General features: G+C 46.7%; 2 protein-coding genes and 1 pseudogene across 2 annotated transcripts; 1 reads left to right on the forward strand and 2 right to left on the reverse strand.

Moving 5' to 3' along the window:
- Positions 1–6,708: 6,708 nt before the first annotated feature.
- LOC134201762 (craniofacial development protein 2-like) lies at positions 6,709–7,389 on the reverse strand. Its single transcript, XM_062677013.1, has one exon. It carries the CDS (start codon positions 7,387–7,389, stop codon positions 6,709–6,711), a length of 681 nt encoding a protein of 226 aa, XP_062532997.1.
- Positions 7,390–17,652: 10,263 nt separating this feature from the next.
- LOC134201763 (uncharacterized) lies at positions 17,653–35,877 on the forward strand (annotated as a pseudogene).
- Positions 35,878–54,088: 18,211 nt separating this feature from the next.
- Positions 54,089–59,301, reverse strand: LOC119631227 (uncharacterized). Its single transcript, XM_038021822.2, has 2 exons — positions 58,850–59,301; positions 54,089–54,382 (listed from the first exon to the last, which is right to left on the reverse strand). The coding sequence occupies exons 1-2, from the start codon at positions 59,171–59,173 to the stop codon at positions 54,089–54,091; spliced, it is 618 nt and encodes a 205-aa protein (XP_037877750.2). The 5' UTR covers positions 59,174–59,301.
- Positions 59,302–72,089: the final 12,788 nt, after the last annotated feature.

The raw sequence follows: 72,089 nt of genomic DNA on the forward strand, positions 1-72,089 counted from the left end.
GTGCAATTGAAGCGGTATCCATGATATGAGATGATAAAGCTCCCCTGTCAGCATCAACATCACCTGTCTCATTAACTGGCAACAGCTTCTTAGACAAAACTTCAGCATAGTTCTTCCTCACCTCAGGATCTCTTAGCTTGTCTATGTCCAAAGACGCAAGCTTTTTCATAGGAGATCTACACGGGCGGCGGAGGCGGAGTCGTAGCTTAGTGACAATAAGTCGGTGGTCAGACCAGCAGTGTGCACCACGCATAACACGGGTGATCTGCACTTGGCTGAAATCTCTTTGCCTTACGATAGCATAGAGAGAGAGAGAGAGAGAGAATACACTTTATTGCACACCAACACAATTTACATTAAAAAAAAAAAAAAAAAACAGTCAAAAAGCACATATGTACAATAGGCGGTCTTATCGCTAAAAGCGATCTCTTCCAGACAACCGTTTAATTTACAGAAATTCTGTAAAATATAAAAAATATAGCAGGTATGTTGCGGTGTACCATATACAATACATTATTATAGAAAATATATACATATAATAAACAGATATATACCGTTTACATAATATAATATATACCAATATACATACTTACATACAATACATACTAATATACTTACACACACATAATAAATCAACAGTATGGAAATTATAAATGATAATGATGCAACAAACAGCACTAAGCAGATAAGTAGTGTTCCTTCACCATTCTTTTAAAACAGTTTAAAGTTGGAGCACTTCTCACTGCATCCGGCAGAGCATTCCACAATCGAACCGCCTGGACGGTGAATGAATTGTCAAAGAATGATGATGAATGCACCGGCATTTTCAGTCTCAGGTTATCTGATGATCTCAGAGAAAAATTATGCGTATCACCTAGGAACTCGAAACGTTCTTTGAGATATGTAGGGGTATGGGGGTTAAAGAGAGTACAGTATAGTAATGAAAGGACATGAGTATTGCGGCGAAGGCGAATTGGTAACCACTTGAGCTTAGTGCGAAATTCAGATATATGATCATATTTCCGTAACCCAAATATGAATCTTATGCAGAAAATTTGTAGCCGCTCAAGTTTATCAAGTTGTGTTTCGTTTAGATCCGGATAGCTGGAATCAGCGTAGTCAAGTATTGGAAGAAGTAAAGACTGTGCAAGCGCAGTTTTAGTGGCAGTTGGAAGAAAATTTCGTAACCGTCTCAACGATCCAGCTGATGCAAACATCTTCCGGCTAACTTCTTTTATTTGTGCGTTCCATGAAAGGTTTTTATCAATTAAGATACCCAAATTTTTCACAGTATCACTGATAGGAATTTGTGCGCCGTCAAATAAAATAGCCGGAAGCTGCGACCATGTAACTTTCGAACACATTCTTGAACTACCGACAACAATGACCTGTGTCTTTGACGGGTTCACCCTCAAACCATGAGACTTGCTCCAACGGGACAATATCGATAAGTCATTGTTCAGGATCTTTATCGCGTTGGTCAGCTCTGGTAAAGAAGTTTGCGTATATATCTGTAGATCATCTGCGTACAGGTGGTAGGAAGAAGTAAGTTGTATAGAAATAGAATTTATAAAAATTGAAAAGAGTAAAGGAGATAAAACGCCACCCTGCGGTACACCTACGTGCGTTTCACACCATGAAGAATAAGCATTCTCACAGTGAATACGCTGTCGGCGACCAGACAGGTAACTGCGAAACCAATCAACCACGGTTGGAGATATGTTAATGGAGCTAAGGATGGCTAGAAGTATGTCGAAATCGACGGTGCCAAAAGCATTACTGAAATCCAGCAATGCCAACACCGTCAGTTTCCCACTCTCCATGCCAAATCTGATGGCATCCGTAATATGCACCAGGGCTGTGACCGTGCTATGGCCAGGACGAAAGCCGGACTGATAAGGGTTTAAAAGCTCGTTTCTCGTAAGAAACTCACTGAGCTGGTTGTGAATCAGGCGTTCTAAAACCTTTGAAAGAAACGGTAGAGTGGAAATTGGACGGTATTCTGAAAAGGATGTAGGATTCGGCTATTTTGGCAGTGGTGTAATCTGTGCTTCTTTCCAAGCCTTTGGAAAGATGCCGCTAGATAATGATTCATTCAGGATATGACAAATAATGGGAAGGATTTGGTCTAGGATAGGAAGGATCATATTACGGGCCACACAGTCACTTCCAACAGCATTGGAAGTTATGGATAATATGCTCCGCTTAACATCACAAGCCGTTAGGTGATTAAAAACAAATGGAGAACAATTTGGGATCGGAAGAGATAAAATGTGATTTAATGTATTAGATTTAATTGTCCCGTCATAAAGGGATGACGCACAGAAATGCTGATTTAATAAATCAATACTCGAATGTGATAGATGAGAGTCATGTTGTAATTTTCCAATCCCCAGTGATTTAAGAAATTTCCAGACTAGCTGGATCACCATTTTCGATAGCACTATGGATATGCTGGCGTTGTGCATCCCTACACACTCTGTTGCAGTGATTGCGGATTCGGTGATAATTTGTACTATTGTCAGGGGTTGGTTTTTTTTTATATTTTAATTTAGCAGCTGCCTTCCTGGTCAATAGACTTTTAATTTCATCAGTAAGCCACGGCGCTGGCATATGTTTAATTCTAACTGGTCGGAAGGGTGCGTACTTGTCATATAGATCAGTTAGCTTGGCATTGAACTGATCAACTTTCTCATTGATTGAGGTAGAGCACGTCAAAGCAGTCCAGTCAATGCTGCCAGCATCTTCTCGAAGACTTTCAAGATCCATACCGTTAAAACTGCGCAGCAGAAGAGTTTTTAATTTTGCTTTGGGAGGTCGTACTTTATATGAAACGAAGATAAGATCATGGTATGAGAAAGCGTCAGCTGAACACTGTCCATGGTCAGCCACGTGGTCACGAGAAGAAACGAAAATAAGATCAAGAAGTGAAGGAGCACAGTTTGGAAAATGATGAGTCGAGTTCAACGGTAGAACAGTTCAGTTTACTGATTCGATCATCGAGCGAAATAAAGTGGTTCGAGAATTGTTTTTAAGTAGGCATGTGTTAAAGTCACCCATGATAACGGTATGAGTATATGACGGCATTGTATTTTCTAGCAGAGTTTCAAAAGAAGTAAAGAAATCTATACTTGACGAAGGACAATAATAAACACCAAGTAACATCTTCGTGTGTTGAAGTTCTATTTCAAGAAATAAGTGCTCGCCCGCATATGGCGGCGTAGGCTGTGCCGATACATTAACAACTGCACAATTAAAATACGAACGGATATAAATGGCAACGCCACCACCACCGCCATTACTACGATCGTTCCTAAAAAGTTGAAAACCAGGAATGGTATAAGATGTAGAAGGAAGACATGGCTTAAGCCAAGACTCTGAAACAAGTATAGCATGGATATTCTTAGAATCAAAACTTGCAAGCATGTCAGGGAAATGAGCCGCAATACTCTGGGCATTGATATGAACGACATTAAATTTCCTAGGGACACCAGAGAACCGCGAAGACAATGTTTCTGCTAAAGAAGGCACACTAATATCGCTATCATCGCTGTTAAGCTGAATAAAAAGTTTCAGATTCACTTGTATCTGTTGAATTGAACATATAAGCAAATATATATATATATATACAATTAAAAAAGAAAAGAAAAAAATATATGTATAAATATGATTATAAATAAATACACTACTTAATAATACTAATAACTCCCACCAACTGGGAAAGTGTCTATGAAATATTAATTTAAATAAAACAGACAAAACAAGCCAAAAGATAAAAAAATACGTGAAAATTGAAATACAAAACAGAATATTTAAATCAAACGTAATAATTAATGCAATCAATTGATAAAAATATATCAGGTAAAAACGAAGATAAAAAAAAAAAAAAAAATTAAATAAAAAAAATTGAAATAAAAAAAAAAACATTAAAAAGTATATACTAAAGAAAAAAAAAAAGAAGACAGTATTAAGAAAGAAATGAAACATTAAAAATAAAGAAATACAAACCAAAAGCATGGGTAACAGTGAAAAGATAATATTATAATGAAATTCCTCAGATAATTCTTTTGTTCAGTAAGTGTGACTTTAGAATTTTATTACGTGAATCTATTCTGTATGGGTGATGATCCTTTTGCCTTTTTACAGTTGACAGTTAGTAAAGCAACGACACTGAAGTAGGAAACCTATGGAAATGAAACGTCAACAAAAAATTCGTGCCACTGTGACGTCATCTGGCCACAAAACATGGCGGCTTTAGTGCTGCCCAGAAGATTTTAATGTTAGTAGGTTTTATCGATAAACGTTCTTGGCTTATTTTATTTTAAATATTGTTGAGTATTAATGTATTTGTAGAATTTATAGTTTAACAGGAAGTAAGTATATTGTTATGTGCAAAGATGATGTGATTTAGATATTATGTGAAATCTAAGACGAGTTCGTGCTTCAAATTTTCCAAGTAAACGATATGACTATTTTTTAAATTTGCTACACTGATTTTATAAAGTTGTCGTTTGCCGCAAAACATAAAAATATGGCATAGTACAGTGCCATCAGCCCATTTCTAGCATGCTGAATGTTATCGTATTTTGAGTACGTGTTTTTCTTAGACTATTACAATCTATTTTAATTGTTTTGCTGACTCTAAAGTCCGTAACACACTACCGCAGCGCACCTCAAGGAAGGTGCACCGCACTACCGCACCGCACGCAAATTTTAAACTTATCAAGAGACCGCCTGATAAAAAAAAACACCTACAGAACATTTATTCGTTAATGAAATTACAAACGTCATTCCTTGTGACTTCCTCTCTAAAATCACTTAATTAATAAATATTTAACGAATTTACAATAGTGTTTTACTCACTGCGGAATAAAACTATTTTATTTATATAGTTCCGAAGAGATTTTGTCGGTAGCCTTTTTCCCGAAATATCTAAACAGAATGTCTAAATATGTTTTGATGACATATTTTAAAGAGGTATTTATGATTAGTGTCATGATGAATAGATTCCGACCGAAAAATGGTGTCCGATATTTCGGATTCAAATATATCCAGTGTATAATTTATGTTTCGGATGAGGGCTCCATAATGAATTTAAATATATATAGATAATAGTTTTGGGGCATCGACTTTCTTGAGATCCTATAAAATATGTTTTAATTATTATTTTTGTATGTTTTAAGCATGATAAAATTAGAAATTTTATATAAGCAATCATATTAAATCGATATCAAAGTCAATAAATAATGTACAACCCAAAACAGACGGCCGAACTGACGTGACAATGACATTTGGCGCGCTAAGCATGGCGGATTTTCGGCCTCATTAGACGGAGACTGAGACATTTACGTATATTCATGTTTCATTTTATGTACGCACTGAAATACTGTTATATTGTTTTCCTGCGAGTTAAAGTGCTGAGTAAGAACGAGATAGATATATGTTTATGTGTGTGCCTTCAAAATGGGTGCTATTTATATAAGCAATTGTACGTATAGAACAATATGTCGTGTCCCTACTATATAGGTCTATGAGCAACGATCAATAATTCAATATCGTTCACTGTCACTCAGCCAAATTTAAAATTAAAATTATTTAAAATTAATGTACCGACAAATATTTAAACTATTTGTAAGATAGAAAACAGGTAGTTTTCAGATTAATACTACGACAATTAAAACCTAAAACAAAATAAATGAGAGAAATAAGGAGAACTAATTTCGTTTTGTCCCATGTTTTGCACACGAATGAAGAGTACAGGAAACAAAATTATCACTGCTACTTTCTAGCAGCAGCGCGTTTAACCTTTACTACAGCCGGCTTTGTAACAGCGCGCTTAGGAGCAGCATCAACCTCTGGGATTGCTTCCGAAGTGTTCTTTTGCAGACGATCAAGATCTCGCTGCGTGAAGACTCGATGTTTGATGCCATCCTCTCCCAAAATGTAGACGCAGCCATCCTTGGTCCAGACCTTCTTCATGCCGAATCTACTCCGTGCAGCCATGAAAATGCTGCGGCGCGCCTTCGTCAGAAACTCCGAAACAGTAAAGCCGGTGCCCTTCAGTTTTGTTTTAGAAAACCAAACCTGACTGCGCATTTCATATGTTTGGAATTTTACTAGGATGGGCCGAGGGCCATCAGATGCTGACAATCGTTTCATACGGTGACATCGTTTAATATCAGTTGGGGAAAACTCAGCTACAGCAAGACGACTGCTTATGAAATCAGATAGTGCCTGTTCAATTTGCTCACCCTTAGTCTCAGTGACTCCATGAATAATCAGCATTTTTCTACGGCTGCGAGTCTCTGTATTGTCCTGCATACGAGCAAGCGTCTCCACTTGCTGTTGCAAGTTATTGAGTGCCTCAGTAATAAATGTCCGAAATGATGAAAATTCCGTTGCCAAGCTTGATGATGTGATTGAGGGTTCTGAAGACTTGTTGAGCTGAGCTTCAAACTTCGCCATACGTGCATTAAACAAATCTGACATCTCAGTCAGTGAAGATTCAAGTGGATTCATAGTAACAGTTTAGTGAAGTGTGCAGAAGTGATTGATTGTAAAGATAACACTTTTCCAGCTGGTAGGTGCAGTTACTTGATAGAATAAATCATATAAGTAATTATATTGTAATTTTCCTTTATTTTACACTATTTCCACAAAAAACACAGTATTTCCGTTTCAACACACAACTACCCACCTCATAGTCGATCAAATAGCATAGTCGATCAAATGCCAGTGCTTGGATCTTGGGTGCATCCATGTTGTCTTGTACTTAGCGGCAAGTCTAAACATAGTGTTCGTAATTGCTAGACCGTATTGAGCACAAAGACTGAGCAGCAACTGACCATTGCTGTTAATGTTGCCGACTCCGTGTCTACCCAGAACTCCAGGCCAAGCCTCATAGTCCCGACCGACCCTGGCATTGAAGTCGCCCAGCAATAGTACCTGCTCTCTGGCGTTTATGCTGTCAAGGCAAAGAGACACTTCCCCATAGAATTTGTCCTTAATGTCATCAGACTTGTCAAGCGTTGGAGCATATACACTGATGACATTAAGGTAATTGTCTTTATCCAGGTGAACTCGCAGTGTGGTAACGCGGTCCGAGATATGAACAGGGTACTCCTCTAATCGCTTTACTAAGTGATTCTTGATGGCAAATCCTACACCTGAATGTCGCGTTTCAGAGGCAGCGGTACCTTTCCAGAAGAAAATATAACCAGCACCTACTTCCACCAGCTCTCCTTCATCGGCAAGATGTGTTTCGCTGAGAGCAGCCACATCTACGTTGTAGCGATGAAGTTCCCGAGCTACTATGGCGGTCTTGCGTTCAGGGCAAGCGTTGCCATCTCGATCAAGAAGCGTTCTCACGTTCCACGCCCCAAATGTCATGATAGATGTTTTTATAATATTTCTTTTGCAACGTCGACCACGATTTGACTGATGCAGTGGCAGCCGCGGTTACTACCACTTATCAAATGGGACGAGCAATTTTTAGGGCACCTTTTCTAGCCCCCTCCCCGGCTGAGCGGGGAAAGCAGTGCCTCCCTAAACAGGGCTGCTTTGTCATCTCGGGTGCTGCCGAACCCACGCTGTCGCCCCAAACTCGCAGCGCAAGAACGACCACGGTGTGTACTCACACCCCCGAGACCGCCTGTGTGCAGGTATCGGACAAAGCCTAGCTTACATCAGGCTAGACCTCTCTACTGCTACCCCCCCCCCCCCTTAAGGGTTATAAAATTAATGGAGGGTAATTACAAGTTCTGCGATGAAACAATATATTACAAATTTATACGTCACTTTTTGTGTAGAATACGGTGATTCGGAAGATAGGATCCTGGATTGATGTTATACCAGTTCCCTCGCGTCAGTCAGTATAGTACTCAGATCTTGAGACAATTCCGGGACGTTACGTACCACGGAGCGTATTCCAACATATAAAGTCACGAATTACGGGACTATTGGAACCCTATAAAGCATGAATTATACAAAAGAAGTTCATGACACATTACAGAACAAACATATTATGTATAATCAAACATTTACCGATAAATTACATCGGGCACAATTTAAAGACTTGAATGTGAAACATTCTTATACAGATCAATAAATACCTAGTCAGGTCATAAATTCTGTCACATGTTTAATGTAAAATAATTGAAACAAGTTTATTCATTATGTAACCATTCATATACCAAAATGAACTTAACAAAACATAGATTCTTATGACACTAAAGTTTATTCAAAATGACCTCCGTGATTTTGAATACAGGCCTTCAATCTGCGCGGCCAGTCGTCTATCGCAGCACGAACGAGGTCCATGTCAATATCGGCGGCTGCCTTAATCAAGGATGTCTTGAGTGACTCCAAATTGGGATGAGGCTTTGAGCACGCCTTTTCCTCCAAGTGTTGCCATACCTTATAATCTAACGGATTCAAATCTGGACTGGAGGAGGGCCAGTCTTCGTGCCGGATGAAGTAGATTTCACGCGCCGCCAGCCAGTCTTGTGTGCTCTTCGCTCTATGAGCTGGCGCCGAATCTTGTTGGAATACCCAGTGCCTGTTATTGAACATGGTATGAGAAACAGGTTCCACAAGGTTCGTCAGGACTGTATTTTGATACACAACTGCATTCGTTTTTACACCTTTCTCACAAAAATGTACCTATGTTAAGCCCCAATAAGAAACTCTCAACCATACCATGAGCGAGGATGGAAAATGACCTCGTTGGACACGCGGAATACGGTTGCTCGCTTCTTCACTACTGTGTGCGTACACCTTATCATTTTGTTTGTTGTAGCTCTCTTCTACGGTAAAAAAATTTTCATCCGAAAAAAGAATTTCCCGATATTTTTTTCCCGCGTACCGCTTCAACAAAGCGCGGCATCTCTTCAGTCTCAGGTCCATTAGACGAGCATTCAAACGATGTCCTGTTTTTCTTCGATATGCCCGAAGCCCTAAGTCTTCATTTAACACCCTTTTCACCGTGGTTCTGCTTAGCCCCATCTGAAGGGCCAACAGTTTCTGCTTACGTTTGGGATTTCTTTGAATTCGCGCCTTCACAGCTTTTATCACTGCTGGAACCCTAACAGACCGAGGGCGACCACTTCTTGACCTGTCATCTACACTAGAGTCTTCATTGTATCGTTTGATGGTACGATAAACGAATCTTTTGGTTATATTCAAATTTTTCAGTATGTTCAAAATTTGAATTGGCGCGTAACCGCAACGATGCAACGCAATAACTGCAACACGGTCTTCTTTAAGCGTCCACTCCATATTTAAAAATGAGTAAAATTCTAAAAGTATACATTTTTATTTTCATGAACAATTTGAAATTCGAATTCAATAAACTTTTTTGTGGCCAGCATTCTAAAAGAAAAGTTTTTACTGTGTGACAATACTTATGACCTGGCTAGGTATGTACCCTCTTGACTTTTCCTTTGACTGTTTGGCGCGGCTTCGGAATGAGTCGTCCCTAGCGCATACATGCCCTTTTGAGTGAACTCGGAACAAAGGATGAACCGATGGAGGGAGCATTTGCCAGATTGACTTACTACGAATATGCTAATTAGCAATACGGTGTTACATGCATATCATTGGGTAGAGGCGTCTTAGTATGAAGGCGGCACGGTCGCGGACCGTCTTTATGTGAGGGCGGAATGTCATCCCCCTGTCGAGAGTGACGCCTAAGTATTTGACCTTCGGGGCCCACGGTATGGGTTGGTCGTACATGATGATTGGGCGAATGGCGGAGGCGGAGATATTAACGTGCCTAGTCGGGAGTGGGATGCTCAAATTGGTATTCGGAGGGCGACCCCTTTTCGTTCGTCGTAGCAGCATTTAAGATGGTGGCCAACATTGTTATTAGTTGAGCTGGTAACGTTTTTAGCGCGCGATTGCGGATGCCGTCGGAGCCGGGAGCTTTCTGCGGTTGCAGGTTATCGATCGCCTCCTTAACCTCGGAAGTAGTAATGGGGGGTAACGCGTCCGAGGGCGGCAAGGAAGCTCTGCGCTCGACCTCCGTGTCGATTAACTCGGTGTGTTCGGGGTCCGCGTATTGAGTGCTGCTGGTGCACTGCTTTTGCAGTGCATCGGCCAGCAGCTCTGCCTTGTCATCGTCATTGTAAGCCAACCAGGCCAACCACCGGGCCTGAGGGGAATACTGTGTGTCATGCAGTACGCGTAATATAGTACGACCGCGTCCTGTAGCAGTACCTATTACCCGGCAATATTTAGCATGTCACATAACACTAAACATGACGTTCATATCCACAGAACATGTTATTTAGAGGTCGGTTCATATCTAGAGGTCCGTTGTCCGTTGCGTTCTGTTCTAAGTGCTGTGCTATTGTATATGTTCGGGTGTCAAAAAAAATGTCGCAATTATGTATGACGGAAAAGACACTGGCGGAACGTTTTTAAAAAGTGTGACGTCAGCAGCGCTGATGTCACGGTTATTAATTTCTCGACGAATGACTCATGTTTGGGCTTCCAAAACAAAACTTCACGAGAACTTGGTGAGCTGCGTATATTTCACGAGAAGCATAACAACGTTCCAGAGAGATCCGTACTGTACTACGGCTCGGACACGAATGACTAATCGTCAGCAGAGCGGCCAGTATTTATAGTGATTTTTGCAAATCAACACGTGTATGAGTTTTTAGGTTAAGTATTGAAATAACACGTGGTGATTATAAATCACGTGTTGTTTTACATTACAATTGATTCTAAACAGTTAAAAGATGTTTTCTTGGTTGATTATCTGACTTATGTAACATTCTTTTAAATGCGTGAATCATCCATCGCGCCGATATATACTATTTATAAGTTGTAACTAAAAATGTAAATATTAATTAATTTTATTTATATATTTAATTGGCCGCGTGGTGTCGGCCTCGAAAAAGAATAACACCTCCCCTTCTCCTCCCGTGGGTGTCGTAAGAGGCGACTAAGGGATTATCCAGAGAATGGGCAGCAGCGTTCTCCGAGTATCATAACAGCACACTGCGATCGCCAACCCGCATGCCAAGCGTGGCGATTATGGCAACCCTTTTTTTTTTTTTTTTTTTTTCGGGGGGAAATCCTCATGGACTACCTCCGCCTGGGGAAAAGCGAAGGGGCGTGCCGGACTCCTACCGGCTAAAACCACCCCGGTGTCCACCCACACGTGCGCGCAGGGCCGCGGGAATCCAAATTCTTCCGCAGCCCCACACCAGTGCTGGCCCGGTCTATCCAGGCCTCGTCTCCTGCACGGAGTAGTGAGGCGTTCAGCTACTCCGTGCATCGCCTCAGAGGCACGCGCCGACACCCGCATGCGCCTCCGTCTCAGGTCCATCGAATAGGGGGCGAGGGCTTTCCCAAGTCCCTCGCCCCTGGACCCATTCATGGGGGGCGGAAAAGGGCGTTGTCCGCCCTTGTCCTGCGCCCGGTGCGCCTTCTGCGGCCGGGAAAGGGAGTCGAGATCTCCCTCTCCCGTTCTGCAGTTTCCTTCTGCGACATCAGGTCCTCGCAGAAGGACACCACCGCGTTCCACGACTCTGCGCTGCCGACCATCCTCCGCACTACGGCCGGCAGCGACAGATCGCTTCCTACTTCATTTGTGAGGACACGGCGCTGCTCCTCCCAAGCTACACACTCGGCGAGCGTGTGTTGCGCCGTGTCCTCCCCGCAGTGGACGCAGTGGTGGCACCGAGCGTCTGGCTCCCTGTCTATGCGGCACAGGTACTTGCCGAAGCAACCGTGCCCCGACAGCACCTGTGTCACCCTAAACGACAGGGATCCGTGCCTTCTCCCGAGCCAGTCGTCGAGTACTGGCCGGATCGCCTCGACGGTTGCGAGGCCGGCGGTAGGGCGCAGAAGCCTTTGCCGCCATTCCGCCACCAAGGCCAGACGGAGCTCCTCTCGGCGCAGCGCGATCTGCCGCTGCACCAGCCTCGAGCCCCGTGCCCGCTCTTCCTCGCGCCATCGATATAATGACGCGAGTACTTTCGCCTCTAGGTCCCATGGCGGGGATCCGGCCAGGACGCAAGCCGCCTCGTAGGAAATCGTGCGGTACCCGCGGATGACTCTGACGGCCATCACCCTCTGCGGCTTACGCAGAATGGCGAGTGTGCTGGCCGTCATGTCCATCGCCCACACAGGGGCCCCATACAGGGCCATGGACCGCACGATTCCCACGTACAACCGCCTACAGGCGGCGCTCGGGCCCCCCAAATTGGGAAGCAACGTTGAAAGCGCGCCCGCTGCACCCATCAGCTTGGGCACCAGCCGCCGGAAGTGGGGCCCGAATTCCCATCGACTGTCGAGCACCAATCCCAGATACTTCATGGTGGACTCGACAGCTATCCGGGTCCCACTTACCACGATGTGTGATCCTGGCGCCGGCGCACGTCGGGGGCCATGAAACACCATAGCCTCCGACTTGTTTAGGGCCACCTCCAGGCCCAGGCGCCGGATGCGGTTCACCACCAGTGACACCGCAGCCGCGGCTATCAACGTCGCTTCCCTGTGCGAGCTCCCCCGGGCAGTGACAAACGTGTCGTCCGCATAACACGTCAAGTTGGCGCCCGACGGGAGCTCGCCTCTCAGCACCCAGTCGTAGCCGATGTTCCACAGGAGCGGTCCCAAGACCGATCCCTGTGGAACACCGCACGACATGAGGTGCCGGCACCGTCACGTCCCCGATAAGTGACGCATCTACCCTCCAGATAAGCCCCTACCGTGCGGCGGAGGTAGGGAGGCACGCGATGGTATTTCAGAGCCTCCCGAATACAACTCCAGGGTAGGGTGTTGAAAGCGTTGGAGATGTCTAAAGACACCGCCAGTACCACCCCACCCCGGGACACCGTCTCCTCCGCCAGGGCCCTCACGCGCATGATGGCGTCTATGGTGGAGCGCCCCCGACGAAAACCAAATTGGTTGTCATCCAGGTCCGGCCCCTCCCTGCACAAGTGGCTGACGAGGCGATCTGCGATAATGCGCTCAAAAAGTTTGCCCGCCTCATCGAGCAGCACTATGGGCCGATACGCGGACGGCGAGTCCGCGGGGCGCCCCTCCTTCCTGAGCAGGACCAGCTTCCCCTCCTTCCATACACTAGGAAACTGACCCTGCTCGAGACATGCCGTGAAGAGCCCCCTCAGCTGGGGCTCTAGCTCCTTCAGAGCCAGGACGAGTGCTCGACCAGGAACTCCGTCGGGTCCCGGGGCCGTGTTCTTAGCCGGAGTCGCGACACGGCCGCTCTCATTTCTGCTTGCGTCACCTCGGGGACATCGGTGCTTTCCTCTTCTCGAGAGTCTGTGGCTGAGGGTGAAGCCATCGCCGGGGAAACGTATTCCGCTCGCTCAGGGAAGAGGGCCGATACAACCGCTTCTAGCAACTGGGGTTGCATGCTTTGCGCCAGTGGAGGCGCCCAGGCACGCAACTTGCCCCGTACCCAACGGTAGGGGCGCCCCCACGGATCCCGATCTAGGGACCCCAGCAGCTCCTCCCTGGCACGCGACTTAGAGTCGCCGATGGCCAGCCACAGAGTCTCCTTAGACGCGCGGTACGCCTCATACAGCGCGTCTTCCTCGACGGAATCCCGTCGACGTCGTCTCCGGTATCGCGTGTACCGGCGGCGAGCCGCGACGCACTCAACGCGCAGCCGCGCGATCTCGTCGGTCCACCAGTACACCTGGCGCCTTGCGGACTGTTGGTGGACACGGGGCATGGACGCGTCGCAGATCTGCGTCATCGCCCCTCGAAACCACAGCGCCACCGCTTCGACGTCGACGGGACCGTTCATTGTCGACTCCCAAATCCAGGACTGGACTAAGGCAGCTTCCTCGAGTAGCTCCTCGTCGATGCGCTTAAGTGCCCAGCGTGGGCCGTCGTTAATCGGGGCTGTTGGCTGGCGGCCGCTCGCGGTCTGGGCAGAGACGTCGAACCGGATATACCGATGGTCCGACAGCGTCTCCACCTCCACGGCGACACGCCAGTCGCGGACTCGGCTGGCGACAGAGGGGCTAGCAAACGAGACGTCCACTATCGAGCCGCCCCGCTGCCGCACGCACGTGTATTCCGAACCCCGATTCAGGACGACCAGACCAGTTGTCACCGCCCACTCTTCTAGCACCTCGCCCCGATGGTCAGTGACCGGAGATCCCCACGCCGATGACTTGGCGTTGAGATCCCCGAGCACCAGAACGGGACGAGGGTGATAGCGGCCTACGACGGCGCCCAACTCGACGAGGAACCCCTCAAAGTCGGCGAGACTCTTGTTGGGAGAAAAATACGCCCCTACAATGCCGATACCGTCCGAGACCGCAGCAACCCAGCCGCGGCCCCGAGACGGGTTGATCAGAGTCTGGCCGATAATGGCCACCAAGCCGTCAATGCTCCCCAGCCAGTTGTCACGGGCGGGGACAAAGTACGGTTCGGCGACCACAGCCACGTGGATCGACCACTCTGCCATGCTCTGGAGTAAAATATCCTGAGCTCTGGCACAGTGATTGATATTGCCCTGGAGGAAATGGAATTGTGCCATTATTGACATTCCATTCCCTCGGCAACGGTCCTGGGCCGGGAGTCGGCTACGGAGCTACTAGCCTGCGGGGGTGGCGAGGTTTCCCCGGCAGGTTTTGAGTTCCTCTTCTTCTTCTTGGCCTTGCTGGTTGGTGCGCCACAGGCTCCTCCACCCAGCCTGTGTCCCGCTGGCTTCCCTGCAGCTGAACACAAGCTGCAGTTGAGCGCCGCGGAACACTGAGCCGCCTTGTGGCCGGGCTGACCGCAGCGATAACAAAGGACACTGCGGTCAACTTCAGCGGTGCACTTTGCCCGGACGTGCCCCTTATCCAGGCACCGGAAACACCGCAAAGCCCGAGGCTGCAGAAGTTTCACCCTCGCTGCAACCCAGCCAACCAGCAATCTGCCGCTTAAGGCGATCTTTTTCGCCGACGCTACAGGGCACCGAACCCAGACCACGCCGAGTCCGGTGGCGTCGGTGCGTATATCGCCGGCCCGCACCTTGTCCGATGGACACTCTCCACTTCGGGCAACGGCCGCTACCACCTCCTCAGAGGTCACGGAGTCATCCAGGCCAGCAATCCGCACCTCTGCGGTTTTCATTGGCCTGGAGACCCGGACGTCCTCGGGGCTGAGGACCTCCCTCATCTTGGCGGCCAGAGCGTCCGCCTTTTCGGCACTGCCACTCGTAGTACCAGCCACCTCGAACAACCGTGCACCCGTGGCAGCCTGCCTGTGGGTGACGGCCTGAAGACCAAGATCTGATAATTTGATCTTGGCCTTTGCTTCGGCGATGACCGACTGGTACGTTACGCCGCGCTCCGCAGCTCCGGGCTGTAGCGTGAGCGTCACAGCTTCGGAACGCGGAGCACGTATCTCCGGTCCTTTGCGACCGCCTTTGGCAGCCCGCCGCGCAGGCTGCGCAACCGCCTTTGCGGTTTGGCCGGGGGCATGCGTTGCTGCTGAGGCCGCCTTGGCGACCCTGCGTGCCTTCTTGCGGCCCACGACTGTAACCCAGGTCTCACTCTTAGACCCAGCAGTCGTGGGCTGATCGCTCGATGGGGCTCCCTCGACGGGCTTTTTAACACCCTCCGCGGGCTTCCCCTCCCTAGGCTTAGGTCTCGGCGGCTCCTCAGCCCTCCGCCGTGTATCGGCCGCTAGTGGCGGACGGAGGATTTCCGCAGGGAGGCGCCGAGAAATTGCCTCCATACGAGCATTGACCATGCTCCCGCACTGGAGCATTCAGAGCCGGACAATGCGCTCGACCTCGTCGTCGGTATGAGTGCTTGTCGGTCTCGGTGCGGGAGCCGGAGCCACTACCGATGCGGCATCAGTGGACGTACGCCGCTGCTGCTGCTCGCTCAACGCAGTGACTCGTCGCCGGAGGTCCTCCATATCATTTCGGAGACGGCTGTTTTCCTCCTGCAACTTCGCAACCTCGTCAGAGGCCGTCCTGTTGAGGAGGATGCCAATCGCCTCCTTAATGTCCGCGGCAGCTTCTTTCAGACCGCGGGTAAACGTGCCCTTCAGGCTGCCGGATTTGGTGGCAACCTTCAGGACTAAGTCCACCCCGTCCAAGGCAAGCTGACTTAGGGCCACCGCAGATGGTTCCCCCCCTTCCGCCGCTAGAGTAGCGCGTCGCTCGCGTGCGCGTCGGGCCATTTCCGACACTTCGTCGGCAGCGACAGCTTTGCGCTGCTCTCTTCGGGCGGCGTTGATCTCCGCCTTTGAGCTCCCTAGCGAGGCACAGCTCTCGCCACCAGGGTCCTCGGTAGTGACCCCCATGTCACTATCTGCTTTGCTGGCAGCCGAAGTATTGGAGCACACGAACCTACCCTGTGCGTTCCTCCGCGGCCGTGAAGCACTCACTCCTCTCGAAGCCTGCCGACCTCTCCTCGTGGTCGGTAATTTCTTGGGGGGCAGCAAGCCTTCCTCATCTGAGGACAGATCCACCGACCCATCTCCCACTGGAGCATTGTCGCGTGAGCGTTTTCTAACGGAAGACGACCCACGCGGTCCTCCGTCAATATTTTCAAAATAACTGCTTCCAGTAATATTATCAGCAACAGGGGCCTGGTCGCCTACTCCTGCGCGTCCATCGGTAACCAATTTATCACTCGCAGGCCCGGGTACCTGCGAGCGCCGGGCGTCAGCCGGGTCGCATGACAAATCTCTCTCATAGTTAGCCATTTTCATATTAAAGAAGTGGGTGGTACGCACATAACTTCCCCAAGGCGATGTGGCCGCTCTTTTTGGGAGGGTGTTTGATCCTCCCGAGGCCCGCAGATGCCTCCGGTGCAGGATATACCGCCCGCTGGTCGGTATCTACAAGCAATTTTTTTTTTTATTTTTTTTAAACGAAACTAAACTAACTTAAACTAGCCACCACCCGGCACCGTGGTTTAATCACCTCGCCACGGATGCCCCTAGGCCGCAGGTTGAGGAGCAACCCACGGTCTTCTCCACCTCGATCACCGCGACGTACACGTAGCGGAGACCCCTAGGCCACGAACTGTAAAACAGCCCGTGGTCTACCCCTCCTTGCTCCCTAGTCGTGTACTCTGCAGCTGCAGAGCGCAGATAGAGAGCCCTCGGGAGCGACTCCTCCGCCCCGGCAGAAATTCGCCGTGGGCAACAATCTCCTCTTTCTCACCCCTCACGAGGAGACTGTTGCCCACGCCCAGGGTGCACCGGCCCAGCGCCTGCTCGTCCTCTCAAGAAAACAAAAGGACCAGCAGCCACTGAACACTCGGGGAGGTTTTCTGCCAGGCACCCCGATTATGGCAACCCCCCATGGCTGACACAAATAAAAACTGCCCCCCAGTCTCCGGCAGCTCCGCTATTCCTGGCTACGGTAGCGGTCAAGGCAACGGCGGGGCAGGGGGTGCTAAGAATCTCCGGCAGAGATCCGAATACCATAAAAAACGACGACTGGAGCTGGCAACATATAACGTGCGAACACTGCGGACCGATGAGAAGATTGTGGAACTCTAGGAAGAATTGAGCAGGTTACGGTGGGACATTGTGGGCTTACCTGAAGTCCGAAGAGAGGGAGAGGACACGATAACTCTGAGGTCCGGTAACTTGCTCTATTTTCGGGAAGGTGATCATCTGTCTCAAGGCGGTGTCGGATTTATCGTCCACAAGTCCCTTGTGAATAATGTGTTCAAAATCGAGAGTGTGTCGACCAGGGTGGCGTACCTTGTACTCAGAATCACCAAAAAGTATTCGTTGAAGATCATACAGGTTTACGCTCCGACCTCGGCACACTCCGACGATGAGGTAGAGACTATGTATGAGGACATTTCCAGAGCCAGGCATAGCTTTACAACTCACTTCACCATTGTCATGAGGGATTTCAACGCCAGACTGGGTAAACGGTGCGAGGGGGAGCTGCGAGTGGGACCATTTGGATTTGGGAATCGAAATCACCGGGGAAACTTACTTGCCGGTTTCATGGAGAAAGAAAAATTATTTATGATGAACTCTTTCTTCCAAAAACGGAATCACAGGAAGTGGACCTGGATGAGCCCCAATGGTGCCATCAAAAATGAGATAGATTTCGTTATGTCGACAAAAAGGCAAATATTCAATGATGTCTCTGTGATCAATACAGTTAAAACAGGAAGTGATCATCGGATGGTAAGAGGCACATTGAACCTCAATATTAAGCTTGAGAGATTCCGACTGATAAGGTCTACGCTCCGTCCAGCACCAGCTCAGATCCAAAGTTCTGGGCACTTTCAGCTTGAACTTCAAAACCGCTTCGATTGCCTAGGAGGCTCCGTGGACGATTACAATGACGGGTTTGTGAATGCTGTCCATACGATTAGTTCCAAGTTTTTTGGAGCCCGTCGTACAAACAGAACCAAAAAACTCTCAGACTCTACTCTCAAACTCAAGGAAGAACGTCGCGGAATGATTTTGCAGTCTTCAGAAGATTCGTTTAAATATCGGCATCTCAACAGACAGATCTCAAAGTCACTTAAATTTGATCTACGCCGTTTTAATACTGAGCGTATTAAAGAGGCTATAGAACGAAACAAAGGCTCCAAAGTGTTCGCGAGAGATTTGTCTCTTGGGAAAGTCAGTTGACAAGACTGAAGACCGATGATGGCAGGATCATTTCGTCCAAGCCTGAGCTTTTGAGAGAGGTCGAGAAGTTCTATGGACAGCTATACACATCTACTCGACAACCCGTGGAATATCTAGCAAAGGATCCAAGAGCTAGATTAGTCCGACACTATACCGAAGATATCCCCGACGTCAGCCTGTGCGAGATTAGAATGGCTCTCAAACAACTTAAGGACAACAAGGCACCGGGCGAGGATGAAATTACTGTCGAACTTCTGAAGGCGGGTGGAAAACCAGTCCTTCGGGCCCTTCAAAATTTATTTAATTCCGTCATTCTCGATGAGAATGTGCCCCTGACATGGACCGGAAGTGTGTGGTGTGTGGTTCTTCAAAAAGGGTGACAATACTCGTTTGAAGAATTATAGACCCATCTCACTTCTGAGTCATGTCTATAAGTTGTTCTCGAGAGTTATTACGAACCGTCTCGCGCGCAGGTTTAATGACTTCCAGCCACCCGAACAATCCGGTTTCCGAAAAGGCTATAGTACCGTAGACCACATTCATACGTTGCGGCAGATTGTACAAAAGACCGAGGAATATAACCTGCCGCTTTGCTTTAGCATTTGTGGACTACGAGAAAGCCTTTGATTCGATTGAAACCTGGGCCGTGTTACAGTCTCTCCAACGGTGCCAAATTGATTATCGGTATATCGAAGTGTTGAGGTGTTTGTATGAAAACGCTAATATTATGTCAGTCCGAGTACAGGACCGGGCTTCGGAACCTATCCTTCTGATGTTTTCAAAGTTCTGGACTGGAAAGGACTAGGCATCAACATCAACGGCGAGCACATAACTCACCTTCGGTTCGCCGATGATATTGTGATTATGGCCGAGACCACGGAGGACCTCAGTACAATGCTCAAAGACCTCGGTAAGGCTTCTATCCGAGTGGGTCTAAATATGAACAAGGAAAAAACAAAAATTATGTTGAATGCTCATGTAGCGCCCACTCCAGTAAAGATCGGAGGCTCTACGCTCGAAGTTGTTGACGAGTATATTTACCTGGGACACACTGTCCAGCTAGGTAAGTCCAACTTCGAAAAAGAGGTCAACCGTCGAATCCAGCTCGGATGGGCAGTGTTCGGAAACTACGTAAAATCTTCTCATCACAAATACCACAGTGTCTCAAGCCGAAAGTCTTTGACCAGTGTGTGTTGCCAGTGATGACATATGGCACTGAGACGTGGTCGCTCACAATGGGCCTTATGAGAAGGCTCAAGGTCACCCAAAGAGCAATGGAGAGGACTATGCTCGGAGTTTCCCTGCGAGATCAAATCAGAAATGAGGATATTCGCAGGAAAACCATGGTAACCGACATAGCCCAAAGAATTGCGACACTGAAGTGGCAGTGAGCAGGACACATTGCTCGCGAAACAGATGGCTGTTGGGGCCAGAAGGTTCTTGAGTGGCGATCGCGTACTGGGAGACGTAGCGTGGGTAGGCCTCCCACAAGGTGGGCGGACGACCTATTGAGGTTCGCGGGGATCCGTTGGATGCAGGCAGCGCAGGACCGGTCTTTGTGGCGAGACTTGGGGGAGGCCTATGTCCAGCAGTGGACGTCCATGGGCTGATAGAATGGAATAGAATTGAATAGAAATATATTTAATAAAATCTTAAGTAAACTTGTATAGGGTTTACTTGGTAATAATAAAAGGTCTATAATTTATTAGCTTTTTTCTGCGGCTTCGTCGGCGTGAATAGTTCACAATTACTGCTTTATTTTAGAACAAATTTGGTTAGCATAAAAAATGTTATAGTGAGTCAACTTTAACATACAGACATATGCTGTTCCGAACTTTTTTTAGGATTTTTAAAGGGGAACAATTCTGTCATACATTATTTTAGCGAAACTTTAACTGTTTCTGCAGCGCACGCAGCGGAAGCTCTCAAAAGGGAAAAAAAAAAAATCCGATTTTTAAACATTCTTTATTGTTGCTCTGCTTGCATTGGTCTTACCGTGATGTTATTTAGCCTATAGCCTTCCTCCATAAATGGGCTATCTCACACTGAAAGAATTTTTCAAATCGGACCAGTAGTTCCTGAGATTAGCGCGTTCAAACAAACAAACTCTTTAGCTTTATAATATTAGTATAGATTGCACCCGAACATTCAGTACAATAAGACATCACAGTCCGTCAGAAGCACCCGCTGCCTGCGGACGTGCTCATCGACCACTCAATCGCCCGGCCATTGTTCGCCTGGTTTTATTGTTAGTCCGGCCTTTGTTCACCCGGCTTTTGTTCGTGGCACATCTGCCGACAAAGTGTGCTCCTGGAAGTGTTTGTTTTGTTTTGGTTTATTTTTGTTGTTTCCTTTTTTTTTGTTGTTCTTTCTTTTTCCTGCAGTAATTGTGCCGCATCGCCACCTGTGTTCAATCGAACCGCTAAGTACCGAGAAGTTGGGGCCTCGCCGCAAGGCGAGTGTGTTTAAGACCCGGGACAGCCCCACCTGGGTCAGACATCATGGAAGCTTTATTTACAGAATTCCTCCGACTTCGCCACCCAAAGCTCACTTCTGAGTTTCTGGCTTTCAAGGCCGATCACGCCGTGAGCCCTCTCGCGAATTCCGCCATGCTCGTCGCTCCCGCGTCGTACACCGCAGCGTCCGCCATGCCTGCCGCTCCCGCGTCGCCTATACTAGTGGGTAAAACTGCTGCGTCGTCCGCCGTGGCCGCCGCTCCTCTGGCGCGATCATCCGCGGGTTCCGTAGGGTCCGACGGACGTCCTGCATCTGCCCGTAGGTCGCCTGCTCCCGAACCTGCTGCCTCCTCGTCCTCCGACTCTGACTCGGACATGGAGGTCGACCTCGCCCCCGCCTCATCGACGGATGGATTCACCCTGGTACAAAAGGGTAAGAAGCGCGCTGCGGAGTCCCGAGCTCCCGCGGCCGCTAAAATTAGTAAAGCCGCGAACGCGTCGCGCCCTCGCCCTCCGACTCCCGTCGCTCCCCCTGCCCGTGCCACACCGTCGCCGCGTCCAGTGGCACAAAATAAAACTCAGACCCCTCCCCCGGTAATCCTTCAAGAGAAGGCAGCTTGGGACCGAGTTTCCCTGGCCCTTCAGGCCAAAAAAATTAATTTTATCAGCGCCCGTAACCTCGCGAACGGGATTCAAATTAAGGTAACGACACCCGACGACCATAAGGCCCTCTCAAGCTACCTCCGAAAGGAGCGTATAAGTTTCCATACTTATACGCTTCAGGAGGAGCGTGAACTTCGCGCGGTCATACGCGGCATCCCAAAGGAATTAGATGCCGATCTCGTCAAGGCCGACCTTCTAGAACAAGGTCTGCCGGTCAATTCCGTGCACCGCATGCACACAGGACGTGGGAGGGAGCCATACAATATGGTTCTCGTCGCTCTCCAGCCTACCCCCGAGGGCAAGCAAATTTTCAACGTACGAACAGTCTGTAGGCTTTCCGGAATAACCGTCGAAACCCCCCATAAAAAAGGCACTCCGAGCCAGTGCCATAACTGTCAGTTGTACGGGCACTCTTCCCGTAATTGCCACGCGCGCTCCCGATGCGTCAAGTGTTTGGGCGATCACGCCACGAGCCTTTGCACTCGCGATCAAAAAACCGCTACGGAACCGCCTAGCTGCGTCCTGTGCCGAACACAGGGTCACCCCGCGAATTACCGTGGTTGTCCCCGAGCCCCTAAAATAAATCGCCGCGTTGCCCGCCAAAACCGCCTCCGAGCTTTCGGCCCAGACATCAAAGCCACGGCACCCTCTGTGCCGAAGGCTAAGCCTGCTTTCGTGCCGGCGTCGGTGCCCAGCGTCTCGGCCTGGGCTAAACCGTTGCCGTACACGAACACGGCTACAACTCTCTCCCCCGCGACTCGTCCCACATCCGCGATACGTCCCTCCCCCGTGACTCGTCCCTCCCCCGCGACCTGCCCTCCGACCTCGTCCGACAATCTCGCTCTAGCGATCGACTTTTTTCAGTCGATCAACTTTGATCGCGTTAATGCTTTGGGCGACGCCATTCGCGCCGCCTCCACTGCACAACACTTCATCGCCGTTGTGCAAGAATACGCTGACGTATACGCGTCGTTAAATACGTACGTCCTCCCCTCACTCCGCCGGTAATCAATGGCGTACATAAGTAGAATCAAGCCCCTATCCATAACGATAGGATTTTTTAACGCTTACGGTCTCGCAAATCAACGTGATCAGGTTTGTGATTTTTTGCGTGACCATCAAATTGACATCTTTTTGGTGCAGGAGACCCTGCTTAAGCCCGCGCGCCGCGACCCTAAAATCGCGAACTACAACATGGTTAGGAACGACAGGCTCACTGCTCGTGGTGGTGGTACCGTCATTTACTATAGAAGAGCCCTGCATTGCGTCCCACTCGACCCCCCCGCGCTTTCTAACATCGAAGCATCAGTATGCCGAATCTCACTGACTGGACACGCGCCGATCGTTATCGCGTCCGTTTATCTTCCACCGGATAAAATTGTTCTAAGTAGTGATATTGAGGCGCTGCTCGGCATGGGAAGCTCTGTCATTCTGGCGGGTGACCTAAATTGTAAACACGTCAGGTGGAACTCTCACATCACAACCCCTAATGGCAGGCGCCTCGACGCGTTAGTCGATGATCTCGCCTTCGATATCGTCGCTCCGCTGACCCCGACTCACTACCCGCTAAATATCGCGCATCGCCCGGATATACTCGACATAGCGTTAATAAAAAACGTAACTCTGCGCTTACATTCGATTGAAGTAGTTTCAGAGTTAGATTCAGACCATCGTCCCGTCATTATGAAGCTCGGTCGCGCTCCCGATTCCGTTCCCGTCACGAGGACTGTGGTGGATTGGCACACGCTGGGCATCAGCCTAGCTGAATCTGATCCACCATCGCTTCCGTTTAGTCCGGACTCTATCCCGTCTCCTCAGGATACCGCTGAAGCCATAGACATCGTAACGTCACACATCACCTCGACATTAGATAGGTCATCGAAGCAAGTTGTAGCGGAGGACTTCCTTCACCGCTTCAAATTGCCCGACGATATTAGGGAACTCCTTAGAGCTAAGAACGCCTCAATCCGTGCGTACGATAGGTATCCTACCGCGGAAAATCGTATTCGAATGCGTGCCCTACAACGCGACGTAAAGTCTCGCATCACCGAAGTCCGAGATGCCAGATGGTCTGATTTCTTAGAAGGACTCGCGCCCTCTCAAAGATCTTACTACCGCTTAGCTCGTACTCTCAAATCGGATACGGTAGTAACTATGCCCCCCCTCGTAGGCCCCTCAGGCCGACTCGCGGCGTTCGATGATGACGAAAAAGCAGAGCTGCTGGCCGATACATTGCAAGCCCAGTGCATGCCTAGCATTCAATCCGCGGATCCTGTTCATGTAGAATTAGTAGACAGTGAGGTAGAACGCAGAGCCTCCTTGCCACCCTTGGACGCGTTACCGCCCGTCACCTCAATGGAAGTTAAAGACCTGATCAAAGACCTACGTCCTCGCAAGGCTCCCGGTTCCGACGGTATATCTAACCGCGTTATTAAACTTTTACCCGTCCAACTCATCGTGATGTTGGCATCTATTTTCAATGCCGCTATGGCTAACTGTATCTTTCCCACGGTGTGGAAAGAAGCGGACGTTATCGGCATACACAAACCCGGTAAACCAAAAAATAATCCGACGAGTTATCGCCCGATTAGCCTCCTCATGTCTCTAGGCAAACTGTATGAGCGTCTGCTCTACAAACGCCTCAGAGACTTCGTCTCATCCAAGGGCATTCTCATCGATGAACAATTCGGATTCCGTGCAAATCACTCATGCGTACAACAGGTGCACCACCTCACGGAGCACATTCTTGTGGGACTTAATCGACCAAAACCGTTATACACGGGAGCTCTCTTCTTCGACATCGCAAAAGCGTTCGACAAAGTCTGGCACAACGGTTTGATTTTCAAACTATTCAACATGGGCGTGCCGGATAGTCTCGTGCTCATCATACGGGACTTCTTGTCGAACCGCTCTTTTCGATATCGAGTCGAAGGAACCCGCTCCTCCCCACGACCTCTCACAGCTGGAGTCCCGCAAGGCTCTGTCCTTTCACCCCTCCTATTTAGCTTATTCGTTAACGATATTCCCCGGTCGCCGCCGACCCATTTAGCTTTATTCGCCGACGACACGACTGTTTACTATTCCAGTAGAAACAAGTCCCTAATCGCGAAGAAGCTTCAGAGCGCAGCCCTAGCCCTAGGACAGTGGTTCCGGAAATGGCGCATAGACATCAACCCAGCGAAAAGTACTGCGGTGCTATTTCAGAGGGGAAGCTCCACACGGATTTCCTCCCGTATTAGGAGGAGGAATCTCACACCCCCGATTACTCTCTTTAGTCAATCCATACCCTGGGCCAGGAAGGTCAAATACCTGGGCGTTACCCTGGATGCATCGATGACATTCCGCCCGCATATAAAATCAGTCCGTGACCGTGCCGCGTTCTAAATGGGTCGGCGGCGACCGGGGAATATCGTTAACGAATAAGCTAAATAGGAGGGGTGAAAGGACAGAGCCTTGCGGGACTCCAGCTGTGAGAGGTCGTGGGGAGGAGCGGGTTCCCTCGACTCGATATCGAAAAGAGCGGTTCGACAAGAAGTCCCGTATGATGAGCACGAGACTATCCGGCACACCCATGTTGAATAGTTTGAAAATCAAACCGTTGTGCCAGACTTTGTCGAACGCTTTTGCGACGTCGAAGAAGAGAGCTCCCGTGTATAACGGTTTTGGTCGATTAAGCCCCACAAGAATGTGCTCCGTGAGGCGGTGCACCTGTTGAACGCATGAGTGATTTGTACGGAATCCGAATTGTTCATCGATGAGAATGCCCTTGGATGAGACGAAGTCTCTGAGGCGTTTGTAGAGCAGACGCTCATACAGTTTGCCTAGAGACATGAGGAGGCTAATCGGGCGGTAGCTCGTCGGATGACTTTTTGGTTTACCGGGTTTATGTATGCCGATAACGTCCGCTTCTTTCCACACCGCGGGAAAGATACAGTTCGCCATAGCGGCATTGAAAATAGATGCCAACATCACGATGAGTTGGACGGGTAGAAGTTTAATAACGCGGTTGGATATACCGTCGGAACCGGGAGCCTTGCGAGGACGTAGGTCTTTGATCAAGTCTTTAACTTCCATCGGGGTGACGGATGGTAACGTATCCGAGGGTGGCAAGGAGACTCTGCGTTCTACCTCACTGTCTACTAATTCTACATGAACAGGGTCCACGGATTGAGTGCTGGGCGTGCACTGGGTTTGCAATGTATCGGCCAGCAACTCTGCTTTTTCGTCATCATCAAACGCCGCGAGTCGGCCTGAGGGGCCTACGAGGGGGGGCATAGCTACTACCGTATCCGATTTGAGAGTACGAGCTAAGCGGTAGTAAGACCTTTGGGAGGGTGCGAGTCCTTCTAAGAAATCAGACCATCTGGCATCTCGGACTTCGGCGATGCGAGACTTTACGTCGCGTTGGGTCGTGGAGGATGCAGACTGGTGTCGCAATAAACGGGTAAGCTAGTATACTCGGAAGATAACTTTTCTAATTTCAGGGAACTTCCATTACGCAGAAGATCTTGCAGCTCTGTAAACTGTTCCTGAGATCGTGCAAGACGCTCATAGTCGATACATGGAGCGACTTCATCTACCCGAGAAAGTGCGTCGGCGACTACGTTATCCTTTCCAGGTATATATTTAATATCCGTAGTAAACTGTGATATGTAGTCGAGATATCTGAATTGCCTTGGTGAACATTTCTCTCTGTTTACTGAGAAGGCAAAAGTCAGCGGTTTATGATCAGTGAAGACAGTGAAATTTCTCGCTTCGATCATGTGTCGAAAGTGCTTTATTGCCTCATAAACTGACAGTAATTCTCGATCATATGGACTGTACTTCGATTGGGTGGAACTAAGCTTGTGGGAGTAGAAAGCGAGTGGTTCCCAATGTTCACCTCTCCTTTGTTGTAGAACAGCTCCGATCGCTGTGCGAGACGCGTCAGTGACAATCGCAAGATCGGCTGTTGGATCCGGATGAGACAAAAGCGTTGCCTGAGATAAAGAAGTTTTACAGTCCTCAAAGGCTTTTAACATGACTGCATCCATATCCACAGGATGTGAACCTTTCATTTTAACTTCTGCCAGAGCGTTGTTCAACGGAGCTTGTAACTGGGCGGCATTAGGTATGAAACGGCGGTAGAAATTAAGCATGCCTAGGAATCTTCGGAGCTCTTTCACAGTTTTAGGAGCAGAATTCCTGGATAGCTTGGACTTTAGTGTCCAATGGTTTAGTACCTGTAGCAGATACTTCAAATCCTAGGAATTCCACGACCGATTGACCAAAAGTACATTTTATTGTGTTCACCAGAATGCCATACTGCCGGAGACGATCAAAGAATTGACGTAGATGACACTTATGTTCCTCTAGCGATGAAGAAAACAATAATATATCATCAATATATCCGTAGGTGAAGTCGAGGCCTAGTAGCACCTCATCTATGAACCTTTGGAATGTCTGAGCGGCATTCCTCAAACCAAAGGTCATAAATGGAAATTCGTAAAGTCCAAAAGGAGTAGTGATGGCTGTTTTAGGTAATACCTCAGGATTCACGGCTATCTGATGATAAGCCTTCACCAAATCATTTTTAGAAAAGACGGAACATCCAGAAAGTTGTTGTGAGAAGTCATGGATGTGGCGTATTGGATACCTATCAGGTATCGTCCTCGCATTCAGTGATCGGTAATCGCCACAAGGACGCCATCCGTCATCTTTCTTCTTCACCAAGTGCAGAGCAGAAGACCACGCACTCTCTGAACGCCGGGCTACGCCGCTTGCCAACATATCCTCGAACTCTTTCTTCGCGGCTTGCATGCGTGCTGAATCCAAACGTCGAGGCTTGCAAGCAACTGGAGGTCCCGGTGTAGTTCTGATATTATGGACGGTGTTATGCTTAAATGTGGTAGAGAGCATACCTGCTGGCCTTGTGATTTCTGGGAACTCTCGCAGAATATCGTGGAAGTCAGTTTCACCAGTGACGGCTTTGACAGAAGGAAGGTCTTTAGTCATCCCGATAGATGTCGCGACTGCAGACAGAGAAGTGATGCCATCAATAATACGCTGTTTTCTGCAATCGACGAGTAAGTTGTAGTAAGACAAGAAATCCACTCCGATTATGGGCTTAGAAACGTCTGCAACAGTGAATTTCCACGCGAAGGCTAACGGTACGGTCTACGAAGTTTAAAGTTCAGTACTAAAGTAAGTACAGTTACACCATAAGTTGAAATTTCAGTACCATTAGCTGCATATAACTTATAGTCTGAGGGTTTTAAATTTCTGGCCGTCGCTCTGCTTCCGGTTGTCCATCTTGTCTTCTCTTTGTTTCCACGCGCAGGGTGAAACGCATCTACGTGCGGAGTCTGGCGACTGGAGTACGGGCCAAGAGCCCGTACTCCAGACTTGGAGCGGGAGAGCTGCCGAAAATGGTTTGCACTTATCCTTGATCGGGAACGCTCAATGTTGCTCAGTCTAGCATTGATTTTCGCTAGTTCGGCCGTTATGCTTGCTATACTGGTCTTGCTGGGTGCCTGCGTTCTCTCCGCTCGTGATGGTGCTTTCTGAACTATTGTTGAAACGTGGCTGGCGCGTGTGACATCCGCAACATTGTCTGCAATCATCGCCAGGTTGTCGAAGTCTTTGGTCTCTGTTACTGTCAGCACGGCTCGAACAGTCGATGGAAGGTGTCCTTGCTATAACACTTAACGTGTCGTCCGGAATCTTGTCTCGGGCCAGGTCTCGCATGCAGTGTAGTAGCTGAGAGGGTTTTAGGTCTCCCAACTCCATCTCTCCTATCAGTTTTTCTATTTGCCTCGCTTTGGAGTCCTCGTATAGTGTTAGGAGGTTTACCTTTCAGCGCTTGAAATTTGTTGGCATCCGGTGGCTTGCTTATGAAGTCTGTGATCTGTATGATTACTTCTTTTGGTAGTTTTGAGACGACTAAGTCGAACTTGCTTTCATCCCCCATCTTCTGAGGTGCTAGTATGGCTTCTACCCTGATGAACCAAACGCGAGGTTGGTCTGTCCAAAATTCAGGGATGCGGGATGATAGGGACATCGCCATGACTTCTGATGGCGGCATCGGTGGAGCGTGGGAAGTCGGTGTAGTCATTCTAACTAATGCACGAAGTTGACACTCACGAATTCTTGAGTCTTCAGTCAGGGTCACCAGCTTAGGATGAGGTTACTAACTCACAACTTATATATTTACGGAAAATACAATAGCTACATACAGTTTTATTATAGCTATCTAAGTGGAACTGTGTTCGCTGTATGACCGTTACAACTGGACTGTCGTCCCAATATATTTTTCCCACAAGCGTGGAATGGTGAAGATGATACCTTGCATTACGTAGCCAGGTAACACGCCACGTACGTTATTAAGCATGTGTGTGTGACCCTACACCTGACACAGCTTTCTCGATATATATTTAATAATTCCCTCACTAGCCCTTTTCAATCTGGGCTTAGATCAGGCCACAGTATTGTTTCCACGCTTCTGAAAGTGACAAGTGATATCAGGGTGGGTTTGGAAAAATCCAAAATCACTATACTAGTTTTGGTTGATTTCTCAAACGCGTTTAACACCGTTTGTCCGAAATCCTTCTTTCCATCTTCTCCCATCTCAACGTCTCAAAAGGGGCGTTGGATTGGTTCTCTTCCCATCTTAAGGGGCGTCAGCAATCTGTTCGTAATGACGAATTCTCATCAAACTGGTGTAATCTTGATTCTGGGGTCCCACAAGGCGGTGTCCTCTCTGCTCTCTTGTTTTCAATTTTTATAAATTTTCTCACCCCTGAGCTAAGGTGTGCATTTCATCTTTACGCCGATGATCTACAACTGAATGCACAAACCGATGTTGATCACGTATCGGACACTATTACCAAATTAAACCATGATTTAAAATCAATCAAAAATTGGTCCGATAGGTTTGGTCTGGCGGTGAATCCTACCAAATGCCAAGCGATAATTGTTGGTAGCCACCGAAATATGAGTAAAATCAGTAATTTTAAGTTGCCGCCTGTTGTTTTCAATGATATAATCATCCCCTTTAGCCAAAACGTCAAAAATCTTGGATTACACATTGACACTACACTTGTATGGAGGGCGCAAATAACATCCATTAGTCAAAAAGTCATCAGGTCCTTGCGATCTCTCTATCGCCAAAAAAATATGCTACCATCGAATGTAAAGGCCATGCTCGTGCAGACTTTAATTTTCCCTATGGTCGACTACGGTGATGGGTGCTACTATGACCTGAATGCAGATCTTCTCAACAAACTAGACCGCCTTCTCAATAATTGCATTCGATTCGTTTTTAATATTAGAAAATATGACCATGTGTCCGCGCATCGAACTCGTCTGAAATGGTTACCGATCCGTCAGCGTAGAGAGGAAAGAGCGCTGACTACCTAATTTTCTCTTTAGGACTCTGCCTCCTCACCCTCTTACTTAAAATCGCATTTTAGATACTTGAACGCAAGCCATGAGAGAAGTCTACGTTCCTCACATAATCGTCTCTTACAATGTCCTATCCATCGCTCAGATTTTTTACATTCTTCTTTTATTGTACAGTCCATAATATTATGGAATTCGCTTCCCAAAAAAATCAGGATGACCAGCAATCGTTTTACTTTTAAACTCAAAGTTCGCGAATACATCCACAAAAAACTGGAAGAATCATCTCCAAACTAATTTATTTTATTTTTCAATTATAATTATTATTATTATTTTTTTAGCCATTCTTAATTATAATACTAAATTGTGTATTTTCATGTGTATTTATATATTATTGCTTTACATGTATATTATAGTGTGTGTAATTATGTGTATGTATGTATTTTATTATTTTATACATACGTATATTAAATTGTAGTATATTTACTGTTCACCATCTACAGTGACGCAGCATTGCATGTCGTCATGCAGGAGTCTAAGAAGCGCCACAAACTTTTCCGTGCATCCGAGTTTCCGTAACACCAACCACAAGGCTTCGCGAGGCACGCTGTCAAAAGCCTTCTCCAGGTCAACAAAACAGAGGTACAGCTGACGACCCTGTTCTCTGCTCTTTTCTTGTAGTTGACGCACAGAGAAAATCGCTTCGCATGTGCCTCGATCCGGTCGGAAGTCAAACTGAGTTTCGGGCAGGATCTTTTCAGATAAGTCCTTTAGGCGGTTTAAGAGTACCCTAGCAAAGACCTTTCCCGGGGCCGATAGGAGCGAAATACCGCGGTAGGAGTCGCAGTCAGATCGGTCGCCCCTGTTCTTATAGAGAGCAGTTATGCGCGATACTTTAAAGCTATCCGGAACGCGCTCTTCCTCCCACATACGAACAAACAGTTCCCAAACCAACGTGTGCAAATCCTCTCCACCGTACTTGATCAGCTTTCCTGGTATAAGGTCAGCGCCAGCCGCCCTTTTATTTTTTTGCTGTCTGATGGCAGTAACAACCTCGTCACGCAATAGGGGCTCGTCCAGCTCAAGGGCAAGAGGGAGTTGAGGCATTAAAGCGATGCTTTGCAGATCTGCTGATCGATCCACATTCAGCAGGGCATTGAAGTGCTCTGCCCAGCGCCTTAGTACATCCTCCTTGCATGTTAAGAGGTGCCTACTATCTAGAGCCCTTAAAGGAACCTTTGCATGGTTGGATGTACCCATCAGCTTGCGCACCTCGCTATAGAACTCACCGAGCTGGTTTGTGTCAGTGAGCCATTGCATATGAATAGCTTTGTCCTGCAACCACTTGTCTTTTATTTGTCGAGACAGCTTGCGCAATTCGAGGTCACTAGCTTTGACCGCCGCAACGCTTCCTGTACGCCTTCTGTGCTGTCGCAAGAGATCACGGTGTTTGTCGAGTGCCGCCCGCAAAACTTCATCATTTCCATCAAACCAGTCTTCATTACGACGGCATTTCCTACCCAGTGCAATTGAAGCGGTATCCATGATATGAGATGATAAAGCTCCCCAGTCAGCATCAACATCACCTGTCTCATTAACTGGCAACAGCTTCTTAGACAAAACTTCAGCATAGTTCTTCCTCACCTCAGGATCTCTTAGCTTGTCTATGTCCAAAGACGCAAGCTTTTTCATAGGAGATCTACGCGGGCGGCGGAGGCGGAGTCGTAGCTTGGTGACAATAAGTCGGTGGTCAGACCAGCAGTGTGCACCACGCATAACACGGGTGATCTGCACTTGGCTGAAATCTCTTTGCCTTACGATAGCATAGTCGATCAAATGCCAGTGCTTGGATCTTGGGTGCATCCATGTTGTCTTGTACTTAGCGGCAAGTCTAAACATAGTGTTCGTAATTGCTAGACCGTATTGAGCACAAAGACTGAGCAGCAACTGACCATTGCTGTTAATGTTGCCGACTCCGTGTCTACCCAGAACTCCAGGCCAAGCCTCATAGTCCCGACCGACCCTGGCATTGAAGTCGCCCAGCAATAGTACCTGCTCTCTGGCGTTTATGCTGTCAAGGCAAAGAGTCACTTCCCCATAGAATTTGTCCTTAATGTCATCAGACTTGTCAAGCGTTGGAGCATATACACTGATGACATTAAGGTAATTGTCTTTATCCAGGTGAACTCGCAGTGTGGTAACGCGGTCCGAGATATGTACAGGGTACTCCTCTAATCGCTTTACTAAGTGATTCTTGATGGCAAATCCTACACCTGAATGTCGCGTTTCAGAGGCAGCGGTACCTTTCCAGAAGAAAATATAACCAGCACCTACTTCCACCAGCTCTCCTTCATCGGCAAGATGTGTTTCGCTGAGAGCAGCCACATCTACGTTGTAGCGATGAAGTTCCCAAGCTACTATGGCGGTCTTGCGTTCAGAGCAGACGTTGCCATCTCGATCAAGAAGCGTTCTCACGTTCCACGCCCCAAATGTCATGATAGATGTTTTTATAATATTTCTTTTGCAACGTCGACCACGATTTGACTGATGCAGTGGCAGCCGCGGTTACTACCACTTATCAAATGGGACGAGCAATTTTTAGGGCACCTTTTCTAGCCCCCTCCCCGGCTGAGCGGGGAAAGCAGTGCCTCCCTAAACAGGGCTGCTTTGTCATCTCGGGTGCTGCCGAACCCACGCTGTCGCCCCAAACTCGCAGCGCAAGAACGACCACGGTGTGTACTCACACCCCCGAGACCGCCTGTGCGCAGGTATGAGACAAAGCCTAGCTTACATCAGGCTAGACCTCTCTACTGCTACCCCCCCCCCCCCCCCCCCCCCCCCCCCCCCCCTTAAGGGTTATAAAATTAATGGAGGGTAATTACAAGTTCTGCGATGAAACAATATATTACAAATTTATACGTCACTTTTTGTGTAGAATACGGTGATTCGGAAGATAGGATCCTGGATTGATGTTATACCAGTTCCCTCGCGTCAGTCAGTATAGTACTCAGATCTTGAGACAATTCCGGGACGTTACGTACCACGGAGCGTATTCCAACATATAAAGTCACGAATTACGGGACTATTGGAACCCTATAAAGCATGAATTATACAAAAGAAGTTCATGACACATTACAGAACAAACATATTATGTATAATCAAACACTTACCGATAAATTACATCGGGCACAATTTAAAGACTTGAATGTGAAACATTCTTATACAGATCAATAAATACCTAGTCAGGTCATAAATTCTGTCACATGTTTAATGTAAAATAATTGAAACAAGTTTATTCATTATGTAACCATTCATATACCAAAATGAACTTAACAAAACATAGATTCTTGTGACACTAAAGTTTATTCAAAATGACCTCCGTGATTTTGAATACAGGCCTTCAATCTGCGCGGCCAGTCGTCTATCGCAGCACGAACGAGGTCCATGTCAATATCGGCGGCTGCCTTAATCAAGGATGTCTTGAGTGACTCCAAATTGGGATGAGGCTTTGAGCACGCCTTTTCCTCCAAGTGTTGCCATATCTTGTAATCTAACGGATTCAAATCTGGACTGGAGGAGGGCCAGTCTTCGTGCCGGATGAAGTCGATTTCACGCGCCGCCAGCCAGTCTTGTGTGCTCTTCGCTCTATGAGCTGGCGCCGAATCTTGTTGGAATACCCAGTGCCTGTTATTGAACATGGTATGAGAAACAGGTTCCACAAGGTTCGTCAGGACTGTATTTTGATACACAACTGCATTCGTTTTTACACCTTTCTCACAAAAATGTACCTCTGTTAAGCCCCAATAAGAAACTCCCAACCATACCATGAGCGAGGATGGAAAATGACCTCGTTGGACATTACGCGGAGCCCGTCGTACAAACAGAACCAAAAAACTCTCAGACTCTACTCTCAAACTCAAGGAAGAACGTCGCGGAATGATTTTGCAGTCTTCAGAAGATTCGTTTAAATATCGGCATCTCAACAGACAGATCTCAAAGTCACTTAAATTTGATTTACGCCGTTTTAATACTGAGCGTATTAAAGAGGCTATAGAACGAAACAAAGGCTCCGAAGTGTTCGCGAGAGATTTGTCTTTTGGGAAAGTCAGTTGACAAGACTGAAGACCGATGATGGCAGGATCATTTCGTCCAAGCCTGAGCTTTTGAGAGAGGTCGAGAAGTTCTATGGACAGCTATACACATCTACTCGACAACCCGTGGAATATCTAGCAAAGGATCCAAGAGCTAGATTAGTCCGACACTATACCGAAGATATCCCCGACGTCAGCCTGTGCGAGATTAGAAAGGCTCTCAAACAACTTAAGGACAACAAGGCACCGGGCGAGGATGAAATTACTGTCGAACTTCTGAAGGCGGGTGGAAAACCAGTCCTTCGGGCCCTTCAAATTTTATTTAATTCCGTCATTCTCGATGAGAACGTGCCCCTGACATGGACCAGAAGTGTGTGGTGTGTGGTTCTTCAAAAAGGGTGACAATACTCGTTTGAAGAATTATAGACCCATCTCACTTCTGAGTCATGTCTATAAGTTGTTCTCAAGAGTTATTACGAACCGTCTCGCGCGCAGGTTTAATGACTTCCAGCCACCCGAACAAGCCGGTTTCCGAAAAGGCTATAGTACCGTAGACCACATTCATACGTTGCGGCAGATTGTACAAAAGACCGAGGAATATAACCTGCCGCTTTGCTTTAGCATTTGTGGACTACGAGAAAGCCTTTGATTCGATTGAAACCTGAGCCGTGTTACAGTCTCTCCAACGGTGCCAAATTGATTATCGGTATATCGAAGTGTTGAGGTGTTTGTATGAAAACGCTAATATGTCAGTCCGAGTACAGGACCGGGCTTCGGAACCTATCCTTCTGCAGCGGGGCGTGAGGCAAGGAGATGTTATTTCTCCGAAACTATTTACCGCTGCGCTGGAAGATGTTTTCAAAGTTCTGGACTGGAAAGGACTAGGCATCAACATCAACGGCGAGCACATAACTCACCTTCGGTTCGCCGATGATATTGTGATTATGGCCGAGACCATGGAGGACCTCATTACAATGCTCAAAGACCTCGGTAGGGCTTCTATCCGAGTGGGTCTAAATATGAACAAGGAAAAAACAAAAATTATGTTGAATGCTCATGTAGCGCCCACTCCAGTAAAGATCGGAGGCTCTACGCTCGAAGTTGTTGACGAGTATATTTACCTGGGACACACTGTCCAGCTAGGTAAGTCCAACTTCGAAAAAGAGGTCAACCGTCGAATCCAGCTCGGATGGGCAGTGTTCGGAAAACTACGTAAAATCTTCTCATCACAAATACCACAGTGTCTCAAGCCGAAAGTCTTTGACCAGTGTGTGTTGCCAGTGATGACATATGGCACTGAGACGTGGTCGCTCACAATGGGCCTTATGAGAAGGCTCAAGGTCACCCAAAGAGCAATGGAGAGGACTATGCTCGGAGTTTCCCTGCGAGATCAAATCAGAAATGAGGAGATTCGCAGGAAAACCATGGTAACCGACATAGCCCAAAGAATTGCGACACTGAAGTTGCAGTGAGCAGGACACATTGCTCGCGGAACAGATGGCTGTTGGGGCCAGAAGGTTCTTGAGTGGCGATCGCGTACTGGGAGACGTAGCGTGGGTAGGCCTCCCACAAGGTGGGCCGACGACCTATTGAGGTTCGCGGGGATCCGTTGGATGCAGGCAGCGCAGGACCGGTCTTTGTGGCGAGACTTGGGGGAGGCCTATGTCCAGCAGTGGACGTCCATGGGCTGATAGAATGGAATAGAATTGAAAATGAAAAAAATGAAAAAATGAAAAAATATTTATTGCTTCAACTTATAAATTAAACATACAGGGTTTGGAATCTCCTTTTAAGCAAAATACTTGCTTGTTTAGGAAATACCGCTCTTCTATAGCCATTTACATAATATTTTATAAGAATAAGCAACAGAACAAATTTTATAATATAAATAAATTAATACTAATTGAAATAATGTGTGTGTGTGTGTATGTGTGTGTGCGTGTGTGTGCGTGCATGCGCGTGGGTGTGTGTGTTTATTATAACATCATTGCTTGAACAATGTTTTCCACATCCTTATAGCTTTTGGTTTTCAACCATTCAATAACATATTTTTTACAGTTAAACGATGTCATCGGATATATACTTAGTTCTTTGTTAAGTTTATTGTATATGTAAGCTTGAGGGTAGATATTATCTTGTTGAACACCAAGTAAAACGATGTCACTTTTTGATTCCTGATTTAATCAACAATATGTTATCTTAACAATTCACTTTAACACTTGTCCAACCTTAACCAGTACGTACAACAGTCACTGAATCACACAACGTAACAAGGATATAGTAAGTGCACCAGGCAAACGCAGTCCAACGAATGTTCATTTCAAGGCACGTTCCGCCTTTTTATACTAGCCGGCGCAGCTGGTTTATGAGTCACTTCTGTTGCAGCTGTTGTTTACGAGTGGAACGACACGGCCGGCGCACCTGGCTTGTGTGAGTCACTGCTATTGCACGTGCTATATAACATAAATATCGTTAACGCCGTCACGGCCATACTGACGTGCGCTCGTCCTCGTGCGCGCATTCTTATGGTATGTCTGTGAACAACAAACGTGTTCGTTCATCCTGACATTAACGGATGCAACTTAAAACGTGGTCTATGATATTAACAATCTAGTACGGTTCGGTTCGCATAATTCTTCAGAAAATCCTATACTGGCTATAAATAACCTTCAGACTGCTCACATACCTGGGCCAGTTCATTTAAAACTCTTCAGGTATGTAAGTATGTCCCTTTTAACTTAGACCGGAATTGTTATCCCTTCAGTTTTTCGAACTGGACCGGATAACGCTAGACCGAATCGCAATCCCTGTAGCTAATTGTTGTGGCTAATCTGGATGAAAATCCCTATAGCCAAGCCATTGGACCGGACAGACCCTTCAATGACTTCACACTTTCTTTTTTTTTTTTTTTTCTCTTTTTTTTTTTTGCTAGTCCGGATTAACATCTCTCTAGCCACATACAATTCTCTCTTTTTTTTTTTTAATCTGCGTGTACGGTAGCGTTTGTTAAAACATTTCTTAAACCAGAACATTTATACGGAATTTCTTCAGAAATAGTGCGAGACCGACCATCGTTTTCTACATTTCCAACACCTGCACCTGAGGTGCCTGAGCTTACAGACATTGTATCACTACCCACAGACTATGTTTGCTGTATCGCTATTTGCGGACAAAAATGTCGCTTCTATATTGTCAGTGATAGAGTCGTCATCATTAAGATCAGTTTCATGAACAAGATTAATTAACCCATCTGTGTACGCCGTCACGTCATCGTCACTTAATTTTCAGAACGGGCCTCGAGGTATTTCACGTAAGTTTTCATGGGGAAATTTGTACACTCTATTAGAACTATTTACATGTCTCAATTTATACCTATCGTTTTCCAAAACTGCTTTTTTTTTTTTTTTTTTTTTTCCTTTTCCTACCTATGCTGATAGCCTTGAAAGGCTATTTCAGCTTCACCCTAACGTGTGTAGGTGAGCTCACGGGGCTCAAACCGGAGAGTTGCTAACACTGACCCTAGTAAGAGCAGTGCTTCGCAGAATCTACCACCAGATCGGAAACGCGACCCACTGAGAAGATCCGGCGAGAAACTCAGTGGGCTGTGTCTAGGGGTTAATTCGCTCGTCGAGCCCTTCGTCGCAAGCGACGGGTTCGACGAGGATGGTGACCGGTGCTTGTGGTGCCTAAAAGCACCGTTAATGGATCGGGAGGATCCGTAATGACGTGCTTTGGGCGACGTCGACTGTTTACCATTCGGTCTACAGGATCGGGTATGTAGTTTCCAGCGGCCACGACAAGAGGGTTCTCATGTCGTGCTGCCTTCTCGAAATGGCGCAATGATGCCGACTGTAGATACTTACTGACAGAGTCGAGCTCCAGGTCATCGTGGAGATCCACGTTCCTCAGGAACCATGGTGCTCCGACGGCTATCCTGCAGAATCAGGATTGAATAACCTGAAGGGGCTTCAAGTTGGTGCGGGCTGCGTGAGCGAACACTACGCTTGCATACGTCATAACGGGGCGTATGCAAGTTTTGTAGAGAGTTACCTTATTACGGAGGGACAGTTTGCTTCGCTTGCAAAGCATAGGGTAGAGACGTCCTAATATGAAGGCGGCACGGTCGCGTACCGTTTTAATATGGGGACGGAATGTCATCCCTCTGTCGAGGGTGACGCCTAGGTATTTGACCTGCGAGGCCCACGGTATGGGCTGGCCAAAGAGAGTGACGGGGCTAACGGCGGAGGTGTTTGCGCGCCTATTAGGGAGTGGGATGCTCGAAGTGGTATTCGGAGGGCGACCCCTTTTGAAGAGCACCGCTGTGCTTTTCGTGGGGTTGATGTCGATGCGCCACTTCCGGAACCACTGTCCCATGGTGGCTACTGCGATCTGGAGTCGCCGATGCAGCAACGACATCTTCCTACACGAGTAGTAGATAGCCGTGTCATCAGCGAAGAGCGCTAGATGGGTCTCCGGAGACCGGGGTATATCATTGATATACAAACTAAATAATAACGGGGAGAGCGCGGAGCCTTGCGGGACTCCGGCAGTCAGATGACGGGGGCGAGAGCGAGTTCCCTCTACTCGATATCGAAACAAACGGTTCGACAAGAAGTCTCGTATGATGAGCACGAGTCTGTCTGGCACTCCCATGTTGTACAGTTTGTAGATCAAACCGTTGTGCCAGACTTTGTCGAACGCCTTCGCGATATCGAAGAAGAGGGCGCCGGTCGGGATTTGTTTACGCCTATTTAGCCCTATCAGGATGTGCTCCGTGAGGCGGTGCACTTGTTGTACGCACGAGTGTTTAGAGCGGAATCCGAACTGTTCGTCTATGAGAATTTTGTTCGCGGTAACGAAGTCCCAGAGGCGTTTCCGAAGGAGCCGTTCGTAAATTTTGCCTATCGTCGGGAGGAGACTAATCGGACGGTAACTAGCGGTTTCGTTTTTCGGTTTACCCGGCTTATGTATACCGATAACGTCCGCTTCTTTCCACACCGCGGGAAAGATGCAGTGCGTCATAGCGGCATTTAAAATTGTAGCCAACATTGCTATCAGTTGGACTGGTAAGAGTTTAAGCGCGCGGTTACGGATGCCGTCGGAGCCGGGTGCCTGCTTAGGTTGAAGGTTGTGGATCGCTTCTCTAACTTCGTCAGTGGTAATGGGGGGTAACGCGTCCGAGGGCGGTAGGGAAGCTCTGCGCTCGACCTCCCTGTCGACTAACTCGGTGTGTTCGGGGTCCGCGTATTGAGTGCTGGTGGTGCACTGCTCTTGCAGTGCATCGGCCAGCAGCTCAGCCTTGTCATCGTCATCGAATGCCGGTGGTTGGCCTGAAGGGCGTACGAGGGGAGGCATAGTAGCGGTAGTTTCGGATTTGAAAGTCCTAGCTAGTCGCCAGTATGCTTGGTGGGAGGGCGCGAGTTGTTCTAAATAACTATGCCAATTTTCGTTACGGGCGTCGCTTAGGCGGGAGTGGACTTCGCGTTGTAGACGACGCATCCGAATCCGGTTTGAATGCGTGGGAAGACGATCGTGGGCCCGGATTGCCGCGTTCCTAACTCTTAAGAGGTTCCTAAGTTCGGGGGACAGTCTGATGCGGTGGAAGCTATCCTCCACATCGACTTCTTTAGAAGATCTAATGATCGCGGAAGAGATGTGATCGGTAATGATGTTTATGGATTCGACGGTGTCCTCGGGGGATAGATTCGAATCCGGGCCGTAAGGGAGGATTGGCGGAGCGGCTTCGGCTAAGCACGTGCCCAGCTTATTCCAATCCACCATGGTCCTCGTAACAGTGACTGGGTTGTGAGGGCGACCGAGCTGCATAACGACAGGTCGGTGGTCTGAGTCGAGCTCTGACAGTGCTTCGATGGAATGCAAGCGCAGAGTTACGTTCCTAAGCAATGCCAGGTCTATAGTGCTCGGACGGAGCGCGATGTTATACGGATAACATGTTGGAGTTGGGGGGCCGACTACTTCGAAGGTGAGGTCGTCTATAAACGCGTCGAGACGCCTACCGTTGACGTTCGTACGATGGCAGTTCCACCTAGTGTGGTGGCAATTTAAATCGCCTGCCAGGATGACAGAGTCTCCCATGCCGAACAGTTTCTCGATGTCACTGCTCAGGAGGGGCTTGTCCGGGGGGAGATAAACGGATGCGATGACGATCGGCTGGTGTCCCGTCAGCAAGATACGGCACACTGACGCCTCGATATGTGAGAGCGAGGGAGTATCGAGAGGGACAATGTGCAGGGCCCGCCTATAGTAAATGGCAGTCCCGCCTTTGGAGGCGGTGAGTCTGTCATTCCTAACCATGACGTAATTCGCGACTTTCGGGTCACGACGCGAGGGCTTCAGGCAGGTCTCCTGCACTAACAGAATATCTATTAGGTTATCGCGGAGGAATTCGTATATTTGATCGCGTTGCCGCGCGAGTCCGTTAGCATTGTAGAATGCCAACTTAAGGGAATAAAGTTTTTCTCTACCGTTTCGCGCCATTGATAACCGGTAAAGATTTAAAGCGTACGGGATACGGACTCATAGACGTCCATGTGATCGAAAGCGGCCGCAAGCCGCTGTTCGGGGGTTACCGACCTACGGATAGCATCTGCGAACGATCGCAGACGGTCAAAGTTTACCGCGGTGACGAAGTCACGCACGAGCGCGAAGTCGTTGACGGCTGAGGGTTGCGGGGGGCGGTACGCGGGCGCGGGGCGAGGTGCGAGCAGGGGCTGAGGTGCGGGACGTGTCGCAGGCGGGGGCTGGGGTGCGTTTTGTGTTCCCTCCTTCGTATACGGCAGCGGTTTTTTCCACGCCGAGACGGTGGGAACCGCAGCCGGTACGAAGGCTGGTTTCGGCACTGAAGGCGCCGAAGTCTTTGGGTCGACGGTTCGGGGGGCTGGGTGGTTCGGGCGTTTACGCGGAGCCCTAGGACATCCGCGGTAGTTTGCCGGGTGCCCTTGCTTAAGGCATAGGACACAGCTTGGGGGTTCCGTCGCGGTTTCCCTAACACGCGAACATTCTGTGGTTGCGTGATCGCCGAGGCATTTCACGCAGCGGGGGCGCGCGTGGCAATTACGCGCTGAGTGGCCATAGAGCTGGCACCTGTGGCACTGCCCGGGAGTACCACGTTTATGGGGGGCTTCAATGGTGACCCCGGAGAGGCCGCATATCGTTTTGAGACATGAGATTCTTTTCTTTGCCTCCGGGGTTGATTCTAGCGCGACGAGAATCATATTGTACGGCTGTCTGCCGCGTCCGCTGTGCATCCGGTGCACACTAACTATTGGGAAGGACTGACCGATCAGATCCTCCTTTACGTAGTCTATGTCGAGTTCCTTGGGGACTCCGCGTATCACTACGCGGAGTTCGCGGTCCTCCTGAAGAGCATAGGTGTGATAACCTATGTTCTCCTTTCGGAGGTAAGCAGAGAGGGCCCTATGGTCGCCCGGCGTTGCGACCTTAATCTGAATCCCATGCGCGACGTTACGCGCATGGGTATAATTAATTTTGTTGGCCTGAAGGGCCTGGGATACGCGATTCCACGCTGACTTCTCCTGGAGTATCAGCGGGGGCGGGACAACTGTTTTAGGCGCGGGCGCGGTTTTTGGGCGCGGCGGTGGGATTACGCGGCGGGCGGAGTCCGACTCCGGCGTTACGACTACCTGCGGTCGGGAGGCGGTCGCGGACTTCGTTTGCTTCGTCATGGAGCTCCGGGACTCCACGACGCGAGTACGCTTTTTACCGCGCGTTACAGTTTGGAACCCATCCGAGGTTCCGGGTTGAGGGCTAGTCGCGGACTCGAAGTCCATCTCCGATTCGGTATCGGAGCCTGAACTAGACGCTATTGAGGTCGCGACGGACGAAACTGACGTGATTGACGCGGGCGCGGGGGTAGCGGGGGCGGGGGCGTTAGACGCTACGGCGGCGGCGTGCGTACGTGCGCTTGAACACGGACCGGCGGCGGGGCACGCGAGGCATGCCTGCGAGGCATGTTTGGCGACGGCGGCGAGAGATGCGGGGGGAGAATATTTACCAAATGAGGCCCTATAGGCTTCGAATTCGGGCGCGATTGACGGATATTTTTCCCGAATGAAGTCGATGAAAAGTTTTCCCTCCATCTTCACGTGATTTTCGCCCGGGGGGGGCGGCCCCGGGACTTAAACACGCGCTCGCCTTGCGGCGAGGCCCCTGAGTCGGTAACACTAAATTGGCCGAAGCGATTCTAGGAATTTTAGAAATTTTAGTGAATAGAATAAATAGAATAGAATTAGAGTGAATAGAACCACTGCACAGTTCCCGGGCGGCAATGCCTTGCAATTAGGCGCAGGTACAAATTCCGAGAAACACTTGGGCCACAGATGTGCCACGAACAATGATCTATTATCACCGGTAGTCACTTCCGACAATACAATGAGCACGTCCACGCGCGTCGGTTGCTCAAATCGGAATGACCAAAACTGCAGTAATGTTGAAGGGACCTTTACATTTTCGGTCAACTTACGAAAACAAAATCCCCAGCGGAAAAGAGGTTGACTTTAGCTTTGCCTCGACTAAACCAAGCTTCTGTTTGTGCCCTTTTTTTATGTTTTCGCCGGTCTTCGACCGTGTTAAATCAAGATCTGATCTAGAGGGATTATCACTCTGTTGAAACTTTAAGATATTTCAAGTGAACTACCCTGAACGGCAAACGTCTATTCTATTGGAGTAAACCCTGTTACTCGACAACGTGCACTATTAAGGGCGAGTTGAATATCCCCTAAGTGGTCTTACCATCATGATTGGTCTAAGTTACTTTCAGATCAAAGAGTGACTTGTTCATGAAACCGCTTACCATTGAATAAATTACTATGACTTTGTTTTATAAGACTACATTCTGACCCTGAATGGAACATAAAGGGGAAGCCAAAACCACTTATCTGTAACACACTGAAGCTCTGGAACACACGTTGACGTCTCTGGTTGCACCTGCCACAGCACCTGGAGCAGTGTCGTTTTTCTTGTAGCGCATGGAACACCCAGAAGCTACATGACTCGCATCACCGCACACGTAACAGCTGACTTGCAGGCGAGAGCCGGGTGCCCACGGATGAGGAGGTTGTTCAGGTTTTGCTGGAATATCGAGCGCGAAGTCGTTGACGGCTGAGGGTTGCGGGGGGCGGTACGCGGGCGCGGGGCGAGGTGCGAGCAGGGGCTGAGGTGCGGGACGTGTCGCAGGCGGGGGCTGGGGTGCGTTTTGTGTTCCCTCCTTCGTATACGGCAGCGGTTTTTTCCACGCCGAGACGGTGGGAACCGCAGCCGGTAGGAAGGCTGGTTTCGGCACTGAAGGCGCCGAAGTCTTTGGGTCGACGGTTCGGGGGGCTGGGTGGTTCGGGCGTTTACGCGGAGCCCTAGGACATCCGCGGTAGTTTGCCGGGTGCCCTTGCTTAAGGCATAGGACACAGCTTGGGGGTTCCGTCGCGGTTTCCCTAACACGCGAACATTCTGTGGTTGCGTGATCGCCGAGGCATTTCACGCAGCGGGGGCGCGCGTGGCAATTACGCGCTGAGTGGCCATAGAGCTGGCACCTGTGGCACTGCCCGGGAGTACCACGTTTATGGGGGGCTTCAATGGTGACCCCGGAGAGGCCGCATATCGTTTTGAGACATGAGATTCTTTTCTTTGCCTCCGGGGTTGATTCTAGCGCGACGAGAATCATATTGTACGGCTGTCTGCCGCGTCCGCTGTGCATCCGGTGCACACTAACTATTGGGAAGGACTGACCGATCAGATCCTCCTTTACGTAGTCTATGTCGAGTTCCTTGGGGACTCCGCGTATCACTACGCGGAGTTCGCGGTCCTCCTGAAGAGCATAGGTGTGATAACCTATGTTCTCCTTTCGGAGGTAAGCAGAGAGGGCCCTATGGTCGCCCGGCGTTGCGACCTTAATCTGAATCCCATGCGCGACGTTACGCGCATGGGTATAATTAATTTTGTTGGCCTGAAGGGCCTGGGATACGCGATTCCACGCTGACTTCTCCTGGAGTATCAGCGGGGGCGGGACAACTGTTTTAGGCGCGGGCGCGGTTTTTGGGCGCGGCGGTGGGATTACGCGGCGGGCGGAGTCCGACTCCGGCGTTACGACTACCTGCGGTCGGGAGGCGGTCGCGGACTTCGTTTGCTTCGTCATGGAGCTCCGGGACTCCACGACGCGAGTACGCTTTTTACCGCGCGTTACAGTTTGGAACCCATCCGAGGTTCCGGGTTGAGGGCTAGTCGCGGACTCGAAGTCCATCTCCGATTCGGTATCGGAGCCTGAACTAGACGCTATTGAGGTCGCGACGGACGAAACTGACGTGATTGACGCGGGCGCGGGGGTAGCGGGGGCGGGGGCGTTAGACGCTACGGCGGCGGCGTGCGTACGTGCGCTTGAACACGGACCGGCGGCGGGGCACGCGAGGCATGCCTGCGAGGCATGTTTGGCGACGGCGGCGAGAGATGCGGGGGGAGAATATTTACCAAATGAGGCCCTATAGGCTTCGAATTCGGGCGCGATTGACGGATATTTTTCCCGAATGAAGTCGATGAAAAGTTTTCCCTCCATCTTCACGTGATTTTCGCCCGGGGGGGGCGGCCCCGGGACTTAAACACGCGCTCGCCTTGCGGCGAGGCCCCTGAGTCGGTAACACTAAATTGGCCGAAGCGATTCTAGGAATTTTAGAAATTTTAGTGAATAGAATAAATAGAATAGAATTAGAGTGAATAGAACCACTGCACAGTTCCCGGGCGGCAATGCCTTGCAATTAGGCGCAGGTACAAATTCCGAGAAACACTTGGGCCACAGATGTGCCACGAACAATGATCTATTATCACCGGTAGTCACTTCCGACAATACAATGAGCACGTCCACGCGCGTCGGTTGCTCAAATCGGAATGACCAAAACTGCAGTAATGTTGAAGGGACCTTTACATTTTCGGTCAACTTACGAAAACAAAATCCCCAGCGGAAAAGAGGTTGACTTTAGCTTTGCCTCGACTAAACCAAGCTTCTGTTTGTGCCCTTTTTTTATGTTTTCGCCGGTCTTCGACCGTGTTAAATCAAGATCTGATCTAGAGGGATTATCACTCTGTTGAAACTTTAAGATATTTCAAGTGAACTACCCTGAACGGCAAACGTCTATTCTATTGGAGTAAACCCTGTTACTCGACAACGTGCACTATTAAGGGCGAGTTGAATATCCCCTAAGTGGTCTTACCATCATGATTGGTCTAAGTTACTTTCAGATCAAAGAGTGACTTGTTCATGAAACCGCTTACCATTGAATAAATTACTATGACTTTGTTTTATAAGACTACATTCTGACCCTGAATGGAACATAAAGGGGAAGCCAAAACCACTTATCTGTAACACACTGAAGCTCTGGAACACACGTTGACGTCTCTGGTTGCACCTGCCACAGCACCTGGAGCAGTGTCGTTTTTCTTGTAGCGCATGGAACACCCAGAAGCTACATGACTCGCATCACCGCACACGTAACAGCTGACTTGCAGGCGAGAGCCGGGTGCCCACGGATGAGGAGGTTGTTCAGGTTTTGCTGGAATATCGAAAAAAGTTTGAGAGCAGTATCTGTCGCAACACCCTTCGGCACGATGCCCAGGTTTTCCGCAGAAATGGCAGCTTCCACGGAAAAAAACTTCGAGAGCGTTTTGGTTCTTTATCAGGATCTTCGTTTTTTCTTTTGAGGGTAAAGCCACGTAATGTGTGAAATAGACGATTTTTTGTGGTAATAACGACAGAGTTCAATTCCCGACGGATTCTTTCATCACACTGCGACAGTATTGATATAACAAATCCGGTGGCTATTTGTTCTGGCACAGTAGCGTCGGGAATCTTCTTTATAAGTTGCCATAGCCGGATACCGGCTTCAGCTGGTCCCTTTTTGCTTTCCATTTCAAATTTAATAACCAGGTCGAAGTGGTCTTGCATCATTAGATAATTTTGTCAGCATCTCTTTCATAGTAGGCCAGGATATCTTACCAGGCTGTATTTTTGCGAGGCAAGTAGCAGCTCGAGCCTTAAGCGAATGTGTGAGAGTCAAAATTAAATCGACACCATCCAATACTTCAACTACTTTAAACGGCCCTTTAAACTTCGTATCTAATTTCGTTTGATTATGCTCTTCGTATTAATGTGTGGACGAGCTCACAGCCCACCTTGTGTTAAGTGGTTACTGGAACCCATAGACATCCACAGCGTAAAAGCACCACACACCTTGAGATAGAAGTTCTAAGGTCTCAGTATAGTTACAACCGCTGCTCCACCCTTCAAACCGAAATACACCACTGCTTCACGGCAGAAATAGGCAGGGTGATGGTACCCGTGCGGTCGATGGCACTATACGGAGCACCCGTCTGGTGCCACGTCCTTACCCACGAGAACGTCGCCGCGCTGCGACGCCGGCAGCGCGCGATCGCAGTCAGAGTTATTCAATGATACCTCACAGTCTCCTACGAGGCGGCGCGCCCTAGCGCAAGTGCAGCCGGAGCGCGGGGGCTCCAATATCGGCAGTCCGTGCTGGAGGCGTGGTCTCGTCGTTTGGCGGACCCGTCGGCCGGCCTCCGTACCGTCGAGGCGATCTGCCCGGTTCTCGCGGACTGGGTGGGCCGCGACCGCGGAAGTCTCACCTCCGGCTACCTGTGCAGACTCACAAGACATTTTACCACCATGCAAACTTCTTACCGCAACAAATCTTACCAGCCACCACGCAAACTACAATTTTACGGGTTCCACCTCTCTTACACGATGTTACTCCCACACTGAGGAAGCCAACCGCGAACACATGTCAAGCACGCACAAGCACGCACTTCACCGGAAAAACCTGCATCCGCCAGCGCAACCCGAACACCGCCGCATCGCCAGACACGAACGCACCGGACGTCTTATCTTACAGGTCACGACGACTTCAGATGTGTCAATTTTTCTTCCCCACGGAAACTTGCTTGCTTTCTTGTTTGCTTGCTTGCTGGAGCCCGAAGTCATCGAACGTGTAGTGTTATTGGTATTGAATCGAGTAGATTCTAAAATTTCAGCGACAATTCACAGTCTCATGTCCTGGTTTACTGTACTAGTGCCATGTAACTCTAGCAGTAGTCATTGGCTTAAAAACGGTTCGTGTCGGAACTACCCACTCGTCATGACAGATCCATTATTGCGATCGAAGTTTCACTTGAGATTTGCACTTGCCTTAATTTCTTGCAATAGCTTGTTACGTGTTGTATTTCCGTTAGTAAATGCCATGTGATGAAGTCGACAGTCAAACTGGGCAACATGAGCCAGAACGTAAGATGTGACGATTTCTTCGTGGCTCAGATCTTCCATCGAGGTAACAGAGACGTTATTACACGACTTACGTATGCTGCATTCACGCTCTTGTGGCGTACCACTACTAGTATTCTGATCTGCATCATGTTTTTTTTGCTGTACTTCGAACATGTTCAAACACGTCACGCCAGTGAGAGTAGAGTCCTGATCTCACTTCTGATGTAAGCTTGAGGGTAGATATTATCTTGTTGAACACCAAGTAAAACGATGTCACTTTTTGATTCCTGATTTAATCAACAATATGTTATCTTAACAATTCACTTTAACACTTGTCCAACCTTACCCAGTACGTACAACAGTCACTGAATCACACAACGTAACAAGGATATAGTAAGTGCACCAGGCAAACGCAGTCCAACGAATGTTCATTTCAAGGCACGTTCCGCCTTTTTATACTAGCCGGCGCAGCTGGCTTATGAGTCACTTCTGTTGCAGCTGTTGTTTACGAGTGGAACGACACGGCCGGCGCACCTGGCTTGTGTGAGTCACTCCTATTGCACGTGCTATATAACATAAATATCGTTAACGCCGTCATATATGTGTGATGATTGTTTGACAAACTGTCTTTTAGCAAATGTGGTTTTGACTTTAACAAGAGGCGTTACATCTTTCATTCTACGATTTTTATTATTTGCCATCTCAGGGTCATAGCACATTTTTTTGTGTATCCTTAGAACTAGTTGAAGAATATATAGTTTTCTTACGGTTAGTAGCCCAGATGTAATGTATAGTTGTTCCGTTGGAAAACGATAAGGTTTGAAAAACATCACTTTAATCAAAGACCGCTGGGCTCTTTCTAGTTCCAAAAATTTTATTTTAGTGGCTCCTCCCCAAACTGACAAGCAATATCCTAAGACTGATTGTGCTAAAGTTATATAAATTTCATTTAACAGTTTCTTTGTGGTTATATGACGCAGTGTTTTGAAGATCCATATCAATTTTCTTGTTCGATTCATTATTAGTTCTGAATGTACATGCCAAGATAGTCTCTGATCCAATATTATTCCTAAGTATTTTGTTTGTTGTACTTTATTAATTTCAGCGCATAAACAGCCTCTGTGGCGTGTTAAACATTTATGAATTTTTATTTCAAAATTGTCTTTTGGCTGAGTACTGTCATATATAGAAAAGCAAATATAGTTGGTTTTTTCAGTATTAAGGGTGAGTAAATTGGTATTTAACCATGACGCTACCTTTACCAAACTATTTTCCGCTGACTTTTGAACACACTCCCACGTTTTCCCTGAAAATACTAAGACGGTGTCATCGGCATAAGACAGAATGTGTCCTTCAGTTATGGCCATGCTAGTCAAGTCATTTATATATATAAGAAACAATGTCGGGCCAAGTACACTCCCTTGTGGCACTCCGAATATAATGTTTTGATCTAGACTTGTATATTTATCTATTTTGACACTTTGTTTGCGATCAGATAAATAATCTTTAAACAATAAGAGTGGCGAACCTCGTATTCCAATCTTTTCTAGTTTGTGTAAAAGTATTGGGATGGAAACAGTATCAAAGGCTTTTTTGAGGTCCAGAAAAATGGCAAGACATTTACCTCCTTTATCCAGAGTTTCTGTAACAGAAGAAGTAAGTGCCAAGATTGCATCTTCCGTTGATAGACCTCGTCTAAAGCCAAACTGATACGGCGAAAGTAGTTGATACTTTTCGAGAAATTTAACCAACCGGATGTTCATTAGCTTTTCCAATATTTTTGAAACACATGAAAGAACTGAGATTGGCCTATAATTTGAAAGAATAGAACCGTCCCCACCCTTGTGTACAGGGGTTATTAGGGCTTTTTTTAACGCAGATGGAAATATTCCTTGGTCAAAACATACATTTGCAAGATGGGCTATTACGGGCACTGTAAATTCATGAGCAGCTTTTAAAAAACTAGTTGGAATTTTGTCCAAACCAGGGGCACTATCAGATTTTAAACCCATTAAAACACTTCTTACCTCATCACAATCAGTACTGAAAAGTGCAAACGATGATGCATTTTCTATTGAATTTTTGCAAGTAAGAGAGCTATGCACAGAAGGGTGAGATGTAATAATTTCATCTGCTAAAAGTTTTCCTACAGAACAGAAGTAATCATTGGCTCTGTTTACGGACTGTTGTGGCGTTATGTCTCCTGCGAGTAATTCAGTGCATTGTGTACTTTTCTTTTTGCGTTGAGTTATATAATTAATAGCATTCCATAGCTTTTTTGGATTTTTTTGCGCTTTTTCTAATTGTTCTCTGTCAAATTTTCGTTTTTGTTTTTTAATAATATTATTGCAATGGTTACGGTAACGTTTAAAAGTAATTTTTAGGATTTCATTATATGGGTCTAATTTAAGTTTTTTTTGCATATTATTTCGGTTTTGAATGCAACGAAGTAGTCCAGAAGTCATCCATGGTTTTATTAGTTTTTGTTTCAGTGGGATCATACTAGTGACAGTAAATAAAGCAACGCACTGCTGTATTTCGCATATGAGGCTATTCACTAGAGTATTAGGATTATATACATTAAGTAGTTCCAATAAATTAATTTCTTTCATGTAGTTTAACGCTCCCTCGAAATTAAATGTAGTTTTAGTTTTTAAGGTTTTATTTGAATTAAATTTGTTATTCAGTTTTAAAAAAATCGTTTTGTGATCCGTGATAGTGGTTTCCAAAACAGCAATAGTTATAGATTTATTTTTGGAATCAAATTTAACTATAAAATGATCTAAACAGTTACTACCCCTTGTGGGTAGGGAATGTCCTGGTAATAAGGCGTGCATTGCCAGCATGTTTAGATAGTTCAATCTATTAGAGCGATCGTGAGAAAGCTCTTCTTGCCTGTAAATAAGATTTATGTTGATGTCGCCTGTTATTATTATATTACTATTTGAGGGAATTGTACTTAGATGCTGATTAAGACTATTTGTAAAATCTTCAGATTTAGTTATTGAAGGGGATCGATAAATACCTAAAACGGTTATGTTTGGGAAAATTTTAACTTCTAAACAAGATGCATGAATAAGGTTAACTTCTTTTACCTTTGCTTTATATTTATTTTTAATGTAGACTACAACACCGTCTGCGTCATTTAAATGGTTTGTTGTTTGATATGATGTATAATTACAGATTTGAGGTATATTTTTATAAGGATTTAATCTACATTCGCTGAGTATAATGAGGTCAATATCTGATTTGAGGTAGGCTAGATTCAATTGTAAGTCGTCGAAATTGGCATAAATACTTCTGATATTTTGTGATATAATAGTAAAATCAGTGTTTTGAATTTTTAGCAAACGGGAAAAATCATCAGTTGTACAGGCAAGAACGTCGGCTATTTCTAAGTCATCTATCTCTTGTATCGTATGAAGTGTGCTATCCATTATTGATTTGCCAAAATAAATTGAGGTCAGTAGCTGTTCTAAATTTTATGTAACACGGATTAGGATGTGTGTGTATGTGTGTTTGTTTGTGAACAATGAGTGTCAGTGTAAATATGGACATTATACATTGTTTAAGTAAATGTAATTTAAATTTATGGTAAACAATATTTTTAAAAAGACTACACCAAGTGCCTACTAGTCATGAACTTTGCATGAGATTGTTTACTTGTGATTCTGCCTTTATCGGTATGATAGGAGAGTTTTCATCTCTACGGATGTAGACCCTTCCATAGGCAGTCCAGCAGTACTTGAATTTCTTAGATTTAGCTAGGTCCCGCGCGAGAAAATGAAGGCGGGCTGCTTTAGCTGTAAGCTGCTCGGAAACAAAGACAGGCGTGTACCTCCTCCTTTTTATAACCAAGGTGTTTGGCACATATTTTTTCTTTGTGTCTTATATTAAAGGCCTTAACTTGCTTAAGGAAATCAGTTTTTTTAATAGTTGAAGCAAGCTCCACCACGATCGAACTATTATTCACCTTACTACGCTTATTCTGCACTCTGTAAATATCAGTTATGTCATTTTTTTCGATTTTGCAGTCGATAACTTTTGACAAATTTACAGTCATTTCAATTAGATCTTCTTTAGTCTCTTTAGTTAGCTTAGGAACATTTTTTAATTCCAAATTGGTTTTTCTACTAGCACGTTGAAGATCTTCTATTCGGTCTTCCAAAGTTGCGATACAGTCTCTGTCCTTCTTCGCCTGAACTTCAAATTGTTTAAAATTCATTTGGAGCTCCTCATATTGTGCCGTCAAAGAACTCAAAGCTTTTTCTATGCTATTGTTACAAGTTTTTATTTCTTGCAGCGTTGAGTGTATTTTCTCGATTTCGCTTTTTTGAGGCGTCATTAAAGAAGCAATCAGGGCTCTCATTTCTTCCTTAAAACTAATGAACTCATTTGCGCAGTCACATTCTCTACCCGTCTTGCTACGCGCCGTCACATAGTTCGGTGGCGTAGTTAGTGTTTGATCGTGTTCATTACTACTGGATTCAGATAATTCATAACTCATGTCCATTTTATGAATTACGGTGAAACTTTGCGACTACAGGTACACAAACAGGTAACAACTCAAGCGTAGCACTTACGCACCTATCAGAACGCGTAGCACGCAGAGAGGCGCGTAGCGTACAGGTGAGGCGCGTAGCACACGATTGTGAACCCGTAGCAAAGCGAAGAGTTTGGTTTAGTACGAATAGTTAGTGAATAGAAATATATTTAATAAAATCTTAAGTAAACTTGTATAGGGTTTACTTGGTAATAATAAAAGGTCTATAATTTATTAGCTTTTTTCTGCGGCTTCGTCCGCGTGAATACTTCACAATTACTGCTTTATTTTAGAACAAATTTGGTTAGCATAAAAAATGTTATAGTGAGTCAACTTTAACATACAGACATATGCTGTTCCGGACTTCTTTTAGAATTTTTAAAGGGGAACAATTCTGTCATACATTATTTTAGCGAAACTTTAACTGTTTCTGCAGCGCACGCAGCGGAAGCTCTCAAAAGGGAAAAAAAGTCCGATTTTTAAACATTCTTTATTGTTGCTCTGCTTGCATTGGTCTTACCGTGATGTTATTTAGCCTATAGCCTTCCTCCATAAATGGGCTATCTCACACTGAAAGAATTTTTCAAATCGGACCAGTAGTTCCTGAGATTAGCGCGTTCAAACAAACAAACTCTTTAGCTTTATAATATTAGTATAGATTGCACCCGAACATTCAGTACAATAAGACATACGTAATTGCTAGCGGGCTATACAAATAAAGCAATACAGGCATGTTTCTTACAAGTCATGATTAGAGTACTGAGTACTGTTCTAATGTTATATTACGCGGTACGGAATGTCATGCCATATGGCATTACTTCATTGCGTACTGTTTTACGCATGTGTACTAGCCTACTAGTCTACTAGCCTTGCTCGATAAATGGGCTATCTAACACTGAAAGAATTTTTCAAATCGGACCAGTAGTTCCTGAGATTAGCGCGTTCAAACAAACAAACTCTTCAGCTTTATAATATTAGTATAGATCAGGGGTCGGCAAGGCGACGCCCGCGGGCCCCATGGCGCCCCCGAACGATTTTTAATGCGCCCTCGCTAGACTAATGTAATTAAAAAAAAGTAATGAAATGTATGACAGCCAGAGCGATTTACTTACTCTTGTCAAACGGCGATATACAGCAAGTAGTCAGTTGATTTTAGGATTGTGCATAGCTTAGCTGTTGCTAGCTAACCTTGAGTGTATCTAATAACACGCACGTATTTTTTGTTAGTGTGTGATCGTATTTCGAATAGACCACGCGTAGACCGTGCATTTAAAACTACCAAGTAATCTTCTTCTTCTATATATATAAAAGTGAATTGCTTGTATTTAATTGAATATAAAAATGATTTGGCTAATTTTGGTCTTGAATTATTTGTGGAAGTCCAGAGAAGGTTTAAAAGGTAGATAAATATGAAAATGCTCGGAATTAAATAAAAATAACAATTTTGTTTTGATGTGTCCCCCGTTGGACGGATTCATTTTGTTTGTTTTAAGTTTATTTTATACAAAAGTTTAGGTATTTTATTTATCGATTGAGGCACTACGAAGTCTGCCGGGTCAGCTAGTCCGAAATAATTATTTTCTTTCAATACCGAACAAAGCTTAATGACTCACATTTAGATAATTGTTTAAGGACCGGGAACTCTAAATATATCCCCAATTATAAGAAATTAGCTGAAAATATGGACACCCAAGTTTCACACTGAATTATATGTATCACTAGCGACCCGCCCTCGCTTCGCTTCGGAAACATTAAAACACACATGAAACAAAAAAAAAAAAAATTAGAAAAAATTAAAAAAAGTAGCCTATGTTCATCAGGGACTGTTGGCGCCGTTGCGATGAGATGTTGGGTGCAAGGCTTATATCAATAAAAGTGGACTGTATTTAAAGCTGGTTTATTAATCGGATCAAAGTTAATACAGTTTTACGGGACCGACAATGATTGCGTTTCGTCGATGCACGTCGTTTTATTTTGTCACTCCACGCCTCTCCCCCGCTTCCGCCGCGGTGAGGAAAATAGGGTTGCTATGTTTCGAACATGCTCCCCGGGTTGAAGAACTTCAAATATTGACTGGTAGCGGGCATATGTTGTTGTAAGCGCGTCGTATAACACCTTTCTTGGTTAAGATATCTGCCACACGTGTAATTCCATCTCGTCCAGGACAAAGACGAATAATGCGTCCGAGCAGCCACATAAGAGGTGGTAGTCCCTTCTCCTTGATGACAACCATCATACCTTCTTTTAAGCCTCCCTTTTGAGTCAGCCATTTCATTTTTTGTTGTAGCCACACGACGTACTCATTGGAGAATCGCTGCCAAAAATGCTGCTTAAGGTACTCGATACGCTGGAATCTCTTAAGAGAGGTTAAAGTTGAATGATTTGTTAAATCAGGCTGAGGTACAAAGAGTAAAGATCGTCCTATTAGGAAATGAGCTGGAATGAGAGGATAATAGTCCGAAGGATCATCTGACAGAGGAATGAGAGGCCTTGAATTTAAAATGGCTTCAATTTGAGTTAATAAAGTCGTCATTTCTTCAAATGTGAGATGTGTTAGCCCTAAAATTCTACGCAAGTGATATTTCGTAGACCTAACGGCTGACTCCCAAAGTCCGCCAAAATGTGGTGTGTATGCCGGTATAAAAGAAAATTTAATCTCTTGCTCTGCCAAATCGGAAGGTAGGGTACGACTAAGAAGTTTGGATAATTCATTGAACGTTCCAACAAAGGTGGTATCATTATCAGACAGAATTGATTGTGGCTTCCCGCGTCGCGCAGTAAATCTATTCAAAGCAGCAATGAATGCATCCTTGGACAGGTCCGAGACAAGCTCCAAATGTACGGCCTTTGTTGCCAAACATACGAACACGCAGATGTATGATTTTATTAGTTTAGAACCTCTACCTTTCCGGTTTGCTATCAACACTGGGCCAGCGTAATCAACGCCAGTTTGAAGAAAGGGACATTCCAGGTGCACACGTTGACGTGGTAAATCCCCCATGGGTGGCTGAACAGTAGTAGCCTTAAATCTGCAACACGTCACACAGTTTCGCACAACCTTTTTAGCTAAATTATTGCCACCAATGGGCCAATAGTTGTGCCTAGTGATTGCTAATAAGAGTTTAGGACCACAATGTAAATGTTTAAGATGTAACATTTCAAATATAAGATTAGTTAAACGATGGTTAGCGTGGAGAAGAATTGGGTGCTTAATATTAAATTCGTAATCTGAATTGTTGAGTCTACCGCCAACTCTCATCAACCCATCGCTATCGAGGAAAGGTGACAAAGAAATAAGTTTATTTTTAATCGGTAAAGGCCTACCAGCGATTAAAAGAGAACGCTCTGCAGAAAACGATTCTTCCTGAGCTACAAATAATAAATGGTTTGTTGCACTTCTTAATTCTAAGTCAGTTAGCCTCCCTTTTTGTAAATGTTTATGATTACAATTAGATATAAAACGATAGATATAAGATGTCACGCGAATTAACCTAGAAAATCTAGATGTGTTCTGAATTAGATTTGACAATATACAATTTTTTGAAGAGCCTTGATTTATGTGTAAAGCGTGCACAGTTTCTGGAAGATGATCAGTATAATTTGGGTTAGTTGGTCAGTGTGATGGGTCCTGAGCTAAAAATGAAGGTCCCGACCACCATAAAGCGGAATTACGTAAAAGACTAGCGTTCAATCCTCTAGATACCAAGTCTGCTGGATTTTCCTTTGAAGGGACATACCGCCATTCGTGTCCAGCGCAGATTTTCTGTATTTCAGACACACTATGAGCTACGAATTTTTTCAAATGAACTGCAGAAGAGGCAATCCAACCGAGAACTATGGTTGAGTCCGACCAAAATGAACACCTTTCTACTTTTAATGTTAAAGTCATGGTGATCTTTTCACATAATTTGGAACCAAGCATGGCGGCACAAAGTTCCAGTCTTGGAATCGTAGTAGCTTTTATAGGAGCTACTTTGCTTTTTGATGCTAAAAGAATGGTTTTTATGGATCCTTCTGACGTCTCACTTCGAACATAAACACATGCGCCGTAGGCTCTCTCCGATGCGTCCGTGAAAACATGAAGCTGTATTCCAATCGGCTGAGAAATAACGCAGCGCGGAATTAGAATATCATTGAGATGAGGTAAGGTTTTAACAAAGTTAAGCCATGTCTTCTTTAAAGGTTCCATGATCTCGTCGTCCCATGAGCATTTATGTTTCCAGAGATCTTGCAGCAAAAGCTTAGCTTCTACAATGCAAGGCGAAACTAAGCCAAGCGGGTCAAATATTTGGGCTACGGTAGCCAAGATATACCGCTTTGTTATAATGAGTGAAGGTGACAAATTTATCGAAAAGTATAGATTGTCAGCGCGACATTTCCAATTAAGACCTAAAGTCTTCGAGTGTTCGTTGGAACTCAGATCTACGCAATCTGCGTTATCATTCGAAGTATCACTAATAGCTCTGAGAATTTCAGAACTATTGGAATACCATTTACGAAGATTAAATTGTCCAGACTGGAGGGCAACCTTAATCTTTCTGCACAATTCTATGGTGCTGTGAATGGTGTGACTTCCACCTAAGTAGTCATCAACATAAAAGTCATGACATATAGCGCGCTTAACATCGTCATTGTGAGCTTCATTGCCTAGCTGTATAAGACATCGGGTTGCTATAAAAGAAGCTGAGGCCATGCCATAAGTTAATGTGTTTAGTGTGTACGTCTTTATGGGTTGTGAAGGATTAAATCGCCATAAAATTTGTTGTAAAGGGCGTTGAGAACTGTCTAATGAAATTTGTCGATACATTTTTTCTATATCGGCCGCGACCACATACAGATGTTGTCGAAATCGTATTAAAATTGAAAATAAATCATCTTGTATCGTGGGGCCTACTACCTGAATATCATTTAGTGATTTACCTGTCGATGTACGAGCAGATGCATCGAAGACTGCTCGCAATTTTGTAGTTGTACTCGATTCCTTTAAAATACCATGATGAGGAAGGAAATACTGAACCACGTTATTGTTAGTATTGTGGATATTTTCACTCATGTGACCAAGATCGAGATACTCGCGCATAAAGCTACCGCATAGCATTCTAAATGTCTTGTTTGATTTTAGTCTCCTTTCGAGTGAAAGGAACCGGTGCTTGGCCATATAGTACGAGTCTCCTAAACATTTTGGTGATTCATGAAAAGGTAAAGTCACGTTAAAGCGTCCGTCTTCAGCGCGCGTTGTAGTTTCAGTGAACACCTTTTCACACGGATGACTATTTAAATCGTGGATTGTTGAAGATGGTATAGAGTCTAGCTCCCAAAATTTAGTAAGATCTGTGGCGATCTTTGAAGAATCGCAATTTAATAAGCAATGTAAATCTTTAGAGTTAGTCTTGTTTAAGAGGGAACCAGAAATTACCCAGCCAAGTTTGGTTTCAAAAAGAACAGGTTTATTTTTGCCTAGTTGAATACGGTTTGTACCTAAGACATTCCAGAAAACATCTGCTCCGACCAATATGTCAATGGAGGATGGAATATGGTAAGTTGGATCCGCTAAAGATACTCCCGATGGTATATTTATGTTTTTATTTTCTAAATATGCTAAGGGTAAAGAGTTCGTAATTTTATTCAAGAGATAGCAATTGATGTTAAAGTTGTGGTTGCCATCTAATGAACGTATGCTTATCAAACACGATTCATTACACGCGGAGGTTTTATTGCTGATACCACATGCTATGTAATCCACACGCTTCGTTCTCAAATTAAGCCTATGACAGAGATCCTCCGTAATAAAGTTAGCAGTACTCCCGTTGTCTAAAAGAAGACGTGCAGTATGCGTTTGCCCATTAGAGTCTAAAACCTGAACTAACGCCGTAGAGAGTAAAACGTGTGATGAAGTATCAGTTGCCGTGGCTGACACGACAACGGTTTCAACTGCGGCTGTTTGCTTCTTATAATGAAGAAGCGTGTTGTGTTTTAACTTGCAGTACTTGCAATGGCTAAGCTTACATTGAGAATCAGTGTGTCCAGGCCTCAGACAGTTAAGGCACACTCTAAGCTCTTTTGCTTTCCTAATACGTGTTTCAATCGATAAACTTCTAAAAGACTCGCACGCGTACAGGAAGTGTTCCTGATTACATAACGGACACGCAACTGTTTTATTTTTGTTAATGGTAGTTAGTGCTTTAAGCTTAAAATGTTCATTTTTAGATTTGATTCGACGCGCGTCCTCTAACGTTTCCAATAAATCGGCTTTATTTGAAATGAATTTAGTAAATATTTTTAGAGTTGGAGGGTCGCTGAGAGTATTACGATGCTCTTCCCAGCCCCTACTAGTGATGCTGTCCAATTTAGAGGCCATCATATGAATCACCAAAGTGTCCCAATGTTCGACAGGTTGATCCAATGTGGCTAAGGCTCTAAGATTTTTGTTGGTTACATCTACAATGTGTCGTAAACTCTTACTGCATTCTTTTTGTATGACGTCAACATTAAAAAGAGTTTGGACGTGATTGTTGACAAGTAAGCGCTTATTGTCATAACGCTCACAGAGAAGAGTCCACGCAGAAGAGTAGTTATCTGCTTTAAAATCTAAGCTTTTGATTACTAAAGCAGCGCTTCCATGAAGAGAAGCTCTTAAATAGTGATACTTATTAATACTATCAAGGGTATCGTTTTCATGAACCAAAGAAATATAAGTGTCTCGAAATTCAAGCCAGTGCTGGTAACAACCGTCAAAGTGGGGTACATCAATCTTTGGCAACTTAATATAGTTTGGCTTTTGACTTAACACGGTGGTATTCTTCATGCCATTTTCAGAGCTTACCTCGGACCTACCGTCATTATTTTTGCGTTGATCCAACAGCGTACGCGCAGAAGCCACAAGCTTGTAGTACTGCGACTCAATGGACTCACGATCCTTATAATGGTCTTCCGGCGCGTCTGACAGCATCTCGATCTCACTCTGAAAAGTGTCGAAGTCCCCGTATAAGGTTTCGAATTTCTCAAGACGTACTTGGAGTTCCGAGAATTGCACATCATTGAGATAATCACAACCCCGTAGGACATCCAAATACGTAGAGAATTGTGTTATTTTGGCCTTTATTGAGGCCCTCCTTTTAATTAAGTCTTTTACTTTGCCTTCAGGCATCTTTATTTCGAGTACCAACTATCTACTTCCCAAAGGCAATGAAGCAACTAAAAGCAAAAGTTGACCCTGCCAAAAAAATTATAGCAATAGACTGCCAAGCAAAATCTAAGTCCCTGAATAAAGTATAATAGCAAAAATTGTTAACAGCTGTACTTAAGGAGTGTTATATTTCAAACTACCCGCAATATGTATATTTTTTTTAATAAAAGTTTCTACAATGTTTTATTAGAAGGCGAATGAGTTATTTTAAAAGTTTAGTATTAAAATAAAATTGGGAATTTAAATCTAAATCTAGTGTCAAGTAAATGATAAAGCTATACCTAACGAAATGTGTAAATGTAAATTATATATTAGCGATGAAATGAACAAGCGTGAAAAGCAAAGCTCTTGTGTTATTTTATGTTGTGTTTAATAAAAACTTAATGAGAAGCATAAAAAGTGATTGACAAAAATGAGAAGAATGACCTTTGGACCTTTTGTTAATAGTGAAAATGTTGACGGTAGCAATTAATTGTTATGGTTATGAATGTTAATGTTAATGTTAATGAGGAATGGAAAGAATAAAATATAAGGAACGATCTTACGTATCTTTTCTTTGTAAACCTCCTGTGACTTGATCCTATGAGACCTTGAATAATGGTGTTGGTTATGTTGTACTCAGCTGATGCGGCAATGTTGTACGTTTGTTGGATTGTTGTTTTTTTAAATGTTGTCGGTGAGCTGGATTCGGACTTCTTCTGTAGATAATTATGGGCGTTCCACGAAGGTAATCCACCTGAGGCGCTGCTTGAATTTGAAGTGTAGGTAGGCGTTGAAAAAACTGAAGATCTTCTTTTTCAAGCAGTGGCGACGAATTTCCAGCGGAATGTAGACTCACGAAGGTTGATAGGCGTCCTAGGCTCCAAAAGACTTCTTTGAAAGACCCGATGTACTATCTTCTTCCGATTATGTTGAGGTTTGAAGGACCATATGTTGGCGCCGTTGCGATGAGATGTTGGGTGCAAGGCTTATATCAATAAAAGTGGACTGTATTTAAAGCTGGTTTATTAATCGGATCAAAGTTAATACAGTTTTACGGGACCGACAATGATTGCGTTTCGTCGATGCACGTCGTTTTATTTTGTCACTCCACGCCTCTCCCCCGCTTCCGCCGCGGTGAGGAAAATAGGGTTGCTATGTTTCGAACAGGGACAATGTCGGCTTCTAATGGAAAAATAATTTTTCAAATCGGTCCAGTAGTTTCGGAGCCTATTCGAAACAAACAAACAAACAAATCTTTCCTCTTATAATATTAGTATAGATATAGATTATGTATGACATCAACAAAATAAAGTTATAAAAAATATGTTTTTTTTTAATGCCTATTGATACCTGCTGATTATCTGTAAAATATGCGCCCTTAAGGGCCTAGGACCTAGTAGCACGTAGAAAGCTCGAGAAGTCCAACGCCATCTTTTGTCGGATAGCGGAAACTACCACTGGAGATCTGTGGAATATTCTCGATAGTTCTAGGGACGAAGTATCGGCTGTAAAAGCGTTGTAGAGATGGCACGCAGTCAGTCAGTAATCGGAACTTCTTGAAACGAAACAGCGAACGGATCACCTGAAGCGAAGCGGAAGAAGCGAATTGAGAATTTTAAAGTGTTTGTTGAGTGTTTTAAAGTGTTTGTGAAGTGTTTTAAGTGTTCAAGGATTGAATACAGTTTTTAGTTGTACTTTGGTGGAGTTTTATTTATCCCGAACCCCACCGCGTAACAATACTATAGGGAAAAACATCCAAACCAGGTGTAGTGTCTCCGAGATAACAAACTCATTTTAAATTCAGTCCATGTGAAAGGATCTAGTAAAATTTTGGAATTTAGGCTGTCATTATTCAATTTGAAAATATTGCCTAAACTACCAACATCATTTAAGTTGCTATTATCAGCCAATTTGTTTAGAAATCCAAGAAACAAACTCATCTCTGTATGTTTTACTACCAGCTTTAATACCTTGGAACATGTTAAGGAGATTCCAAATCTTACTTATAGGAGTAGTTCTATTGAAGTTGTTACATAAGTTATCCCAACCTATTCTTTTTTGTTCAGATATAGTTCTTTTTTAAGTGCATCTTTTCTTTTGTAAATGTAAATAGTTTTCCATAGTAGGTTCAATTTTTTTTTTTTTTTTTTTTTTTTTTTTTTTTTTTTTTTTTTTTTTTTTTTTTTTTTTTTTTTTTTATGATTGAAAGTTTACTGGTGGCCCGAAGGCCTTTCCAGTTTCACCAGGACAGGTGGGCGAGCAAAGGCTCAGCCAAGAGGGGTGGGATTTGCTAACAACTGCCCGAGCGCCTCCGAAGGAGACCTAACAACTCAAGAGCAATTGTTTCGCGAATGAATCTACTACCGGATCGGAATCGCGACCCGCTGAGAAGATCCGGCGAGAAACTCAGCGGGCTGATGCATGGGTTAGGTTGCACGTCGACCTCTTTGTCGAGTTCGACGAGTACGGTTACCGGGGTCCCTAAGCCTGCCCCTAGTATTAGAGCTGAAGGCAACTAATGCAAAGGTTATTGGATCTGATGGATCCGTAAGGACGTGTCTAGGACGTCGACGGTGACTGGCTCCTGCATGATCAGCATTCGGAGAGTAGTCAGCGGCGGCAACGATAAGGCGATTATCATGACGCATAGCCTTATCGAAGTATCGTTCCGACGCTGACTTCATGTATTTCCGAATTGATTCGAGGCCCAGGTCGTCGTGTAGGTCAACGTTCCTCACGAACCACGGAGCGCCGACAGCTAACCTGCAAAAGCGGGATTGTAGGGATTGGAGGGTGTCTATGTGTGTGCGGGCCGCGTGAGCGAACACCACACTCGCGTAAGTCATGACGGGCCTTATGCAAGTTTTGTAAAGTGTCACCTTGTTCCGAAGGGACATTTTACTCCGCTTACAGATCATGGGGTAGAGTCTACCGAGAATAAACGCGGCACGGTCACGGACTGATTTTATATGCGGGCGGAATGTCATCGATGCATCCAGGGTAACGCCCAGGTACTTGACCTTCCTGGCCCAGGGTATGGGTTGTCTAAAGAGAGTAATCGGGGGTGTGAGATTCCTCCTCCTAATCCGGGAGGAAATCCGTGTGGAGCTTCCCCTCTGAAATAGCACCGCAGTACTTTTCGCTGGGTTGATGTCTATGCGCCATTTTCGGAACTACTGTCCTAGGGCTAGGGCTGCGCTCTGAAGCTTCTTCGCGATTAGGGACTTATTTCTACTAGAATAGTAAACAGTCGTGTCGTCGGCGAATAAAGCTAAATGGGTCGGCGGCGACCGGGGAATATCGTTGACGAATAAGCTAAATAGGAGGGGTGAGAGGACAGAGCCTTGCGGGACTCCAGCTGTGAGAGGTCGTGGGGAGGAGCGGGTTCCCTCGACTCGATATCGAAAAGAGCGGTTCGACAAGAAGTCCCGTATGATGAGCACGAGACTATCCGGCACGCCCATGTTGAATAGTTTGAAAATCAAACCATTGTGCCAGACTTTGTCGAACGCTTTTGCGACGTCGAAGAAGAGAGCTCCCGTGTATAACGGTTTTGGTCGATTAAGCCCCACAAGAATGTGCTCCGTGAGGCGGTGCACCTGTTGAACGCATGAGTGATTTGTACGGAATCCGAATTGTTCATCGATGAGAATGCCCTTGGATGAGACGAAATCTCTGAGGCGCTTGTAGAGCAGACGCTCATACAGTTTGCCTAGAGACATGAGGAGGCTAATCGGGCGGTAGCTCGTCGGATGATTTTTTGGTTTACCGGGTTTATGTATGCCGATAACGTCCGCTTCTTTCCACACCGCGGGAAAGATACAGTTCGCCATAGCGGCATTGAAAATAGATGCCAACATCACGATGAGTTGGACGGGTAGAAGTTTAATAACGCGGTTAGATATACCGTCGGAACCGGGAGCCTTGCGAGGACGTAGGTCTTTGATCAAGTCTTTAACTTCCATCGGGGTGACGGGTGGTAACGCATCCGAGGGTGGCAAGGAGGCTCTGCGTTCTACCTCACTGTCTACTAATTCTACATGAACAGGGTCCACGGATTGAGTGCTGGGCGTGCACTGGGTTTGCAATGTATCGGCCAGCAGCTCTGCTTTTTCGTCATCATCAAAGGCCGCGAGTCGGCCTGAGGGGTCTACGAGGGGGGGCATAGTTACTACCGTATCCGATTTGAGAGTACGAGCTAAGCGGTAGTAAGACCTTTGGGAGGGCGCGAGTCCTTCTAAGAAATCAGACCATCTGGCATCTCGGACTTCGGCGATGCGAGACTTTACGTCGCGTTGTAGGGCACGCATTCGAATACGATTTTCCGCGGTAGGATACCTGTCGTAGGCGCGTATCGAGGCGTTCTTAGCTCTAAGGAGTTCCCTAATATCGTCGGACAATTTGAAGCGGTGAAGGAAGTCCTCCGCTACAACTTGTTTCGATGACCTATCTAATGTCGAGGTGATGTGTGATGTTAAGATGTCTATGGCTTCAGCGGTATCCTGAGGAGACGGGGTAGAGTCCGGGTTAAACGGGAGCGATGGTGGATCAGATTCAGCCATGCTGATGCCCAGCGTGTGCCAATCCACCACAGTCCTCGTGACGGGAACGGAATCGGGAGCGCGACCGAGCTTCATGACGACGGGACGGTGGTCTGAATCTAACTCTGAAACTACTTCGATCGAGTGTAAGCGCAGAGTTACGTTTTTTAATAACGCTATGTCGAGTATATCCGGGCGATGCGCGATATTTAGCGGGTAGTGAGTCGGAGTTAACGGAGCGACGATATCGAAGGCGAGATCATCGACTAACGCGTCAAGCCGCCTGCCATTCGGGGTTGTGGTGTGTGAGTTCCACCTGATGTGTTTACAATTTAGGTCGCCCGCCAGAATGACAGAGCTCCCCATACCGAGCAGCGCCTCAATATCACTGCTTAGAACGATCTTATCCGGTGGAAGATAAACGGACGCGATAACGATCGGCGCGTGTCCCGTCAGTGAGATTCGGCACACTGATGCTTCGATATTAGCGAGCGCGGGAGGATCGAGCGGGACGCAATGCAGGGCTCTTCTATAGTAAATAACGGTACCACCACCACGGGCAGAGAGCCTGTCGTTCCTGACCATGTTATAGTTCGCGATTTTAGGGTCACGGCGCGCGGGCTTAAGTAGGGTCTCCTGCACTAAGAAAATGTCAATTTGATGGTCACGCAAAAAATCACAAACCTGATCACGTTGATTTGCGAGACCTTAAGCGTTAAAAAATCCTATTGTTACGGATAAGGGTTTTATTCTACTAATGTACGCCATTGATTACCGGCGGAGTGAGGGGAGGACGTACGTATTTAACGACGCGTATACGTCAGCGTATTCTTGCACAACGGCGATGAAATGTTGTGCAGTGGAGGCGGCGCGAATGGCGTCACCCAAAGCGTTAACACGCTCAAAGTTGATCGACTGAAAAAAGTCGATCGCTAGAGCGAGATTTTCGGACGCGGTCGGAGGGCAGGTCGCGGGGGAGGGACGTATCGCGGGGGTGGGACGAGTCGCGGGGGAGAGAGTTGTAGCCGTGTTCATGTACGGCAACGGTTTAGCCCAAGCCGAGACGCTGGGCACCGACGCCGGCACGAAAGCAGGCTTAGCCTTCGGCACAGAGGGTACCGTGGCTTTGATGTCTGGGCCGGAAGCTCGGAGGCGGTTTTGACGGGCGACGCGGCGATTTATTTTTGGAGCTCGGGGGCATCCACGGTAGTTCGCGGGGTGACCTTGTGTTCGGCACAGGACACAGCTAGGCGGTTCCGTCGCGGTTTTTTGGTCGCGAGCGCAGAGGGCCGTGGCGTGATCGCCCAAACATTTAACACATCGGGGGCGCGCGTGACAGTTACGGGAAGAGTGCCCGTACAGTTGGCAGTTATGGCACTGACTAGGAGTGCTTTTTTTATGGGGGACTTCGACGGCAATACCGGAGAGCCTACAGACGGTCCGAATGTTAAAAATTTGCTTACCCTCGGGGGTAGGCTGGAGGGCGACTAAAACCATATTGTATGGCTGCCTACCGCGGCCGGTGTGCATGCGGTGCACGGAATTTACTGGTAGGCCTTGTTCTATCAGATCTGCCTTGACGAGATCGGCATCTAGCTCCTTCGGGATTCCACGTATGACAACGCGGAGTTCGCGCTCCTCCTGGAGCGTATAAGTGTGGAAACTTATACGCTCCTTTCGGAAGTAACTTGAGAGGGCCCTATGGTCGTCGGGTGTCGTTACTTTTATTTGAATCCCGTTGGCGAGATTACGGGCGCTGGCAAAATTAATATTTTTGGCCTTAAGGGCCAGGGAAACTCGGTCCCAAGCTGCCTTCTCTTGAAGGATAACCGGGGGAGGGGTCTGAGTTTTAGATTGCGCCACCGGTCGCGGCGACGGAGTGGCACGGGCTGGAGGCGCAACGGGAGTCTGAGGGCGGGGGCGCGACGTGTTCGCGGCTTTGCTAATTTTAGCGGCCGCGAGAGCTCGAGACTCCGCGGCACGCTTCTTACCCTTTTGTACCAGGGTGAATCCATCCGTCGATGAGGCGGGGGCGAGGTCGACCTCCATCTCCGAGTCAGAGTCGGAGGACGAGGTGGCGGGCGCAGGTGACCTACAAGCAGGAGTTTTGGAGGGCGCGACGGAGGCCGCGGATGATCGCGCTGCTGGAACGGTGGCCACGGCGGACGACGCAGTAGTTTTACTCGCCAGTATAGGCGACGCGGGAACGGCAGGCACGACGGAGGCTGCGGTGCTCGATGTAGACGCTTTGCACGCAGGTACAGGCGACGCAGGAGCAGCGAGCACGGCGGAGTCTTCGAGAGAGCTCGCAGTGTGATTGGCCTTGAAAGCCAGAAACTCTGAGGCGAGCTGTGGGTGACGAAGTCGGAGGAATTCCACGAATACAGCGTCCATGATCGCTGAGTACCCAGGTGGGGCGGCCCCGGGTCTTGAAAACACTCGAGGCCCCAACTTCTCGGACCTGAGCGGTTCTATTGAACACAGGTGGCAATGCGGCGCGATTACTACAGGACAAAGAAAAAGCACAACAAAACAGAAATTACAAAAAGAAGCAAAACAAATAAATACTTGCAGGAAAACACTTTGTCGGCAAATGTTCCACGAACACAAAAATAACTAAAACAAAACAAATAAAAGCTTCCAGGAAACACACTTGGTCGGCAGATGTATCACGAACACAGGCCGCGCGAACAATGGCCGGGCTAATAAAAGCCGGGCGAACAAAGACCGGGCGATCGAGTGGACGATGAGCACGTCCGCACGTGACGGGTGCCTCTATCGGAATGAGGTTCATTTCTATAAAGTTTCAAGGCATTGTAAGGTGCAATTACACTTTTTTCACAAATGTCATTCCACCAGGGATGTCTGCTCTAAAATTTATTTGGTTTAGTGAGTTTAGGAATTGTCATATCTTTTAAACCATTTTAAAGTATCTAATCGGAAACAAAAATCATTAAGGTAAAAGCTCCTAATACGGCGGTAGTCAAAATCGCTTCCTATTACGGTGGTATTTCTATTTTCGACATTTATTCTTGTTTTATTCAGTTTAAGCTCACCGAAACGGAATCTATTTATTCTAAATCTATTACTTCATAACATAACTGACATTTTCAAGTGTAGCATATAAACAACACTACAAGATCTATCAGTTTGTAGCACGGCATCAACGTGAGAGGAGTTTCCATACAAACGCGGAACAAAAAAATAAGTACACTAATATTTAGAAACTAAGTTTTTTGTATTAATAAGTCGTTCAACTTTGTCAATGTGTTATTTATAGCATTTTCCTACTATTATACTTACTTTTTAAATAGCTTGTTTCATATATGTAACTCATTTTTTACTCAAAAAATCAGAAACAAAATACCGCCGTAATACGGTACGAATTTTATAGATTAATCCTAATACGGTGGTATAACTCCGAAATAGGAAATATACTGGGCAATTTAATTGTGTATAACTTTCAATTTATTAAGTTATTGAATTAGTTCCAAGTTTAGTTGGAATAATTATTAATCTTGTAAATTAGAAACCATATTCTGCGGTATGTATTATTCATTAAAAATCTAGTTAAATATGAAAACTGTCGAGTGCAAAATGTTGGTTTCTTAGAAGGGGTAAAAATAGGAAGGTGTATTTTAATTAATCACAAATCATTTATTTTGTATAACTGTTGACTTGAGTTTTACACATCTGGGCCAAAAAACTGTTATCGTTTGATTAAGTATTTACATTCTTTGTTTATCGAAATTTTGATGGGTCAGAATTAGGATTAAAAAAATACGAGTAGTTTTCCTATTACGGTGGTAGTTATTTCCAGGTAACTCTGTGTTAGGTTCTATGATCTCCTATTACGGTCATATTCATAGAACATAAAATTACAAGTTTTAGGATTCCATAGAAATAATAGAAAGGTTATTTATACTTATTTTACACAAAAAGATAATACAATAAAAACAGATTTAAAGAATGTCTAAATACTATGTACAAAGGCGAGCTTAACTCTTCATGAGTTTTCTTCCAGCAAACCCTTTTCAGAGAGAAATACGATGTATAAGAGGGGAATAGTGTACAAGTGAAAGGTTATTAAAATATATTAAATACAGTGGATTTCATTAATAACGACCTCGGTTATAGCAACGTCGAACTTACGTCCCTTGAATTTAAAGCATACTTTCGTAAGAAATTCATTCGGTAAGAGCGACTTTGGATACTATAGCGTCAATTTCGGGTATAGCGATTTGTTTTTATGAACCATTTATGACAGATTCCCAGAAATCCCGTACAGATATTTCTATTGAGTCGGTAAAGGCACAAAGACTCATTCATAAAACTATTAAACTTTCTTATCTTTTGTTTACATTCACAGATGACCATCTGTGAAACATTCACAGATGGTCAAGCAAATGCTTTGTTTGTTTGTTCCTAAGCAGTCCTCAATAAATTTACCATTAAGTAATTCTATTTTGTTCATCTTAAATATGTATAGCTCTATTTAGACAGCAGTGGCAGCGGCCGCCGCATCAGCCACCGAACATTTTTATCCTTTCCAGCGATACTGATCTATAAAACAATGTAGATAAAGTTTAAAATTCTTTCAAAGCTGAAAGTGCTCTTCGCACCTTTTTTTCTCCTACCAATGCTGATAGCCTTGGCAGGCTATTTCAGCTTCCCCTTGACGTGTAGATGATCTCATGGGGCTCAAACCGGGAGTGTTGCTAACACTGACCCTACGAAGAGCAGTGCTTCGAAGAATCTACCACTGGATCGGAAACGCGACCAACTAAGAAGATCCGGTGAGAAATTCAGTGGGCTGCGTCTATAGGTTGATTTCTTCTTCGAGTTCTTCATCGCAAGCGACGGGTTCGGCGAGGACGGTAACCGGTGCTTGAGGTACCTAAAACACCGTTAATGGATCGGGAAGATCCGTAATGACGCGCTTAGGGCGACGTCGACTGCTCACCATTCGGTCCACAAGATCGGGTAGGCCTTCGCATCGCTGTCGGCCGTTGCCACCGATGTCTGAATTGAGCCGAAAACTTCACTTACCTTAAGTTTACCATTAAGTTTAAGTCTAAAAAACCTTAGTTACTCCTTATATCATCAGCTATCTATTAGTGAAAGTCTCGTCAAAATCGGTCCAGTCGTTCCAGAGATTAGCCGGAACAAACAGACAGACAGACAAAAATTGTAAAAAATGTTATTTTGGTGTATGTACCGTATATATATTTATATGCATGTGGTAAAAAGCGGTTATTTCAATATTACAAACAGACACTCCAATTTTATTTATGTGTATACATTCGAAATTCCCGAGAATTTTCATGTTAAAATACAATCCAAATCACTTTTAAACGCGGTAAAAATGTACTTGACGGCGTTAACAATATTTCTAATAAACATCACGTGCAACAGGCGTGACTCACACAAGCCGGGTGCGCCGGCCGTGTCGTTTCACTCGTGCAACAGAAGTGACTCATAAGCCAGCTGCGCCGGCTAGTATAAAAAGGCGGTGCGTGCCTTGCGAGAAACCAACATTCTCGCTCACGACTCGGTCGTGCGCGGACGTGCTTTCCGATCCGTGGCCCGCTTGCGAGCTGCGTCTCTGAACTCACAGTTGTGCTCGACAGTGTAGTGACCGTGAATACATCGTGCGTACAATTCAGTAGTGCGGACGTGCCGATCCGTTGGTCGCTTGCGATCTGCGTATCGAGGTCCATTTTTGTGCGCTAAAGTTTTGTAACCGCGAACCCACCCTTACCAACTGCCTTTTTCAAGGCAAAACCAATCGCTACGTTCAGCTTCCTGTGGCACTCACAGGCTAGCGATTTCCTAACCCTTCCCAAAAACAACAGTCTTTTTCAAGACTAGACCCCCGCTCGCGATTCTGCCTGCTGTAGCACTATACAGCCCGAGCGGGTTCCTTTCCTTTTCCCCGCCGATTGCCGTTTTCACGGCATAGGCATTCCCCCCCCCCCTGCTCCTTGCTGTCCTGCAGCACAGGGGGGTTACAAATCCTATCCGGGGCCTCGCCTTTCGGCGAGTTCAACAAAAGTCCCGGGGCCGCCCCCCCCGGGCAAGAAGACCGAAGATGAGCGAAGATTTTGTGTGCGACAGTGATAGTGCTAGGGACATTGTCGGGTTCCTCCGGGATAGGTACCCGTCAATTAGGGCCGAGTATCTCAGCTATAGGGCCTCTCGTGGCAATCCCTCCCCCCCCGCGTCCGTCGCCGCGTATTTCAACCGTGCCTCGGAGGCACGCCGCGCGCCCCCCGCCGCCGCGTTAAGTTCGAGCGCACGTTCCGACGATGCGGCTCACATAGCGCCTAGCGCTACCCCCACCCCCGCGCCCGCGTCGACTACGTCATCGCGCGTTTCGTCCGTCGCGACCTCGATCGTTTCGAGTTCAGGCTCCGATACCGAATCGGAGATGGATTTCGAATCCGCGTCAAGCCCTCAGCCTGGAACTTCGGATGGGTTCCAAACCGTAACGCGCGGTAAAAAGCGTACTCGCGCCGTGGAGTCCCGGAGCTCCACGACGAAGCAGACTAAATCCGCGACCGCCTCCCGCCCGCAGGTAGTCGTGACACCGGAGTCGGACTCCGCTCGCCGTGTAACCCCACCGCCGCGTCCCAAACCCGCGCCCGCTCCTAAAGTAGCTGCCCCGCCCCCGCTGATTCTCCAGGAAAAAACTGCGTGGAACCGCGTTTCCCAGGCCCTTCAGGCAAATAAAATTAATTATACCCATGCGCGTAACGTCGCGCATGGGATTCAGATAAAGGTCGCAACGCCGGGCGACCATAGGGCCCTCTCTTCATACCTCCGAAAGGAGAACATAGGTTTTCACACCTATGCTCTTCAGGAGGACCGCGAGCTCCGCGTAGTAATACGCGGAGTCCCAAAAGAGCTAGATATCGAGTACATTAAGGAGGATCTGACCGCTCAGTCCCTCCCGCTAGTTAGTGTGCACCGGATGCACAGTGGGCGGGGCAAACAGCCCTACAACATGATTCTAGTAGCGCTAGAACCCACCCCGGAGGCCAAAAAGAAGATCGCATGTCTCACGACAATTTGCGGCCTATCCGGGATCTCAATTGAAGCCCCCCATAGACGTGGCACTCCCGGGCAGTGCTACAGATGCCAGCTTTACGGCCACTCGGCTCGTAATTGCCACGCGCGCCCCCGCTGCGTAAAGTGCCTCGGCGACCACGCCACACTAGATTGCTCGCGTGTTAGGGAAACCGCGACCGAACCTCCAAGCTGTGTCCTATGCCTTAAGCAAGGGCACCCCGCGAACTACCGTGGATGTCCTAGGGCTCCGCGAAAACGTCCGACCCACCCAGCCCCCCGAACCGTCGGCCCAAAGACTTCGGCGCCTTCAGTGCCGAAACCCGCCTTCGTGCCGGCTGCAGTTCCCACGGTGTCGGCGTGGAAAAAACCGCTGCCGTATACGAAGGCGGGAACGGAAACCGCACCCCCGCCCCCGCTCGTGACACGCCCCGCGCCCCAGCCCCTGCTCGCACCTCGCCCCGCGCCCGCGTTCCGTCCCCCGCAACCCTCTGCCGCCAACGACTTCGCGCTCGTGCGTGACTTCGTCACCGCGGTCAACTTCGACCGTCTGCGATCGTTCGCTGACGCTATCCGTAGGTCGGTAACCCCCGAACAGCGGCTCGCGGCCGCTTTCGATCACATGGACGTTTACGAGTCCGTGTCGCGTACGTTATAAAATCTTTACCGGTAACCAATGGCGCAAAAAGGTAGAGAAAAACCGTATTCCCTTACGTTAGCATTCTACAATGCTAACGGACTCGCGCGGCAACGCGATCAAATTTTCGAATTCCTCCGCGATAATCTTGTAGATATTCTATTAGTGCAGGAAACCTGTCTGAAGCCCTCGCGTCGCGACCCGAAAGTCGCGAATTACGTCATGGTTAGGAATGACAGACTCACCGCCTCCAAAGGCGGGACTGCCATTTACTATAGGCGGGCCCTGCACGTTGTCCCTCTCGATACTCCCTCGCTCTCACATATCGAGGCGTCAGTGTGCCGTATCTCGCTGACGGGACACCAGCCGATCGTCATCGCATCCGTTTATCTCCCCCCGGACAAGCCCCTTCTGAGCAGTGACATCGAGTCACTGTTCGGCATGGGAGACTCCGTCATCCTGGCAGGCGATTTAAATTGCCACCACACTAGGTGGAACTGCCATCGTACTAACGTTAACGGTAGGCGTCTCGACGCGTTTATAGACGACCTCACCTTTGAAATAGTCGGTCCCCCAACTCCAACATGTTATCCGTATAACATCGCGCTCCGTCCGAGCACTATAGACCTGGCATTGCTTAGGAACGTAA

Source organism: Bombyx mori, chromosome W, assembly GCF_030269925.1.
Source record: "Bombyx mori chromosome W, ASM3026992v2".
Classification (NCBI taxonomy): Eukaryota; Metazoa; Arthropoda; class Insecta; order Lepidoptera; family Bombycidae; genus Bombyx; species Bombyx mori.

What these genes read in the sequence shown, in the direction of transcription:
- LOC119631227 (XM_038021822.2), bottom strand. Translation starts at nt 59,173, where the DNA reads ATGCCTGAAGGCAAAGTAAAAGACTTAATTAAAAGGAGGGCCTCAATA. An exon ending in ATAATGACGGTAGGTCCGAG is followed by an intron (nt 54,383 to 58,849) that starts GTAAGCTCTGAA and finishes ACCTCTCTTAAG; the next exon opens with AGATTCCAGCGTATCGAGTA.
- LOC134201762 (XM_062677013.1), bottom strand. Translation starts at nt 7,389, where the DNA reads ATGACATTTGGGGCGTGGAACGTGAGAACGCTTCTTGATCGAGATGGC.